Source organism: Sander vitreus, chromosome 20, assembly GCF_031162955.1.
Source record: "Sander vitreus isolate 19-12246 chromosome 20, sanVit1, whole genome shotgun sequence".
Lineage (NCBI taxonomy): Eukaryota > Metazoa > Chordata > Actinopteri > Perciformes > Percidae > Sander > Sander vitreus.
This window is the reverse complement of record NC_135874.1, coordinates 17368291-17440379: the sequence shown is the minus strand read 5'-3', so window position 1 is coordinate 17440379 and position 72089 is coordinate 17368291. Positions and strand designations below refer to the sequence as shown.

At 40.5% G+C, this 72089-nt stretch overlaps 4 protein-coding genes across 7 annotated transcripts; 2 read left to right on the top strand and 2 right to left on the bottom strand.

The window, feature by feature from the left end:
- Positions 1-29158: 29158 nt before the first annotated feature.
- chrm5a (cholinergic receptor, muscarinic 5a) lies at positions 29159-30742 on the top strand. Its single transcript, XM_078277670.1, has one exon. The coding sequence runs from the start codon at positions 29159-29161 to the stop codon at positions 30740-30742; it is 1584 nt and encodes a 527-aa protein (XP_078133796.1).
- An 869-nt stretch (positions 30743-31611) lies between these two features.
- On the bottom strand, positions 31612-34250 carry LOC144535392 (fibrinogen-like protein 1-like protein). The gene is made up of 2 exons (XM_078277830.1): positions 33770-34250; positions 31612-32898 (listed from the first exon to the last, which is right to left on the bottom strand). Exons 1-2 carry the CDS (start codon positions 33912-33914, stop codon positions 32204-32206), a joined length of 840 nt encoding a protein of 279 aa, XP_078133956.1. The 5' UTR covers positions 33915-34250; the 3' UTR covers positions 31612-32203.
- A 373-nt stretch (positions 34251-34623) lies between these two features.
- On the bottom strand, positions 34624-37943 carry LOC144535016 (KATNB1-like protein 1). 2 transcript variants are annotated; one of them, XM_078277229.1, is made up of 10 exons: positions 37659-37943; positions 36873-36979; positions 36724-36761; positions 36357-36633; positions 36121-36236; positions 35980-36030; positions 35812-35901; positions 35489-35599; positions 35170-35263; positions 34624-35060 (listed from the first exon to the last, which is right to left on the bottom strand). In XM_078277229.1, exons 2-10 carry the CDS (start codon positions 36972-36974, stop codon positions 35028-35030), a joined length of 912 nt encoding a protein of 303 aa, XP_078133355.1. In that variant the 5' UTR covers positions 36975-36979; positions 37659-37943; the 3' UTR covers positions 34624-35027. The 2 variants fall into 2 exon arrangements, with proteins under 2 accessions (XP_078133355.1, XP_078133356.1); XM_078277230.1 differs by lacking the exons at positions 36724-36761; positions 37659-37943 and having other exon boundaries at positions 36357-36691; positions 36873-36963.
- Positions 37229-54007, top strand: acp7 (acid phosphatase 7, tartrate resistant (putative)). Of its 3 annotated transcripts, none has more exons than XM_078277226.1 (14): positions 37229-37301; positions 38605-38740; positions 40108-40308; positions 40386-40568; positions 41731-41756; positions 44729-44826; positions 48960-49022; positions 49834-49948; positions 50516-50629; positions 52386-52452; positions 52871-52938; positions 53030-53101; positions 53468-53605; positions 53721-54007. In XM_078277226.1, exons 2-14 carry the CDS (start codon positions 38632-38634, stop codon positions 53784-53786), a joined length of 1320 nt encoding a protein of 439 aa, XP_078133352.1. In that variant the 5' UTR covers positions 37229-37301; positions 38605-38631; the 3' UTR covers positions 53787-54007. The 3 variants fall into 3 exon arrangements, with proteins under 3 accessions (XP_078133352.1, XP_078133354.1, XP_078133353.1); XM_078277228.1 differs by having other exon boundaries at positions 37230-37301; positions 38620-38740; XM_078277227.1 differs by lacking the exon at positions 37229-37301 and adding an exon at positions 38350-38438.
- Positions 54008-72089: the final 18082 nt, after the last annotated feature.

The window sequence follows — 72089 nt, the reverse complement described above, 5'->3', positions numbered from 1 at the left end:
AGCTGCTTGAGCTAAATGCTAACACCAGCATGCTAACATGCTCACAATAGCTGCGTTTACATGAATGTAAATGTTGCCATGGGGCCCAAAATTTCTTTTTAGGATCACAACCCCTGCGAAGTGACTTGTTTCACTATCAGAATTTGTTCCATTTGGTCCAATAACATTTAGAAGTGTAGAACAGCTGCACAATTAAATCATTTAATCTAAACCGGAAGTATTTAGTCTCTGGGCCCTATTTTACCGATCTAAGCGCACGGCGTGAAGTGCATGACGCAGGTGCGTTTAGGGCGTGTCCAAATCCACTTTTGTTAGTTTGACGGCGGAAAAAAGTGTCCGTGCGCCGGGCGCATGGTTCAAAAGGGTTGTACTTAGTGTCTTAATTAATTCATAGGTGTGTTTTGGGCGTAACATGCAATAAACCAATCAGAGTGTCATCTCCCATTCTCTTTAAAAGCCAGGCTCGTTTGTACCTTGGTGCATTGCTATTATGATGGCGGATTCGCACCATAATAATTTTATTTGTAATCTTTTGCATGTTTGTGTGCTGCTGCGCTTCCCTGTGTGTGTGTGTAACAACCATAGTGTGCGCATGCTGTGCATAAGCCAAGGCACATTTTACTAATTCTCTGTTAAAATAACAATGAAATGCTGCGCTATTGACTTTAGACCAGGTTTTTGTTGGTCAATGGCACAATCACTTCCCGCTGTCTCAATACCCGCAATACGCCAATAATTCACCTGAACACACCTCTCTGTAAGACCAGCACGCCCATGGGCGCTCAGATGGGCGCAGGTGCATTTGCTATTTAAACAACGTGGGCGCTGGACGGGAAATTGACAACTGCGTCGGTCTTAAACTAGCAAAGACACTTGCGTCGGGCTCTGTGCTGCGCCGTGTGCAAGATAGGGCCCTCTATCTCTAGTGTGCCTGCTCTATGAGCCCCATAGTGCAGAAGGTAATTTCCGCACTATCCAGGTAATTTAATACGAGGAAATTGAACTTTCTCCATTGAGCAACACCCATAGGAATAAACGGGGCTCAGCCTTGAATGCTGTATCCAGTCACATCCATGGTAACACTATATGACGTTGCTTCCGAGAGGGACAGAAACATGGCGGTAGCAAAATAAAACTGGTCTGTGGCTAATACATTTTTTTTGTTGGAGAAACGTCAAAGATTTAAAGTTCAACAATCCTTGAATAGAAACTTTGCAGATAACCACATAAACTGTCTTCTCTGGTCTGGGACAACACACTATTCATTTATGATATTAGTTAGCAAAAGTTGCTATATTAATTGTGTTATATTGCAAAACATTATTGCTATTTTAAGCTACAATCTCCGCTATTTAGCTATGGAATGAGATTTTACTGAAAAGGTAGTGGATAGCAGCAGCCTTTGATGTACACAGTACAGGCTGGTATTGGAAGGAGCCCGGAGCTGCGGCAGAGTTGCTCCCTGCTGGCATAATTCAAAATACCGATTTTGTCGGGCAGCTTAAGTGTCAACTCTTTGCAGATTTCAAACATGAAAATGATTTTGTAAAGGAGTTGCAGTTGCTTTACCACCGGAGGCACAACCGGTGCTGTCCAAAGAGAGAAGCTGTTGTAGCTGGCAACCTAAACAACATGTAGTGGAACAGCTACAGCACATGGCACAAGTACACTCTATATCTCTTGGCTACCCTGAGGTTAATAAAGAGGCGTGCAATTATATAATTTTGCTCTAGACAGAACTGAAAAGGAAAAACAGATACAATAATGTCATTCGATCCTGTGAGAAGCCTCAAGTGTGTTCCACAGGTAATTTTCACATGACATGAGCTTATAAAGGCAATTTACTGTTGTTTTTCACTCTGCTTTATTAAATTGTGTGCCCCAGGACTTGGCTGTTAGCTTAGACAGCTTTAGGTTATTGTGCACATAAAAACAAAGCAGGCAGTTGTCACCAGAGTCCAGAGCCAGTATTACAATTTGTTGTTATGTGGAATGGGTTTTATGTTGCCACAGTTATCTAGCGCTGAGATAAATGGAACAATAAGTTATTGATTAAATATACAATTGCAGCTGCATTATCCAGCTTGTGAATCTCTGAATTCTGTTAATTTTGACTGAGGATGAAAGATTGGGATTGTAATACGACAGCAACCATGAAGCTGCAATCGTTGTCAGAAATGGGCATTGTGATGGCCAACCATCATCCATACATCTCTGCAGTAAATAAATGACCAGCAACTATTAAGCTTGTAATAGCTATTCTGGGTCTGCTGCGGCTGCTACTGCTTTTGATTTTGATCCCCCCCCCCCTCTCCTCGCCCCCGGTGCATAAAGGGAGACAAGGGTTGCCATGAGTGTCCTTTCTTCCACAATGGCTGGAAACAAACAGCAAGTCATTTCTGACCTCCATTACTCATGTTAGGTTGCCCATTTTATCGCTCACATGGCCAGGTGATTGACAGTACATATTACATGTGCCACTGGCAGTATACACAATGTATTTCTGGCTGTTTGCTTTGAACTACTTCTAAAGAAGTCTGACAAAGCTTTCTAAACTTGGGCGCCCGGATAGCTCAGTTGGTAGAGCGGGTGCCCATATATAGAGGTTTACTCCTCAACGCAGGGGGCCCGGGTTTGACTTCGACCTGTGGTCATTCCCCCTCTCTCTCCCCTTTCATTTCTTCAGCTGTCCTGTCAATAAAGGCCTAAAAATGCCCCCAAAAAAATCAAAATAAAAAAAAACAAAAATGCTTTCTAAACTTAAAACGCCATGAAAGACCTTCAGAAGCACAACCTGTGTACATTATTCAAAGTAGCTACCTTGGCTTTATTCTCTTATCATTCAACCAGGGAGGTTAGTGCAACTTTGCCCAATTAGCACACGGCACCACAGGAAAGTGAATCTCATCAATAAACCACGGCACATTATTTAGGATGGAAATGAAAGATTCATGCTTGAGTGAGACTCCAAAAAAGACAAGTATGTCACTTCAAACCACCAAAGTGCCCTTCACGAATTAGCCCTGGTTTATTCTCAAACTTTTGAATAGATGTTACTTTTAATATTTACTCAATGGCCTGGCTGTATGAGGCCATACTTCTGACAGCAAATTCATCAAGACCTCTCAGCAGTTGGGGGAGGCCATCTGTGTTTATTTTCCATTAAGAGTGGCTCTCTCATCTCCCCTCTCTCATCTGTCTCCTCATCAGGGATACACTTTCTGTTATATGTATCACTTAATTATTTAAGAACATTGAAATGGGCTGATCTCCCTGATAAACAACATATAACCTCATATACTGTACTTACAGATTTATATTTGCTAGCATGCCAATACACATATTCACAACAATGTCAAGCAACAGTGCTTCTGACTCAAACATCATCTACATATAACACAAACTGGTAAAGCTGAGACTATATGGAAACAATATGCTTCAGGCAAAACTCAGCATGGTTTACCCAAATGGGGGTAAACAGCAGGGCTTGTGTGGTTAAAATAAGCTGTTTATGTGAGAGCAAGTCATTTGCTGGTGTATGGTGGGGTGATAAATTGTCTGTGTGTAGGATGCGGGACCACATGATGGGCACTGGCTATACGCCCAAAATAAACACCTTACTGGAGAGTTGGGGTGTTGTAGGGTAAACAGCCCACTGGCATCAGCCCACTGAGGACTCCTGACAGACATCTCACCCAATTAGCATTCAGCACCTTGCCTAGGTTTGGGCAACAAACACATATTTCAATGTTGCACAATTTTCCTCTTGCAAGCAAGTCCAGGCATGCACTCATACACACGCAAACACACTCAGTTTGAAGATATTTTGGTTGACTCTCATTAACACTGAACATCTGATTTTGTGTCTTTTGTTGTGCTAGTAATTGATTAGAATAACAATAGTCTATATCCACGATTTTCCATTTCTGGGATTGCTCCGTTGCCGCCGGAAATTCCGCCAGATTTCACTCTTTTTGACCGGATGTCTGGTATCTTCCGCTTTCTTTGTGTTGGAATTCTAAACTCCAGTGGATTTATGAGGACTATGGTTAACTGCTCCTCAGATCTCTGCAGGGAAAATCCAGACAGCTAGCTAGACTATGCGTCCAATCTGAGTTTTCTGTTGCGACCCTAAAACAACATTTGAACGTACACGTTCCACCAAAACAAGTTCCTTCCCGAGGCTATTTTGCAACGGCACCGGGGCTTTGTCCAGCGCTTAGCGCTGCACATGATGATTGTGATTGGTTTAAAGAAATGCCAATAAACCACAGCACGTTTTTTCTCCCATCCCGGAATGCTGTGTGGACTAGCCAGACCCTCCTCCGCAGCGCTGTGAAGGAAGGTCTGGCAAAGCGAGACTAGAATAACAATGACAATATTCAGCATGGGTTCAAACAAAAGTTGCAAAAGTCTCATTCAGGACAGTCTGAAAGTGTTTTTAAGAGTCAGTTGGAGGGTCAAAGGACTGAGGACAGGACTTCTTCTTCTAAAGGCTGTGAAAAGCTTCTACCATTCACAGGATGTCCCTGAATTAACTCCCTGTATTGTAACAATGGAGTCACGAAAGATTTCTTCTGGCGGTTCCCACGCAGGACCAAACCGAATATTTGTGTACACACAAAGTAAAGTAAAATACATTTTGACAGTGATTGTGAAGCTGTTTTTTATTTTCCTGGTCTGCTGAGGATCATAATGGCTCATGCTGTTTTTGCATACTATTTAACTGTTATACTCTTCCAAAGCACATCATATGTTTTTTGGGTTAATTACCTACCTTCCTGGCAGCAATTGTTTTTTATTAATGCAGAATAATGCTTGTATAACAGTGAACTTAAATGAGTATTATCACATGATTTTGCAATCATGGGGACTGTTCTGGAAAGTCTCAAACCTTAGTGTAGTTAAAGCTGCACTTATCTCAGTTGATTATGTGTAATGTGAAAGGTGTTGCTAGTGACAAACCCAACTCTGCAGTCCCCCTCAGCTCTACTGAGCTTTATAGCGTTATCATCTCATTGTTTTGACTTTAGGCCAACTGTAACTGCAACTTTACAGTTTTTGTTCACTCTTACCGCTCTCATTAAGACGCAAGCAGCCGGTTTGTATTTATTATTAGGAAAAGAGCTTTGATAAACCCACTGACAAAAGACTAACTGAAATTAAAAGAAATTGGTAGTTTCTTACATTAAACGTATGCTGTTCTGCAGTTGACTCTCAAATTATGTTCGACCTGATGATAAAGTGTCTGTAAGGCACCAGTAAGTAAAGGTATTCATCAGTCCCTGGCTGCACTGTATCACCATGAGATGACATCAGAATGTTCACTAAAATAAAGCAGGCTTATGGATCTCTCTGATTAATTATCTGTCTAAAGGTATTAAGTCTCAAGTCTATAACTTATGTTTTGGAAAAATGTTCATCAGTAAGGCACGGAAGAGCAATTTGTTGATAAATGGATAATGCAAAACCACTGGTATAGCCTGAGGGACAGAATCCAAGGTTACTGGAAGCTACTGTGTTTATGTTTCTTCCCTCATGAAGTTAATCTTTCTCAGTCTATTGTAAGTAAAAGTCTGAGTTCATAAGAAATAATGAGAGAGAAAATGAAAAAGAACACTACATTGCATATTTGAAAAATTGACTTCCAACTGAATTCATTCTTGGTTAACAAAATAATGGTAAGATTAATAAGGGTGTCAGTGTAAAGAGCTTGGGAAAATAATCTAGTTGTAAGAACAAACTGATATTTACATATTAAACTTCATCCACATTTAAAAAGGTCAATTAAAGCAAATGAAGGAAAGCTGCAGAACAGGTAATGAAATATTGTTAATCTGAATTTAACAGACTGTGAAGCATATTAATGTGATTCTGTACATAATATTTCCAAATCCCTGCTGGGCGGTGCTGTTTTTAAACTGTCCCCAGGTGAAATTAAAGTTTGGCCACAGTCTTGGCATGACTAAGGAAACCTTTATTTCCAGCTAACTGTGCCGACAAATTACTGCCAAACAAAATGAGAAAAAAGTCACAACAGAGGCTGTGCTGAAAGTAGAGACTGCTGCCTTTATTGTTTCAACTTGCTGAATATTTCTACTCAATCGATAGGGACAGCATCCCAAATGTATGCCTCACATCTCAAACTTTCACTCTAATGGGACTGACCAAAGGAATTGCCCATGAATCTAGTTTTGGCTAAACATGTGTATGAACAACTCTGTGTCCCTCGGGTGACATTGAAAGGGCGACTAGGTTGGCCTTTAGTCCCAGTGAGGGGCTAAGCTGCTGTAATTTGTGGCTTCAGAACAGTGAGTAAAGGCGGTCCCACCATGTGGCTGTGTCAGAGCCTTGGAGAGCTCCGATAATGAGGCAGGTTGCCTCATTAAAAGCCATGAGGCTTGCACACAAAATAACCTGACATCAAAAGCCTCCACGCTGCCTTTAGTTTGCCTCTGCACACATGCTTTTGACCACAGTATTAATGCCACAATATTAAAGTCACACAAAAGAATTCTCACTATACTGCACCTGCTCTCTGTCTGGCACTTAAAGGCAGCTGTGTGTTTCCTTCTGGAAATATTTATTCATTCTTTCATATTTCAAAAAAAATAAAAAATAAATACATAAAACAGGTATATGTAGAGGTGGCAGACCAGAGATTGCTGCAGAAATTCCTGTTGGGGGATGGAGGCATAGGTTGTGGGTGTCAGCGATACTGGGTTAGACTTGCCACCACGCTTTCTGAACAGATTTTGTTAACACAGTGGCATAAACTATCACAAAGCTCAATTAGTTCAACTTCAATTCATTTTAATTAACTGCTAGCCAAACTGAATATGCAAAAATGTGAAATTTGTCTACAGATAAGCACACGCTTATGGTTACAAATATGGTAAATAATGTTTCCAATAATAAATCAATAATGATTGATCTGTTTGGGATTACATTGACAGACCTTGCAAGAAAATTCCTTATTTTCCTTAGCCTATAATTGCAGCTAAATTACATAGACCTAGCTCTTTCCAGGAAAAGTCATAGGAAAGTATTAGGAAGTTAAAAACAAATACCTGCAAAATGACTGATTTTAATGACATTCCCATTAGCCTCAGCTGTACTTCGCGTTTGGTGATATTTAATATTACCATACTGTCAAGCTTAAGACAGTGAACAAAGTAAATATAAATTCAGTTAAATCTCTACATTTGGATGGAAACCTGGCTACTGTGAGCATGTTAGCATAAGCTTAAAGCACCACTGTGCCTAAATATACAGCTTTTCAGAGCACACTAGCATGGCCGTAGAGTCTTTTTTACGTCTTCGTTGTGTGGCATGACATTGAATATTACAGGATCTTTCAAGGTTTTTTATTTTTTATTTGTTTATGGTTTCCTTGAATGATGGCTCATCACCACCAGCCATTGAAAGCATGAAATGTATCCTGTGGTTTGGGAGTCAGGGATGCTGCGATGTCCATCTTGCTGAATCAAATAAATTACACTGTATCTTGAATTCTCACTGCCATTGACAGAGCCATTAAATAATTACTCTTTTTGTCCTTCCTCAGGCATTTTGCCATTGAGCTGTAAGGAGTCACGGGGGATTGATGCTGTGTGAGTGTGACAGGAAGCAGATGAGATGCAGTCTGACAGCTTTGCTTCACGACTGTTGGACAGCAAATGTCAGCAGCCAGATAGCATATGTACTGACAACAGTGGGACAGAGGAGTCTGGGCTGTTTTATGGTTGTGAGGTTGTATGCATCTGTCATCTGTCTGTGGTTTTGACAGAGGTGTACATGTTTAATATGAATAGCATGTTGGACTATCAGGGCTTCAGGGTTCAGTTTGACTGTACTTCTGCACTGTAGGTGGTTTAAGTGTGTAACTGTCGACACGTGGGTCCCCAGGTGCATCCTTGTGAACCGAGGTAAGCCTTAGAGAGTCTGTCTCTGGAAAAATTCCAAAGCTTGCGGACCTCAGGTCATACGGAGGGCAACGGGGTATGGATGAAGATAAGCAGATGCACTTTGCTCAGGCATGAAATGCTTTCCAAGGAATGTGGACAGAGATATGGAGAGAGGGAGAAAGATAGAACACAAAAGTGACAGAACGAAGAAGAGGAGGCTGAAAAAGTGAATGAGTCACCATGCAGAACACAAAACACATTCTTTTTGTTCTCATGGAGATGAGTCAGTGGATTAATGTAGTTTTGACATTTGTCCTTTTGCCATATTGTTTTAGGATGTATGACATTTGCTCTAAAACGAGTCAAATCTTTCGGGGAGATGTCACTTAATTTGCGAAGATTAATCCAGACTTCGACTGTATCTCTCCTTTTCTGCAAAATCTCTATGCCCAAGAGGCTAAGAATAGCAAGCGTGACCAGAGCCTTCGGGGGCAGCAGTATAGTGAAAAGCCTCCTTAACGGCTTTTGATTTGGGAATTCAGCACAAGCATGGCAGAGTTTTCCACTGACTGCTGCTGCAGCTCAATATCCACCTCCATGACAGGGTTCGGCATCATTCTTGTGCTCTAAGGCCATTTCTGGCTCACCAACAACATTATACCCGTTCATATTGGTAAATGACAGAAATCATCAGATCAAGAATAAGAGCCAATAAGAGCCAGAAGGCTTTCTTTTAAAGTAACTATTTGTATCCAGCACAAAACATTCTTTTAAACAATGTTTAAAATCAATACACTGAGTATGGCAACAACACAGTGATCTAAATAAATGGACATTCTTCTCTAATGATCGATACACATATTAATATATATTTGCTTCGAGGGAAAAATATTTCACTGCGAAACAGCCTCTTATTAAAATGATCTGGCAGTCGATATGAAACAATTGGAACTTCCTAAATGCTGTACTCTCAGCAAAAAGCAATCCTGGCTCAAATCCACTGCAGTGATTTGAAATGAAACTCTTTACAAAGATGCATTTCCTGAGAAAGATATTCCATTTTAAATGGCTTCAAACAAAATGGCTTTTTTATCATTACTTTATTAGCCTAATTGGGTGGGGAGAAAGCTATGCCTCTCCAGCTTTTCCCGTAGCTCTGGGTATATGTCCTGCACTGACTTGAGTGTGAGGTAAACTGTGCTAAATCGTGTCTCCCTCATCTGTAGTAGCACTGTCTTCGATAATTGCGCAACCAGGCCAGATTGTTTCTGATATCTCACGAGTCCTTTAGCAGCAGATATGGTCTCTCCGTCGGCATGCAGACTGTGCCGAAGGACAGTATTAATTAGGTGATTGAGACAAGAAAGTCTCCTATATGGTTCCAGGGCTTTGATTATGTTGCTGCCTTGATATGTTAACCACAGGTAAAATGAATTGTATTTGAGAACGTCAGTTATAACGGCCCACGTATTAAAAAATTGTCGGGTTTAAATCGGGCTCAGGCTCATAATTACAGTTAATGGCCCAATCCCAAAGTGAGCCCTGAGGACTAAGGACTCACATACTTAATTGATCTCAGGTGCTAACTGAGTGAGTGTGTGAGGCCACATGAGCTCAGATAGGTAAAAAATGGGATTGGGACAGAACTTCACGAGATCACATGTTACCTTGGTGACGTTTAATAACAAAGATGTTACTGACACTTGCCGGTTTGGGAATTTTCATTTTAAGTTTGTTGCTTTCCACACGGCCAAGGCACAGGAGACGGCTGCCTGATTCCCAATTTTTTCAAACTCTTGTTTTACAAGCTGGACAACAAGTTCGTCTGTGTTCCGTGGTCGTGTGTCGTGCCCTATGGTCTCCGCGGTAAACGTCACAATGCTTTGAACTGTGGGTAATTCCCTTTGGTGAAATCTGCATCGATGCAGACTCACGGAAAGGGCTCGGTAAGTGTGTACTCAAACCCTCACACCCTTTGAAATTCGACATTGGGACAACCCTAAGCCCTTACGAATTCTGCGAAAACGCGCACCAAAGTCTGTGAGTCTGTGAGTCCGGACTTTGGGATTGGGCCAATGTGTCGGGCCGGGCCGGGCTCGGACACAACGTGCACCTGCTCGGGTAGGGTAGGATTGGGCTTGATTTTTTGGGCTTGATCTAAGCTTTATGAAGAATCAACATAAACTCTGGCAGTGCCAGTGCAGTTCAGTATCAGCTGACTCTTTGATAACCGATCACATTTAAGCACATCCCAATCACATTAAATCAAGATAATGAGATACTTCTTTGCTTTGTCATTGTATTTCAGCTGATTGTTGCTTCACCTTCTACACCCTGTTACTGGCTGTGTCATTTCTTACTCCCTCGACCACCCCGGCCACCATCTTATCACTATACCTGGTGAGAGCATTTCTCGATTTATGCTTCATATGGATGCCATAGCTCAATTATATATGTTTGTTGGGTTCTGTTCTGTATAGCCCTTTTTGGGGAAAATTGACATCTATGTATATTATTTATATCCTCTCAGTGTATAAGAAAAAAAAAGCAATGTCACCAAATACAGTCAGGTCCATAAATATTGGGACATCGACACAATTCTAATCTTTTTGGCTCTATACACCACCACAATGGAGTTGAAATGAAACGAACAAGATGTGCTTTAACTGCAGACTTTCAACTTTAATTTGAGGGTATTTACATCCAAATCAGGTGAACGGTGTAGGAATTACAACAGTTTGTATATGTGCCTCCCACTTTTTAAGGGACCAAAAGTAATGGGACAGATTAACAATCATAAATCAAACTTTCACTTTTTAATACTTGGTTGCAAATCCTTTGCATTCAATTACAGCCTGAAGTCTGGAACGCATAGACATCACCAGACGCTGGATTTCATCCCTGGTGATGCTCTGCCAGGCCTCTACTGCAACTGTCTTCAGTTCCTGCTTGTTCTTGGGGCATTTTCCCTTCAGTTTTGTCTTCAGCAAGTGAAATGCATGCTCAATCGGATTCAGGTCAGGTGATTGACTTGGCCATTGCATAACATTCCACTTCTTTCCCTTAAAAACTCTTTGGTTGCTTTTCGCAGTATGCTTCGGGTCATTGTCCATCTGCACTGTGAAGCGCCGTCCAATGAGTTCTGAAGCATTTGGCTGAATATGAGCAGATAATATTGTCCGAAACACTTCAGAATTCATCCTGCTGCTTTTGTCAGCAGTCACATCATCAATAAATACAAGAGAACCAGTTCCATTGGCAGCCATACATGCCCACGCCATGACACTACCACCACCATACTTCACTGATGAGGTGGTATGCTTTGGATCATGAGCAGTTCCTTTCCTTCTCCATACTCTTCTCTTCCCATCACTCAGGTACAAGTTGATCTTTGTCTCATCTGTCCATAGGATGTTGTTCCAGAAATGTGAAGGCTTTTTTAGATGTTGTTTGGCAAACTCTAATCTGGCCTTCCTGTTTTTGAGGCTCACCAATGGTTTACATCTTGTAGTGAACCCTCTGTATTCACTCTGGTGAAGTCTTCTCTGATTGTTGACTTTGACACACATACACCTACCTCCTGGAGAGTGTTCTTGATCTGGCCAACTGTTGTGAAGGGTGTTTTTCTTCACCAGGGAAAGTATTCTTCGGTCATCCACCACAGTTGTTTTCCGTGGTCTTCCGGGTCTTTGGTGTCGCTGAGCTCACCGGTGCGTTCTTTCTTTTTAAGAATGTTCCAAACAGTTGATTTGGCCACACCTAATGTTTTTTGCTATCTCTCCGATGGGTTTGTTTAGATTTTTCAGCCTAATGATGGCTTGCGTCACTGATAGTGACAGCTCTTTGGATCTCATATTGAGAGTTGACAGCAACAGATTCCAAATGCAAATAGCACACTTGAAATGAACTCTGGACCTTTTATCTGCTCCTTGTAAATGGGATAATGAGGGAATAACACACACCTGGCCATGGAACAGCTGAGCAGCCAATTGTCCCATTACTTTTGGTCCCTTAAAAAGTGGGAGGCACATATACAAACTGTTGTAATTCCTACACCGTTCACCTGATTTGGATGTAAATACCCTCAAATTAAAGCTGAAAGTCTGCAGTTAAAGCACATCTTGTTCGTTTCATTTCAACTCCATTGTGGTGGTGTATAGAGCCAAAAAGATTAGAATTGTGTCGATGTCCCAATATTTATGGACCTGACTGTAAATGTGTCCAACCATTTATTGCTGTAATTGCTTTATATTATCCACGCCATCCCAATTGCAAGACATATGCATTAAGACATGTTTTAATGTCTTCTTTGTCAACTGGTCTTTAAAAGTGATATATTGTAAATGGAAACTGGAAATGTAATGTCTATAAACAGATATCTGCACATGAATGCAGAATCTGTAGGCAACGGGAAAAGATGTTGGTATCAAACGTTCTGGTTTCCATTTGTAGTCTGGGTAGTATTGGCCAATCACGGTTGAGTGGGTTTTGGTTTCATGCAGGTAAACAGTCTGTAGAGAGGCGAAACATGTTGGCTGAAATGTAGTCTCAGAATCGGCTATCGTACAACGATTTAGCTTTTTTTTTTTTTACTTTTTTTATTTATTTATCTGCTGTGCATATGCAGATATCTGTTTATAGAGATGTCCTTTCTCAACTCCAACTCCATTCTCATGTCTCATGCTAATCGGACCCGCCACACAGAAGATGAAGTGGCTCAGATATCCACTGGCTACACTGGAACCCCCAAATATTGGCCATTGTTCCCAGAGGCTAAATCATCGTCAGACTGATGCCTCTGGGTTCCGAGATTGCTGGAACTGTAACCAATTAAACACTTCCGGGATTGTTCAGGTGCTGCCGGAAATTCTGCCGGCTGTCTTTCATTTTGGCCGGATATCTGTTACTTTCTGCTTTATTTGTGTTGGCATTTTAAACTCTGGTCGATTTCTGAGGACTATGGTTAACTGCTCCTCAGATCTCTGCAGGGTAAATCCAGACAGCTAGCTAGACTATATGTCGAATCTGAGTTTTCAATGCCTAACCCCAACCAATCGAGCTGCTTCGTAGGGCAGGACTTGCCTAGAAGTTACGTGGGATCCATAATAACGCGTCAGTGAGACATCTGTTTGTCATGCACTTCCTGCCCGCCCTTCATCTGACTCATCGTTGCGAATGCAGCTGGCACAGCAGTTCGTCAGCCGACAGGAGATGGCCCTCTATTATGTCAGATCTGTGGTGTTGACACAAGAATAATCACAGGTTAATGGAGTGACACCACTGAAGCCAAGTTATCTCCCTTTCTCTCACACAAACATCACATAAAACCATCACCTCTACCCAATTTTAAGTCTCCACATATGAAACTAGGCCTGGGTCAGCAGGCATTCTCTTTGATGGAGGCAGAAAACTTGGTGTCAGTTGTTCAAACCCACATTCTAAACTGGGCCATGCTGTTTTTGGGAGCAGGATCTACGGTAATAGTGCCAAAGGCAGCAACGGCACCGCTCCGCTCCGAAACCCATTGTTTCCAATGGCTTGCACCGCAACAGCGCTTTGCTACGTTGAGCAAAGCGCAGTTGAGGCAAGTGCAGTGCAAACAGCGTTGGCTCTTTAAAATATACTGTATACTGTTGATGCAATTGTGTGCAGAGATGATTTTTTTTTTTTTACCTTTGGTGAGAGCCAGGCTTACATTTTTCCCTAATTCCAGTCTTTTTTTTGTATTCCACAAAAAAGTCAAACATACCACAAACAAACAACAGAACAAATACATGACAGATTACGTCTAACCATCAAATAACAACAAAACATCAAAAGATAAAAGAAAAATAGAAAAAGAAAAGGAAGAGAAAGAAAATGCTAATAAATAAATCAGTAATAAAAACTAAGAATAATAGTAAGGTGCTTGAGCTTCCTTCCTTAGTCACAAATCAATTTTTCGATAAACTCAGTGATCTCTCAGAGTAATCAGAGTGATGAAAAAAAAGGGCACAAAATAAAAACAATAATTTTCATTTATTTCTAACTGGCTGCTGGATGTCCTGTAGGTTCATAAATTGATAACATTAAGTGGTTTCTCACTCCTCACTCATAAAAAACAAACAAATAAATTGTTATTATTATAAACAAATTGTGAAAAGGTTCCCTCTATATCTTTTCACATGTCCACATTTCCTACAGCAGTCACTGCCATCAGGCTCAGTCAGGCCACCTGTGCCTAGTTAGGTACAGGTGGAGCCATCAATCAGTTGGTTTATTTCCAATTTAATCAATAAGATATTATTATCAGGTTTATGTGCTTGTCTGTGCAATATGTTAACCTTGGTGATAATTTGATTTTCCCTTTTTTATTAGTGTCATAATGGTCATTGGCAATCTGGGCTGAAGAGGAAGGGGAGGGCTCAGTAGTCTCTTCATCTTTCTATCTGTTGGCTAAGTAAGGGGTGGAGGAGCATAACATGTATTCTTAGGGGAAGAGTTTATTAATAGTTTCTTCACCTTGAAATATTGTTGGCGTTCAAATGTTTGCTATGCTCCTGCAAGGATCAGGTTTCAGTAGAAATTTCCTTCTCTGGTTTACCTGAGCCCCATGCAGTGGTAGCAGTAATGCTACACAACTAATCTCTACTTTTGATGGAAAGCGATATACAGTCAGGCCATAAATATTGGGACATCGACACAATTCTAATCTTTTTGGCTCTATACACCACCACAATGGAGTTGAAATGAAACGAACAAGATGTGCTTTAACTGCAGACTTTCAGCTTTAATTTGAGGGTATTTACATCCAAATCAGGTGAACGGTGTAGGAATTACAACAGTTTGTATATGTGCCTCCCACTTTTTAAGGGACCAAAAGTAATGGGACAATTGGCTGCTCAGCTGTTCCATGGCCAGGTGTGTGTTATTCCCTCATTATCCCATTTACAAGGAGCAGATAAAAGGTCCAGAGTTCATTTCAAGTGTGCTATTTGCATTTGGAATCTGTTGCTGTCAACTCTCAATATGAGATCCAAAGAGCTGTCACTATCAGTGACGCAAGCCATCATTAGGCTGAAAAATCTAAACAAACCCATCAGAGAGATAGCAAAAACATTAGGTGTGGCCAAATCAACTGTTTGGAACATTCTTAAAAAGAAAGAACGCACCGGTGAGCTCAGCAACACCAAAAGACCCGGAAGACCACGGAAAACAACTGTGGTGGATGACCGAAGAATACTTTCCCTGGTGAAGAAAACACCCTTCACAACAGTTGGCCAGATCAAGAACACTCTCCAGGAGGTAGGTGTATGTGTGTCAAAGTCAACAATCAAGAGAAGACTTCACCAGAGTGAATACAGAGGGTTCACTACAAGATGTAAACCATTGGTGAGCCTCAAAAAACAGGAAGGCCAGATTAGAGTTTGCCAAACAACATCTAAAAAAGCCTTCACATTTCTGGAACAACATCCTATGGACAGATGAGACAAAGATCAACTTGTACCTGAGTGATGGGAAGAGAAGAGTATGGAGAAGGAAAGGAACTGCTCATGATCCAAAGCATACCACCTCATCAGTGAAGTATGGTGGTGGTAGTGTCATGGCGTGGGCATGTATGGCTGCCAATGGAACTGGTTCTCTTGTATTTATTGATGATGTGACTGCTGACAAAAGCAGCAGGATGAATTCTGAAGTGTTTCGGACAATATTATCTGCTCATATTCAGCCAAATGCTTCAGAACTCATTGGACTGCGCTTCACAGTGCAGATGGACAATGACCCGAAGCATACTGCGAAAAGCAACCAAAGAGTTTTTTAAGGGAAAGAAGTGGAATGTTATGCAATGGCCAAGTCAATCACCTGACCTGAATCCGATTGAGCATGCATTTCACTTGCTGAAGACAAAACTGAAGGGAAAATGCCCCAAGAACAAGCAGGAACTGAAGACAGTTGCAGTAGAGGCCTGGCAGAGCATCACCAGGGATGAAATCCAGCGTCTGGTGATGTCTATGCGTTCCAGACTTCAGGCTGTAATTGAATGCAAAGGATTTGCAACCAAGTATTAAAAAGTGAAAGTTTGATTTATGATTGTTAATCTGTCCCATTACTTTTGGTCCCTTAAAAAGTGGGAGGCACATATACAAACTGTTGTAATTCCTACACCGTTCACCTGATTTGGATGTAAATACCCTCAAATTAAAGTTGAAAGTCTGCAGTTAAAGCACATCTTGTTTGTTTCATTTCAACTCCATTGTGGTGGTGTATAGAGCCAAAAAGATTAGAATTGTGTCGATGTCCCAATATTTATGGACCTGACTGTAGATAGAGTAGATAGGTAGAGTATTTTATTAATAAAGGGAAATTGCAGCAGCCAATTCACATAAATTACAAAACAGACGACATGGACACCCAAAGAGGTAGATGATGATAATAAAATAGATACTAATAATAATGAAATCAAAAAGATATAAATAACAGCATTTGTTTCAAAAACTAGAACTGGACAAAAAACTAAAAAACCCAAGACCATATTCTAAATATATACAGTTACTATAATGCCTGGTAATATGCTGTACATGGTTAGTCCAAATCTAGTAGATATTGTATTGGTATGATAAGGTTCACATACAGTATACATATATGTAATATACAGGAATGTATGTATGTGCAATGCTCAACTCAATAGTTTATGGGTAAATATGCAGATATGTTATAATACAGGAATGTGTGGTATCACAATCGATACAAAGATATGATACTGACAAAAATTCACAGTTCAGGCAGGACACTTTGTCAATAAATGATTCAGCACACCTCCCTGCCCTTCCATGTGCATACATGGAAAGCCTGGGGAGAGCAGCAGTGGCAGGATCCTAGGGTACAGAAAAGAGCAGCATCAATGACAGCAGACATAACATTGATTAAGTCAGACAACATAAATATAAATTTAAAAGGAGGAGCTGGGGTGGAGGTGGGTTGCAAGTGCTAGCAGAGATGCAGCAAGGTAGGCTGGGAAAAGCAGTTTAAATAGAGCGCTCTATTTAGAAATCCAGTCATATGCTTAGCAGGAAATCAGCTGAGCCGTCAGCTGGTGTGCTGGCTTAGGGACTGTCAGCTACAGTGTGTGCTGAGATAATAGCCGAGCTTGAATCCGTGAAATGCCTGAACTTACACTATGCTTCATTTGTGGTTTTGAAAAGGGAAAGTTGACAAGTTAAACATTATTTAATGAATACATGTGGACATGGATCAATGAGATTTCCCAACATTGTTATGATTATCTACATTCTGTACTAATCTAAATGGTGCAAATGATTCATCTTTTTATTCATCACTGACCAAGTAGAAGACATGATTGCAAAACTTCCCCTCATGGAGTAAAAATGTCATCTCTTATAAGCCGCATGAGCAGAAACTGTGGCTGGTGGCTTATAGAATTTCCACAATGAGAAATAGTGGATTCACTAAAACATACTATACCTCAGGATATTACATGATAAATGCGCTCTCCTATGAGAATATAGCATGTGAATAAAGCAGATTAGAACAATGTCCTGGGGATGGACACAAGAATTCATCTCACCAGGGGTGAAAGAAACAAGCTTTGTAATCTTACTGTTATGAACTGTGAATATAAATGCCCTCTGAAGAATAAACAGACTCTTGTTTTTAAGTATCAGCGTGAAAATGAATACGGTTTATTGGTACTAGACTTCTACTTGTTCACAGAGGATGATTATAAACATGATGGATCTGTTTTAGTTGGATGTCATACGTTCTCTCTTTCAGGATTTTCCCATTTCTTATCTCAGAGAGGGGCAGATGGAAGCATTCAGCGGGTGGTTCTGAGTTACAGTGATTAAAAAGACACAGACAGCCCTGCAAGGCCAGCCCAATGTGAGAGCACGCCAGTGCTCAGACAGACAAGTAGAGTCAGAGAGAGAGAGAGAGAGAGAGAGAGAGAGAGAGAGAGAGATCAGATATTGAACACCCTTTATCAATTCTTTACAGTCTCTTTTCTCTTCTACTTTGTCTCTCTGGGGTCAGGCTGGGGCAAGCTTTGTTGAAAAGGTGTTTAATTTTTTTTTCTCTTCACACAGTGGAAATTTGGCTGCTGCTGATAAGATTCTCCGTGGCATTGGCTGCACTCATTTGAAGCCTTGACACCCTTTTTTGGCGACCAATAATTCAGATGAATGGTGCCTGGACAACCTGATAGGGAGGGAGTCTGGACATCTTGTACACAGTGTCCTCCACAGGATCTGCGTCAGTATGCACATGAGTGCATTCGCGTATCACACAAGGACAATAGCGACTCAGTGATGTCATTAGCGTAAAATGGGAAATAAACTCTAACCAAGCTGTGTTTACTTGGTATTTTTTGATTTTGCAAATATGCTATTGTGAAGGTGTGTGTTCACATGGGCCATATGAAAGTACTTTTTTTTTTGATTCCCTCTATTCTCTTCTATTTGTTCTTTAATTCAATTCTTCAGATATAGATCAATAAAATAGATTGCAGCCCACAAATTACAGTGTAACTATCTAAATGCTATGTTATCTAAAGTTAAAAACGATCTCCCTACAAGCACCTCTAAAGCCCTCAAATTATTAATTGTCTGGCAACCCTACGGGGACAACAAGGAACTGTGCACGGTCAAGAAATATTCCCACATGCAACCGGCCGTAAAACTACACATTGTTATTCTTAGATTCCAGATTTTGTACGAATTCAATAAACAAAATAAACCATGTGAATTCTTGAGCTTTAGAGGTTCTGGTAGACAAATTGTGTTACCTATAAACTGAGCCAGGGTAGCTGTTTCCCATTGTTTCCAGTCTTAAGCTAACTAGTTTCTTGCGTTTGCTTCATATTGAACAGACTGACATGAAAGTGGTATCGATCTTCTCGTCTAATTCTTTGCAAGAATTATAAAAAAAAGAATATTTTCCAAAATGTTGAACTGCCTCCCTGAAAACACCATTGATGACATTTGTGTGTAATAAATAGCTCACCACACTATTCTATATTATGTATGTTGTCCCCTAAACTTTAATTAAGTTTTTTACAGGGTGGAAGTGTATATGGCTCCTTAACTGTGATGATATGACAGGACTAAATACTCACACTGTCATGGGCTGTGAAGCTAAAGCTTTACCAATATGGCTTATAACACACACTCACACAGGTACACAAACGCTCACACGTGCACAGGTTAGCCCAGGTCTTGTCCAGACAAAGCCATTGATTTTAAGCAGGAGTATCTAAGGAGTTGGTGTTGGATGTCTGAAAGGAGTGCAAACCACAGGTCCACAATAACAGCTCAATCAAAGTAGCCTACCTAATCTCCACTATCTAGGCAACATTAAAGTTGCATTGTAGGGAGGAAGAGCTCATGTACCACCCAGCCCCGGCTGATTTCATTTACTGTTCGTCAGTGACATGGATACTGCTTCTTGATTCTAATTTCGGTAAGCACTGAGGTATTCATGACCCTAAACATAGCTTTCATCAAATATTGGATAACTTAAGTCATCAGAAGGCTTTAAACAAAGTGTTTGTGTAGCAAATTGCTTAAAACCAGAACACCCTGTGTATCCTATCATCTACAAAACAAATCATTTATACTCAGGGATAAAAGCGAGCTTCACAGTAGGGGGACATATAAATCCACTGAAACAGTACAAGGTATTGGCAAATCATTATGTCAAAAAGGAGTTGTTGCTTGGGGCCAGAGGGAGACAGAAAAAAATAAGGCAGGCACGACGGCAGATAAATACTTGTTGCACATCAAAGCCTTGAAGAGAGAAGGGCATCAGAAGAGTCGATTCTTTCAGCCAGTCTGGAGGGAAATGTATGCTGGGCATTAACTAGATTAAAATGGCTTCCAAAGTGACAATTGATTGTTTCATTTGATTATTGTGCTGCTTCTTTATCATTTATAGTGAAGGAAGCTAATTCCTAATTTGACGAATAAATCAAGAAAAAAAGTGCAGTATATAACTAAATGAAGCTGATTACCAAGGTTCAGTTCAGGAACAGTCCTTCACTTCAAGGACAAACATTTCAGAGGAAAAGTAGAAAGAAAAAAAAGATATCAGAATCGCACCATTTAGAGGCTGATCTTATTTTTGCCAGCAAATGGGTGCACAATTGGGTCAGGAGATAAGCAAGCCCCTGTGGACTATGGACAGATGCAATTTATCTTTGGCTGTGTTGATATCCTCCCCCATCTCATCTCTCTCACAGGCATGCAGTGATAAAACAGCAACCTGTGGAAAATCAGCCATGCCTTCAGGATGCAGATGAGCAGAGATGCCTGAATGATAGCACTGCTATGACATGCAGTGCAGTGACATCTGCTATTATTAGAAGCATGTGAATATTGTTTCCCAGAGAGTATGATCAAAATCAAAAAGATATCTGGAAGAAAAAGCACTTTCAGTTTCAATGTATTGGAAAACCATTTTAGTGTTAAAGGTCACATGCTTCATTTCAGTTACTGATCTATAATCAGTTTTTAATGAGAAAGTGAATAATGCATAAACTTGACAGTATTTCTAATTTACTTTTGTGATTTAATCAATAAGACACATCCTGCAAAATAATCAACATGAATGAGCTTGTAAGGCAATAGCACGTTGGTGTGTGCACCTGTGCCTTTGTGTGAGTGTTAATGTGTGGATGTATCACATAAAAAACATGACTGCGCTAAACTTTGTGTCAGCGATTTAACGGTAATGATGAGCCAGGTGTCTGTCCTTTGGCCAGTTGCCTGGAAATGGCATTAAATTAGACTGTCAGGCAGGGTGTAGGGGAAGGTGGGGATATATATGTGTTGCTCTGTGAAACAGACGTGGTAGGATTCTCATGAACCGCATCAATCATGTCTTTGGCATATAGCTCTGACCTAGTCGCAAAATCATTTCAGAGTAAGAGCTACATAATGACAAATGTCAATATGAAGTATAGGGTGTTGTCTATCTATAGTCTGCTTACCAGTTTCCTCTGCTCCACAGGGCAAGGTGCAGCTCTTTAGTCTGTGTGTGTCAACACAGAGGTCTTTTCAGCACATCTTATTATCATTGCATGGCTACCAACTTTTGCCTCTATTCTATTTATTTCTTCTCTATTTTATATCTTTTATTGTGAAGCACTTTGTGACCTCTGATCCAGAAAGGTGCTATGTAGCTAAGTATGTTTTACTTCTTTTTTACTTTACCTATTGTATTCCAGATAGTTTGCAAGCAAATACATTTCATTTCATTGAATTAGACCAGTGGTTCCCAACTTGTTTGGCTTGTAGTAAAGCAATGTTGATGCAGAGGGATGAACATGTGAAATTATCCAGTATTTCACAAGAAAGAGCACAAATTAGAGACGGGTTGGGAACCACTTTATTAGACTATACAATATAACTTGCTTATAATTTACTGTATATCCAGAGTTTAGAAATTTAGATAATTAAATCATTAAATGAGGGAAATACCTTCAGTATATTCTACAGTTCAAAGTAATATATTGGCAGCAACCGGATTTATTTGTGTATCTCTCTGACAGTTTGATGAGAGCTCATGGGACAGATCAGCAACCATCATCTGGATTAAAACATATGAGGACTTTAAACCAATCCAGTACAGTCAGCGAATGCCAAGCGAATAATTCCCCAATCAGCACAATGACATGCGTGCTGTGTATGCATGTGCATGTATGCACACACACACACACACACACACACAGACAAACACACATGCAAATGGCCCAATGAAAAACATCTGTCACTTCAGTAGTCTGATTATCTGGCCCAAGCCATGTCAGCGCTCTCCCATGTGAGCACAAAGGCAGCAGTGGTGTTTTATGCTCTGCAGATAAGTTTGCTGATAACCACAAGGCTGTTCAAACACTGTCTCTTCTCGCTTTGCTGTAAAACACACACAAAAGACATGCCGTTGGATGTAGATTAATGGTTTATGTGACACAACCACACAAAAACAGGCTATAGCTTGACTGCTCTGACTAAACACCACTCTCCCCCATCAACATCCTCCCGCCCCTACACATTCAAAAGCCTCTAAAAGCCACCCAGCCACCTCCCCCCCCCCCCCCTCCCAGTCACACTCTGTGATCTGACTGGCATGCTCACTGTCCCGAAACATGATGAACCATTCAGCCCTATGGGAATTTCTCCTCCCTGCTAGCTCACGTCAGCTACATCGGTGTCTGTGGGCCAGAGTAGATGCAGCAGCAGCAGCAGTAGCAGCAGTGTGGCAGTAGCAGTGACTTGGCTCAGGCGTCAGGCAGCCTCTGAGTGACATTCTGCTTCAAATTGGCTGAGAGGTAGTTCATCCAGCTCAGCTCACACTGGGTGGAAAAGTTCTCTCCTGTCCTCTTTCTTTGGCTCCTGAGCAGATTCTACTAATTTATGAATGACTGAGGATAGATTATCTGCAACTTGAGGATACTTTCTCATCTGGATGCACGGTGGCTGTGTTAGATGGCCGTGGGGGAATGTGATGTCGTACTCTGCAGCCTCTTGAACAGGGATGACCGAAGCCTACTGGTGTCCACCCTCCTCTTACTCTTCGTCCGCTTTCTCCTCTGCCTCTGTGCTCACACTTTTTACTTTTTGGACCCCTCTGGCATGCAAGGGTCAAGTCGGCTGGATTTTCCCATCCACCTCAATCCTCTCTCCAACTGTGTTGTGATCCTGTTCCTCAGCGCACACTTGACCTGAAGGCTTCCTAGGCAAAACAAAAGGATTAACCATAATTCTGCTCTCACCACGAGACACAATGCCCCCTTAAACAGACGACTGTGAGATCTGATAAAAGTCAACTGTGAGTATGTTCATCTTTTTTTCCCTTTCCCTTTACATCAGTGACTTGTTTCAGAGTCTCCAGAGAATCATGAGTGATTGAGTATGCACTTTTTGATTAATGCACAAAGGCGTGACCTGGATTTAAGGGGAAACAGCGTCATGTGTGCACAAGTGCATGTCTGAGAGGTCTTGACATGTATTTTTAATGTAGCCTTTTACCGTGATGAAAGCAACAGAGAATGTACTGGCAGAAAAATATGTGTGCGTCTGTTCTACTGGAGGACTTGGAGTATAGAAAAGTGCCATACATTAGATATTTCCATAGGCTGTAAGGCATTAAATATCTTGCCTCTTCACATAGCAACATATCTATTTCTTTTATACGCTCATCAATCTTTCACATATCTCTGTTTCAAATGTTCTCTCAGTCTGTCAGTAGTACACCTAATTTTATGGCACAATCATATTTCTTCCCCTGTCTCTCCTCTACTCCTATCTCCTTTTAGACTTGTCTTTGAAATATCGGAAATTTCAAAATGGTATCCTCATTTCAACTGCATAGTTCTAAAATGAAAAACAATCAATATTTTTTTTCAAAAGCTAAAGCACAAGGCTCTCACATCCTTTGCCTTGTCTCTTTATTAAGTGGAAATGACAAAACAGGGAAGGGATAAGCAGTGAAGCGAGATTTTAACGAGTCCATCCAGTCCCCACAGATCTTGTGAGGTGCTGCAACAAAAGAAGAAAGGTTGTGGTTCTCTTAAAGCAGTCTCTGAAAGTAGTCTAAACCTAAAACAGCAATGGTTTGATGGGTTAGAAAAATTGTAACTAGATTGTAGAACACTAAACTGTTTTTATGCAGCAATTTCACCTTAAATCACATTTTTGGTGAAATTGTCAATGATTTTCCAGCAGGGATGTACTACGGCATCAGATCTTTTTCTTCAAGTTCATACATAGTATGCCAGGGAGCTAGATTTTACGTATATTAACAAACTGAGTTAGTATGTCCATGTGTTTTTGAGCAACCTAATGAGGTTACCCTCAACTGAGTATAAGTGCCTAGAGTTTATTCAAACCATTACCTTTGTTTTTGCCGACAAATGTGACATCAGCAGAGAGAAACTGGGTGTGTTACAAGTTGGGAACAAACATCTGACAACCCCAAACAACGACACTCATGAGGACACAAATGAGGATATTATAGCCAGATCATTGTCTAAATGATGGGGCATTAATGAAATGTTGTTGTTGCTCATAAAAAATAACTCCTTAAGTCATTAAGCGTTACTGTTTTATTCCCTTCAACAGTTGCCAAACCCACCCACCTTCAAAAGCAGATCATAATATGTAATATTCATTTCATCATTTCTAATTGGAGATGAGATGAAATTTAAGTTTGCACTATTTTTACTACTCACTAACTTTTTTACTACTAATTTTAAACTCACAGGGGAGAAAACATTTAGGCACGAAATAAAAAAAAAAAGCAGAACAGTATACTCTGCATTACCGATTATGGATTCTTGCTTTTGTTTGCCACCAATGTTGACACATTGATAAATATTTCAGGTTGCATGTTTCAGAGCCAGATCTTACATGTGATTTATAATCTTCTTTCTTTCACCTCCAATGCCTGATAAACACAATAATTCAAGCACTTTTTATGTTCTCATCCGTGATGCCACATATGCAGGAATCTTAATCATGGGTCAGTGGGCTGACTACAGGATGCATGGACTATTGTGCCAAAAAGCTCTGGGCTAATTTGCATATCATACATACTCACTGCGCAGACACACACAGCGTCCTTTGCCTCCTTTGCTTTGACTCGCCTCTCTTTTGCTTTTTCATCTTGTTTCCCTTTCTTTTACAAATGACATACACACACACACACACACACACACACACACACACACACACACACACACACACACACACACACATACACACGCTATTTGTTATCATGTTTTTGCAACCAAAGGAGAGTGTAGAAAAAGGTTATGTATGACTGGGAGCCCTGGTGGGGGCCAGTGTATGGAGCCACAGCACAGGAGCACTGATGGCCAGGTGCCAGAGGACCTGCAGGAAGCCACCCTTCAACATGTCCACCTCTGCACTCAGTATGGAGGCTCGGTTCAGATTTGTGCCCCTAGCCTGTCCTCTGTCACAAACTGGGCACTGTTAATCACTGGATCAATGACAATTACTTATGCATACAGAGCTAACACAATATTTTCAGGAGGCAGTCTAATACTCTTAGGATGTATATGTAATGAGTACGTTTTCTTTTTCTTGGCAAGAGTGAGCGCACGTCTTTACACCAATATTTCGCACTGATGCATCGTGATGAACCCTATATAATATTTTTTATACACTGAATAATCAAGTCAAAATACAGGCGGGATGCTACCAGAATTCTGCAGCATTGTCTTTGTTTTTCAAACGCGGCACAAAGCTCTTTCCAACCGTGCGTCATGTTTGATACCAAACTGCATCCATAAAAAGTGGCCGCAACAGACCATATTCACTATTTATAGTGATGCAGAGTCCATGTTTACCACACTCTTCTGAGTGTACCATTAAGACGCTTCCTGCTTCGATTTAGAAGCTATTAGCAAGCTTGACTTGCTCTACCTGTTGAGGTCAAGAGGTAGAACAAGTCTATTCTGTGTCTGTGTGTGTGTGTGTGTGTGTGTGTGTGTGTGTGTGTGCGTGTGCGTATGTGTTTATGGTTCAGCCTAGATACACTTTTTGTTCTGAAAAAGGAAAAGAAACTCTTTTCATACCAGCTGATGAAGGCTATTTTGGTTCAATTACTACTAAACTGGCTTGTGTCCCTACAGCTTAAAATTAGTCACAGAACACTATAAAATAGGAATTACACTGTAAATAAGACGATCAGCTCTGTGATTGATGTTTAAGCTACATGCTAACGTCAGCGTGCTAACTTGCTCACAACAATAGCCTACTGCTAAGGTTCTTATGTTTATTGGGAGTAATGTTTACCATGTTCTCCATCGTAGTTTAGTGTATGGTTGTAGTGTGTTAGTGTGCTGCTAGCTAATAGTAATAAATACAATGGAGATTGGTTGACACCCCTTAAATAATTTCCCCTGCTAAGAAGAAAACAACCAGACAAGTTGTCCATAGCCGTGTTGCCATAGTATTTGGTCATAAACTAAAGTATTTGACAAATTAAAACTTGACCTGATGACCTGATAATTGCGCCAGACAGAGGATCACCAAAATGATTACAATTCATTCTGAGGGGTACATGAATATCTGTACCAAATTGTATGGCAGTCCATCCAGTTGTTGAGATATTTCACTTAAGAGCAAAGTGGTGGACCATTCAACCAGGGTAGCTGGCAACGCTAACAGTGTTATAGCTAAAGGCTTTGACCTCATTCTCCCCCGGAATGGAAAAAAGGAAAAAACTTAGTTTTAGAAATCAGAGTACCATTTTACTATATTATGAGGGTTTATGCTAAGGTAAACAATAAGAACAAAACAACGGTTTGTGCATACCAGGAAATAGCAGATAATTCTGTAGACAGATTCATGGAATCTCTTACACTAAACAGTGTAATGATGTAGGGATTTGAGTGATGTGATATAAAATGCCATTCTACAACAGGATGAGTCCTGCAGGAGGACCCCCTCAGTGACTGGAATGTTTTTTGTATGGGCCTCCTGCTAACCTGGCACTCCTGCCTGGCACTGTCAAATGAATGCCAATAAGTGAGGAAGTTATTTCTCAAATACTGGATAGTGATTACGTTGAAAGCCTTGTATTGTGGGCTGAAATTGTAATACACTTTAGGAGGAGCTATCCAGTCGTGAGAGCAGTTAGGAGAGCTCTTCTTGGTACATGAGATGCAAGAGAGATTATGTGAAAGAAAGGAGCAGAATAGTCATTGGTTAGGAAGTTTGGGATGAACGTGTATTGACAAATCCAGCGGTTTGTGCTCGGACAAAACAAAGTAACCGTAAAAATGTTCATCCAGCTTTATCTTCGGCCAACTGCTGTTTCTCTGCCCACATGTATAACACATCCATGATGCCAGTGCACCCACACTAATTTGCCAATTGTTCAATTGCCACAAACCACATGAAGGATTCTCTCTGTGGATGTGAATTTTCTCTAACTTCACTGTTACTCCACACTGAGAGCCTCAAACAGTCTCTGCCTTCCTGATGGTGATATGCGACTGCTGTTTTACCTGTCATTTTTAATAGTAAGTAATGATTCTGGAGCTGACAAGGTCTTTGAAGGTCATGCACAGGGCGCAGATGCTGGGCTGTAACATGGCACTGAAATTCCCTTATTTTAAGCAGAGCAAGTGGCATGGCTGAAAATACCAATGCCCAGTTGGCTGAAATATTTCCTGAGAGAGTGAGGGAGTGAGAAATTATCTTAACTGTGAAACAGTGTGACACAGAGACACTAGCCTCACGCTCAAACACTGAATGGGCATAAATCTGTGTTTTCCCAACAGAATATAATCATGCGCATATACAAATGTACTCAAACCCTGGGGATTTAATGCTGCTTCAACGCATTTGATAAAATCCCTCAAGGCATGACCAACTCCACATGGGACTGTCATGCATTTGTAGGTCAGGAAAGACAAGGTATTAAGCCGTAGCACTTTCCCCTAGGCTTGTTTCGAACACACGGGTCCAGTTTGGCATGAATAGCCCCTCAGCCACTATCGATTGGTGCGTCCAGCACTGTATGAGAGTGAGGGGACCATATGTGCTGTGAGTTTCCACATGTGGAGGGTGTTTGCTGCTCTCTACTGGTGCAGGGTGTGTAGTTAGGTGTGAGGGCTCTACCGCCTCAATAATATCTGACACTTTAGAAACTGCGCAATTGCAATGAGCAATGAGCAATGAGCAATGAGGATGTGACTTAATTATCCGTAAGAACAGTGCTTAAACATTATGTGTTGACTAGTGGGTGACTAGTGAGTCCAAACCTTATTGAGATAAGACCAGAACATATGACTTGATGTACTGAGTTGTATACACATGCTTCTGTGGTTGGCTTTGGAGACAGAAAGACTGACTGAAAATGCTTCTATTTCTAAAGACTAAAGTGCTGCAGAGAAGGGAGTAACCTATATTGCAGGACAGAGGAATTGCACCGGCTCTCCACAAAGAAAATGTTTGCTTGTTTGATTATTTTAGTGTCATCGCTTTTAAAAGTGCTGAAATAGAAATTTGATGCATGGCTGACAAATTAGTTTCCAGTGAGTTTGAAATGTGGGCAGTTCTGTATTTTTCACCAACCTCAAAGTTGGGCACAGACTGCATCTGTCATTGTATACACTTACATTATTGATTTTCCTCCCACATTCCAATAACATGCAGGTCACCTGAACTGAAAGTTGCCCATAACTGTAAATGTGACTGTGCTTCTTTTTCTTAAACTCTGCCAAAGATTGGCCACCTTTTTGGGGGTATTTCCAATTATTTTTGCCTGGTGCATGCAGAAAAGGCTCTGCCTCCTAATGATTCTGTGCAGTGATGAGTTGGTATAGTGAATGGATGGGCAAGTACGCTCAAAGTTAAACTATCTCTAAACAGATTAAATAATGAAAGCAGGTACATTTTAAATAATGCTGCATTACACATGTGATATTTGCAATTGATGGATTGACTTATGTATTTATTACTGATGCATTTATTCTGCAGTAATGTTATAAAGGAACATCACAATGTGCTGGCAGGTTCTAAATTTCTAGACAAAAAGCTATAAAGCTTGTAAGCGCTAAATACACAGGACAGTATCCAACATAACCAAAATCACTGTCATCATTTGTTTGTTGGAGGATTTTAGTTTAGTCAAAAAACAGAATTATCTGTGATTTTTTTCATTGTCTAATGGTCATCTTAGAGAACTATGAATTGAGTTAATGCACTATAAATATAACAGCACAAATTTAGAGCAAGGAATACAATTATGTAATGACCTGGATTTTTTTAAATGTGCCACAGATGTTCCCCTAAAACACTCCATATGGGTATATTCACATGAGCTTGATCTAATTGCGTGAGCTGGGTGAAGTACAATAGCTTACTATAATTTTTCCAGTAGATGCAAATGACAAAAGTGGGGAAAACAATGCCTTCAATGCCACATGTATATATGACTTACTAAAGTGAATGCTATCTTCTGTTAAGGATGTATGAAAAATGACATTTAGTTTTAAAGAGCAAAACATTTTAAGCCTGTATATTTTCCTTCTGAGTGTCAAGTCAAGTGTTAATATGTGATGCTCAACCTGCTGAATTAATGCCATCTAGTGGCTATGAATGGAACATCTTTTTGTAGGCATGAAAGAAATAACATTTTCTTTCCTTTCTTACCAGAAGAGCTTCCTGAAAATGACAAATCCAAACACTCTTGCCATGATTGGATGCTAATAAACACAAAGGATCATGGAAGGAGAGAATGTACTGAACTCTACTGTAAATACCAGCTCAATGGATATCCATCTGGTCCCTCACAGTCTCTGGGAGGTGATCACCATTGCGACTGTGTCGGCCATAGTCAGCCTCATCACCATTGTGGGGAATGTTCTGGTGATGCTCTCCTTTAAGGTCAACAGCCAGCTAAAGACAGTGAATAATTACTACCTGCTGAGTTTGGCAGCCGCTGACCTCATCATAGGTGTTTTCTCAATGAATCTGTATACCTCGTATATACTGATGGGCTACTGGGCCTTAGGGAACCTCGCCTGTGACCTGTGGTTGGCAGTTGACTATGTAGCCAGTAATGCATCAGTGATGAATCTGTTGGTGATCAGTTTTGACAGATATTTTTCCATCACCAGACCTCTGACCTACAGGGCCAAGCGGACTCCAAAACGAGCTGGGATCATGATAGGTTTGGCCTGGTTGGTGTCACTTATTCTGTGGGCCCCACCTATTCTCTGCTGGCAATACTTTGTAGGAAAAAGGACTGTTCCTGAGAGGCAATGCCAGATCCAGTTTTTCTCTGAGCCTGTGATAACCTTTGGGACAGCGATTGCTGCCTTTTATATTCCTGTATCAGTCATGACAATCCTATACTGTCGAATCTACAAGGAGACAGAGAAGAGGACCAAAGATCTGGCGGAGCTGCAGGGGATTAATTATCCCACAGACGCTGGGGTCCCCCAGCCTCAGAAGACCATTATCAGATCCTGTTTCAGCTGTAAATTAAGGTCGGCTTCGCATGACAGGAATCAAGCCTCTTGGTCCTCCTCCAGCAGAAGCAATGTGGCCAAATCAGCAGCCACCACCAATGACGAGTGGTCCAAAGCTGGTCAACTGACCACCTTCAACAGTTATGCTTCATCCGAGGATGAGGACAGGCCTGTGTCTCCAGGGGGCTTCCAGCCCTCTTTTAGGAACCAGGCTTGTGAGACCATCAAGAGCGGAGTGGGCAGTGAGAGCGAGCAGCTCAGCAGCAGCTATGAAGAGAATAGCTTCTTCCAGACACCACCTAAAAGCAACTCTCAGAAGAGCAGCAAGTGTGTATCCTACAAGTTCAAGCCTGTGACCAAAGACACTCACGTGGAGCACCACAGCAAAAACGGAGACACCAAAATGGCGTCGTCAACGTTCTCCTCGGCTGAGTCCATGAGCATCCCGTCCACCTCCTCCACGTCGAAGCCCATAGACACCACGCTGAAGAACCAGATCACCAAGAGGAAGAGGATGGTGCTGATCAAGGAGAGGAAGGCAGCTCAGACTCTCAGTGCCATCTTGCTGGCCTTCATCCTAACATGGACGCCTTATAACATCATGGTGCTTATTTCCACCTTCTGCTCAGACTGCATTCCCCTCTCACTCTGGCATCTGGGCTACTGGCTGTGCTATGTTAATAGCACCGTCAATCCCATGTGCTATGCCCTTTGTAACAAGACTTTCCAAAAGACCTTCCGTATGCTCTTACTTTGCCAGTGGAAGAAGAAAAGGATTGAGGAGAAACTATACTGGTATGGACAAAACCCTGCGGTCAGCTCTAAACTTACATGAATTTTTATTTATTTTTAAGATGGTGTATGATGATGGCTGTAAATTATATGTTTGTATTGATAATCTTGGCTTTACGAACTTGAATTCAACACAATATCAAAAGTAAAAAACACTATATCAAGGAGGTGGTAAAATGTATAATGTTGCTCCTTAATCAGTAGGTCTGCTATAGTGTATATTAATTATTGCTCAAACTTTGGAAATGGAAGACTTTATAAAATTGTCCCAACATAATCAGTGACACTGTAAATAGACACAGATTATGGTATATTGCACTGTATTTGTACTCAATAGGATGCACAGTTTGATATCCGGAGCATAAGAAACTTGTTCTATTCTAATAATTTACACTGTATATTTCTGTAAAAGCATTAGAAATTGCCAGTATCCTCCCCCAAGTTGATGCTCTTACACACAAAATGTCATGACATGCAGTTTTATTCTGTAGGTATTGTGTTTGTATTGATAATGCACATTTGAAATTGCTATTTTATTTTAAAGGGCTAATAAGTGTCGTCCTGAATTTACTTCCTAAGTCAAGATTGTAACTTGATGATAATCAAAGCCTTTTCACACGTGCCAATGTAATTTGTCAGATAAGTGAATATAAATTTGTTGTTTTCACATTACACATTCTGCATTTTCTGTTCTGTGAAATCTCAGCAGACAATAACTAGTAATGATTCCACAAATTAAAAAACACAAATTAATAAATAACCCCAAACAGAACCCTACTGGTCTACCCTACAAACCCTTCGAACTAAATGACAAACTTGCTAAACAATGTCAGTGTTTACAATAGGAACAGTGTGGAGGATATAAGGGTACACATTGTTTATTATAATCTGTTTATTAGTCTTCATCCTCAGGATATTTTCTTTTTTCTTTGAGCATTGAAATACAGTACTTGTTTTCTCTGAATTACTGTAGCGAAATCAATATGTCATATCGTCATTGTATTTCTGGCAAACTTGTAATGTACTGTGGCAAATAAAATGCTGTTTGTAAAATGTTCCTCTGTGTTAGCATTGGATGGGAGATGTAAAATGCAAAAAACAGATATTTTACATGTATCATAAGCTATAATGTCATGAAACACTTGTTCGTAATTGTGATAAACCAGAAATCTGCACTTGCAATTTGGGGAATGATGAGATGCTTTGCTTCATGTATTGACATAGTGATCGATGGAAACAAAGCTAGAACTAAAACCGTACTGCATTTTTATACTGTGTTCCAAGTTTGTGATTTATTTTTTTGTTCTTTTCAGTATTTTGTGATCATGTCCGTGCATTTTGTAATAAAATGTGGTGAATTGAATGTCCAGTTTAATGGCCCTTAGGAATAAATGAGTGATGTAGCGTTCTGTAGTGTTTCTTGCAAAGAAAACCTAAAAAAAACCCTCTTGCTCCTCAATAGTTGCCAAACCCATTGTCACACAGTATCACAAAGCCTATATCCTTATAGCTCATCTTTTTTGCAGTCTCCACTTTGAATCAGTTTAACTGTGTCTGAAGGTTTCACCATCATCCATGCATACTTGCACAGTCGCTCCTTGTTGCAGTCCTTCTGCCAGTAGATGACATTCCTGCGATTGAGGTTGGCACCAGCACAGGCGTCGTACCACCAACCTCCTCCCGGCACCCCTTGAAACTCCAGCTTTGCACAATTTTGGAAGTAGTTATCATTGTCTCTGTCTTTAGTGGTGAATCTCTGGTTGTCATGGAGGTAGTTCTCTGTGTCCAGGGTCAGAGCGTCTACAGCAGTGCCCTGGAACAACCCCAGCCTCAGCCTGTATGCCGACAATTCATCCTCCACCAGGAATGGATCATACTCCCCTGTCTTGGTGATGGCATCTCGGTCCACTAGTTTTACTCCCAGTTTATAGCGCCCAGGGCCTTGTGTGAGCTGATGAAGGTATTCGTTCCCGAGCCAGTGATCACCAGTTACAGCCCCAAAGCCATGCTTGTACTCAGCCCAGGTATGATCAAAATTCACGCTGCTATTGATGGTGATATGCTGCACCACGGTCCAGCCTCCCTCCTGCATGGCACAGTAGGCCACGATGGGGTAGTCACCTGGTTGGATCAGGTACACCCCGTCTCTGGCCTGGCCTGAAGAGGTCATCAGCATTTCATGGCAGTCTCTGGGCAGCACTGTTGAGCAAATTAACATATCAGTCATAACACATCAGTCATGTCCTTAGAATAGATTTCTATCGATGTGATGCTTCAGTGGTGTTGACAATCACATTGAATGGGGAACAGGAGTACAATGAGGGCTTTTATTAAAAAAAATCTTCTGACATGTATTATATGTCTCATTATGGAGACGTATAAACATATTTACAGATATTTTCCATTGAAACTATTTTTTTCTTATTAATAGTTGACATCTTGGGAAATACGCTTATTTGGTTTCTTGCAAAGGGATTGATTGACAACAGAGTGGTATTTTATAAAATGTCTAACTATTCATTTGCAACCACTCTGTGTACAATCTCAAAATATCTAACTTTAGCGCTCCCAGTCGTAGTGTCAACAGCTACACTGTGTTAAACAGCAATGCCAGGAATTAGTCATTACATTGATGGCAACAGCACACCAACACTGTTTCTCAATATCTCCCAGCAGGTAAACATGTTAAACTTTGATCAATTGCGAAACTATTACAGCTGTTTGTCTGACAAACTATCTTACGAAGATACACAAATCACCTCACGGGACAAAACACTCATCATTAATGAGTCACTAAGCAATTTGGGTCTGCAGGCTGGAATTTGACCCACACCCACAGGAGGATGCACATTGATAATCTGAAGATATAGGTAATTCAACATTTAAAAGCAATCAGTGTTGACTGTTTAACACAAAGTACACAATGTAGCACTATCATCAGAGACAGTTTTGAAGATTCTGCACAAGTTATGGGCATTTCAAATCCCCAACAACTGAAAACAGAGTACATTATTATTGACATCAAACAGCAAAAACAAAAGTCAAAGTGAAAGTCTACACAAATAAATACCTCTCATTCCATGGTTCAAGACCAAGTTGTGTTCATCTGGAGGAAGGAGATTCAGGTTCTCAGCTTGGAGATGCACCATGTCCACTCCAGCTACAAATAGCAGCAGCAGGGCTACAGCTGGCAGCCAGCATCTCACACACTTCATCCTTCACTTTCTTTTGTCGTCAGACCAACAGTGTTTAGTTAATGATACAGTACTGTAAGCTTCTTATTGAATTCAGTGACCTTAATGAAGAACACACAGCAAAACTGTACTGAAGAATGTCTTACCTTCAGTGAAGACCCCTGTATGAGATATGTAGTTCTCTGTACCCAAATCTTCTCCCAGGCTTCTACTGTATTAGTTAACACTTACTGAATGAAAAGCACCAGAATACAAACAGGGCCGTCGACTGTTGACAGTTCACTGAATTGCAGGTCCTTTCACACAGCTTCTCCTGCCCAGTCACAGGTGGACTTCAGCCTCAGGTTCACATCACAATAACAGACACCAACCCTCCACTTATCTGTGTCAAGTGAGATAATGCCACATGTAAATGGAGAGATATGAGCTATGTAAACCCATATCTCTAAAATCACTTCAAGATGAAATGAGGCTGAAGTCCAGATGAGATTGGATTGTAGGGGTTCAACTGAAATGTGTTGCTGGTGATCTGGGAGTTTATTTTTCTAACTGTACTTTAACTTGAGGTAAAGAACAGTGTTAAGTTAAAGTAACACGTACAGTTCCAGAGAAGTGTGTGTTTTGTCTTTCCATTAATAAAGTGGGAACATGTAGGTGCTGTCTTGTCCACGATGTGGGACAATAAAGTTAATCTTGATCTTGATCTTGATATAAATTTCAAACCAGAAACTTTAAAACCGAATATACTAACTTTATTCATCATCAATGGTGCAATCAAAGAGAATAGGCATACACAACATATCAATGAAACAACATTCTTACATTCATTAAGGCCTCCACGTTTCTGTGACCTAACTGAAACTGCACAATGATAAAACTCCTTGTTGATGTTCCATGATTACAACATCCTACTTCTTCAATGAAAAGACCATCAAGTCAAATTTGCCACATGATTACATTTATATTGCACATTTTCAGTATTTCAACTTTATCTGCCAGCCCATAAATACATCAAAATATCCCCTAGGGACAGCTACACGCTAAAAGGCACTTCTTTGTGGAAACAACAGTCGCTCCAATCTAAGGAGTCGACTGCTACCAGAGAAAGATCTGTTATCTGTTTCTTTGATGCCGTCAGGTAAGTTCAGACAGGAAGGAGTCAATGACCTAGGGGAAAAAGATGATGATGTGAGACGATGACTTTTTTTGTATTATAAAATTCAAAGCCAATGATGACAGCGGTAATGATTTATTCATATATATATGCAGCACTGACCTTAGCCATGTCTCCAGCAGTTCCTGAAACAGATTTCAGTGAAGGGTTCTGATACCATAACTCCAATAACTGCTGATTAAACGCCTGGAAATTTCTAGAATGACGATAAATGAATACTTTACCACAATGGCTGTGTATTCTGATAACACATTGGGCAAAATATTGAAAATAGTGGCAAAGATTCTGGCTAGTATTAAGTGACCTGTATGGATTTATATGTTATTTTGTTTACTTTGTCCCAATGTTTTTTTCAGCTTTGACAATACAACTTTGTTCGAATATATACAGTATTTCTGTCTGCTCATAAAACAACACTTACCTATCCTTTGGAAGTTTACATGTAGTTGAGCCACTACAGCCACTTGTTCTTAGGTCCTCCCACCAGTTTTTCAAAACTGAACTTATCCACTTTAAACCAACTATAATATACCTGTGAGAATAGAAGACAATCTCAATGTATTAGTATTTTTGTAATTGTCCTTCTACATACTGCAGTGCAATTGAATTATTACAGAATTAAAGGCATTATGTTAATAGGGAAACAGACAGTATCTGTTCCCCTATTAACATAATGCCTTTAATTCTGTAATAATTCAATTGCACTGCAAAAACAAAAAACTTCATTGCAGCAGGAATACTCACTCTTCATATGGATTGGTGAGGACTTTCTTAACTAAAGGAAAGAGGTCAACACAACAGCCAATGGTGACCCTGTGGGGATCCTCCTCAATGCTGCAGAGACAATTAGGTTAAAGCAACATTTACTCCACTTGTAGGCAGTGTAGCTCAGACCAATTTCAAGTCACTCACCTTTTGCTTATCAGTGGGAGAAAATCAACAAACACACCAATATCTTGGATTCTGCACAAAGACAATAAAATTAAAATATTTGTGAAATTCTAGAGAACACTCTGTGCGTCACATTTTTTAAACCAACTACACACTACGTACCTCAGAAAGTACGTCAACAGCTCTCCAACATTTCTCTGCCACAATGTTAAAGATACTTTCAGTCTCAGATGTCTTCCAAAGAGTACATCAGTCATTGTACTATGATCCCTTGTGAGCTGAAAAACATTGTTAGGTTCAGATTGTTTTATCTGCATATTAGTAACACAGTAATTCATAACAAAAATCATAAAAACCACAAGAAAGCAATATATCTGAGCTGTGATAGTATTTCTGACCTCAGTGAGCGTACAGTCGTCGGCTTGTTCAGAACCAGTATTACCAGTCTTGTGGTTATTAGTGGCATTTAGTGGGAACTCCCAAGGGTCCATGTCAAATATCTCCTGTTGCATATCCTGCATGCAGTTCATCTCATTCTCCTTGTTTGCAGCATCATAAGTCTTCCCAGTCCCGAGCTGCTTCCTCCGAGTCACTGTCAGATGATGGGTCTTCCTCTTACATGACACTACCCGCTTCACTCTGCCCAGGTTTTTGCCAGAGCGACTCACTGGATACCTTTGCAGTGTAAAATGTTCAAACATTCTGTTGTAAACCAAATCCCATCGTGCACTTCCTGTAATGTAACCAAAATATGCAATGACCTACCTCAGTCTGTTGAACTCCTCATTTTTATCGTAATCCAACTGCATGTAACAACACATTTTGCATGGTGATAAATAACACAATTATAAGAAGCAAAAGAGGTCCAGTACACAGAGATACATTTGTGTATTATAATGTGTCACCCAGCTCACCTCTTTTGTGTTTCTCCCATAGGTCACTCTGTACTGGGCTGCATCTTGTTGTAAGGCATATTCATGATTTTGGTACTCTCCGTCTTCACTGTTGGAGTCCATTAGACCTAGAGAAAGAAAAGCCCCTTTTAATCTAAATTACATATAGTTTAATACATACAAGCGCACACAGCCAGATACTGTGGTCAGGTCAACACAATAAGATAATCACAAATATGGGTTATGTCTCTAAATCTATTATTCACAGCATTCATATTGCATTTTGTTATGTCTTTTATTTGTTTAAAAAAGGAATAAAGTTTTCATCTTCAAGTCTTACAGGCTCTAAAGGCAAAACACAATTTCCCACAATCCATGCGGGCATTTTTTGATCTTCTGCGCAATGACGTGGTCAGGAACTGATCCCGGGCTAAACAGCTAAGTTGTGTTGTGAGTGTTTTCAGTTACTAATTTAACATGTATTCGGGTCAGGTTGAGCTTTTGGAGAGCCTTATTCAGTATCTTTAAACTGTTGCCTACGTGTTGTTAGTAGGCAACATAAAAAAGGCTTTGTATTGTGCGTAACGTTAAACGTAACTTAACGCTACCGTAATGCTACAATTAATAACAGTAAGAATTCGCCAGCTAACAGCAAACACTAGCTAAATAGGCAAATAGACAAAAAAAAAAAAACAGTTTAGCACGGTTTAACGTTACAACCAGTGGTCCACAAATAGTCGATAACCTTCACAGTATATAATTTCGTTACAACACAATAAATAACGTATCCTAAATTGTGTAACTCACCTTGTTTTCCATTCCTAAGCAGGGATAATAAAATCAATCTTTCCCTTTGATTCTGTTAGGCGATTGTCAACCAGCTAACATCCGATATCAACTGCTAATACCGCCCAGTTATCAGAGAATAAAGCATCCTATTCATAATTCAGTCTGTGCAGTGTGCACCCTCTAGCGACTATTGAGATATCAAGGGTGCACATTTCAAAAACCAAACATTTCATTAAAGCTGTGGTCTAGATTTGTGGTCTTAAGTCATCCCAGTCAGCTGATCTCAATGAAAGACACATTCAACTGGAGAGGCATTTACCATAACTAATAAATGACATCAGCATGTTTAGTGTTTTGGCTCAAATGCATCTTGCTTTTGTCTTCATGAGCCATGACCATGACTGTGCCTTTACTCCAATCAGTGAGGCACATCAGCTGTTTGCCTTAGCATTTTATTGATCCAAGGCAAGCCTTGGCTTGTGGCTAATCTCTGCTGTACTTGAGCTCACTTTGAGTTCCCTGATTGCACAATGAAAAACAACATCAGCTGTTTTTATTGACACATCATCTCTTTTCGTGCTGTTCTTGCTGACTCTGCTGTTTTGGTTCTGCATTTTCATCATTTGGGTTGACTGATGCAGACAGAGGTCCTCATCAGATACCCTAAACACGGTGTGTGTGTGTGTGTGTGTGTGTGTGTGTGTGTGTGTGTGTGTGTGTGTGTGTGTGTGTGTGTGTGTGAGAGAGAGAGAGTGTGTTGCTGCCACTGAGTGCCGTGTAAACTAGCACTGAGGTCAGGTAGGATATATTGAGGCTGTATCATGTCAAAACAGACCCATTAGTTCACTTGGTTTTATATCAATAGACTCAGTCATGTGATGTTTGTCGTGAAAGCTTTTAACATCATGTGATTACAGTGACAAGATTGTTTTATTTTCTGGGCGTGTGTTGCTACTTTAACCAGGTTGTGTCCCTGCAGCCCAGTGTTAAAATGGTGCCTGTTCATGCTGCCTGTGCCTTGTTAAGCCTCGCACCCCTGTTGGTGCTTGGTGTTCCTCCCATTTGGACCCAGCCAGAGCAAGTGCACCTTTCTTATACAGGTAAGCATTTGAAGTGTTTCCATCAGCCTCATGTGTTTTCATTTAGGGATACAATTTTCCGCTTAGTAATACAAACCAGTATTCAGGTCATATGGATTGCAGATTTACAGATGTTTTGTACAAATCACTCAATAATAAAATGACTGAAAGCGCTGGTACATCTGGGCCGTAACGTTTTGTTACTGTTTTGCAGTTCTGCAACAAGTTCACTGAAGTTCAGATTCACTTTCAGTTAGAGATGGTCCGATACCATTTTTTGCTTTCCGATACCGATTCTGATACCTGAACTTGCGTATCGGCCGATACCGAGTACTGATCCGATACCAGTGTGTCATATATTTTATTATGTTTTAACAACTGTATACTACTATCCCTGTATGGATGTGATATGATTTCTATCTTTGTTGTCGGTCTGGCTCAGGTTAAACTCTTTGTGAAACATGAACAAACACAAACAATGAACGCCACATAACTTTCTTTTATTCTCCAGTTTGACAGTCAGTTATAAAAGAAAAAGAACATAAATAAACTACTTTAATGTAGATTTTCTTTAGGGCTTTATTACGTGGTATCGGATCAGTGCATTAACTCCAGTACTTCCCGATACCGATACCAGCATTTTAGGCAGTATCGGAGCCGATACAGATACTGGTATCGGAACATATCTACTTTCAGTGATCTTGATATTTAAAAAAAAAAAAAAAAAACACCTAATTTAAAGGTACTATATTATACTCATTTTCAGATTCACACTTGTATTTTGGGTTTCTACTAAAATACGTTTACGTGCTTTAATGCTCAAAAACATATTTTTGTCATACTCTGTCTGCCTGAATACCCCTGTATTCACCCTCTGTCTAAAACCCTCTATTTCAAGTGCCTGTCTCTTTAAAGCCCTCCCCTGAAAAAGCAAAGTCTGCTCCGATTGGTCAGCGTTTTTGGGTCTTCCGCATCTGCGCTCTCGGAGTCTCTACACTGTCATTGCAGCCGGGGAATGACTGTAGCAGCACTTTCTATCTATATATAGATGTGACATCACAACTGTACGGAAGTCCTAATGGCTCGTTTAAAGGCACAGTTCCTGAATATGGGCTGTTTTAATTTCTCTATAGATTTGAGCATTTTGAAACTTTCACAGTATTTACAACATGGTTTACACACACACACACACACACACACACACACGCTTATCTCAGTTTTCTGATGGTTATATCTCACCAGCGGCAAGATCAAAAGCACCACTCTTGTGCAAAGTCAGCCTTTTTATAAGCATATCTTGGCTTTAATAAATGCACCAGTAAGTGAATCCAGTTGTTCTGTCATATCAACCTACATCACGATTCCAATAATTGGGCTTTTCTTCACAGGAGTGCCAGGTTCTATGGTGGTGACCTGGACCACCTTCAATAAGACAGAGAGCAAGGTGGAGTACGACCTTCTGGGGGGTCGGCTCTTTGACATGAGCGCCAAAGGTGATGCTGCTCTGTTTGTGGACTCAGGAGAGGAGATGAGGAAGATGTACATCCACAGAGTCACTCTTACAGACCTCAAACCTACTGCAACTTACGGTGGGTGGAGCTTTAATATTACTGACTTTCACTCATAACTCATGTTAAAGAGTTTTTCTTCTCCTGTGTAATTTCAGTCTACCACTGTGGGAGTGATGAGGGCTGGAGCGACATGTTCTCCTTCACTGCTCTGAATGACAGCACTAGCTTCAGTCCCAGGTTTGCAGTGTATGGTGACATGGGCAATGAGAACCCTCAGTCTCTGGCCCGACTGCAAAAGGAGACACAGCTTGGCATGTATGATGTCATCCTGCACGTAGGTAAGCTCCGCACTGATTCAAATATTACAATTTGCACTGTGAAAGCCATGAAGAGGCAGTATGTTTTATCAGCTGTTGTCTCAGGCATTAGTTATCCACAGATACCTGGCACAGCTTGCAACAGATTATATTAACATAAATCATATCCAGTAAGCTAGTTGACCCATTCCAACAGAAATATTCCTGTAATATAGTGGTAATTATTGTCATCAGCATAATAATACCTATTTGTCATTTGTATGCTTTGCTTTTAAACATACGGGTTGGATTCTGGGCATTTGCTTGCTCCATCACTTGTGGGGAGTAGAGTCTAAACAGATAATGGGTCTGTGTTGTGCCAAAATGTGTTTGTCCAACAATCTGACTGAATCTCTGGCTCACTAGCTTTTGTCCCTTGTCTCGATTTCCCACCAGGATAATAAAAGATAATTGAAGAACAGTATCATTTTTCTTTGTCTTTTGTTGGCTTTTCACATGAAATTGTGACAAGTTTACAAAGAATATTATTCTTTGATTGATAAAGCAAGATCAAATATTGTTTATTTATTTGAGGCTAACCGTGGTCCACTAGTCATTTATTAAAGGTATAGTTTGACATTTTGGGAAATGTTAGATCAGAATATTGATACTACTACGCTCAAGACTGTACGTTAAATATGAAGCTAGAGCTAACAGCCAATTGGCTTAATTTAGCATGAAGACAAAAAGCAGCCTACTCGCATCTCTAAAGCACACTAAATGATAAGTTCCAGCATGTAACTTTTTTAGTACAAGTTTTTGTACAGATTAAACAAACAAGATATAACATTAATTTGTGAGCTTTAGCAGTGTTGGTAGGAAGATTAATTTACCTTCATACAGAGCCAAGCTAGCTGGGTCCCGCTGTTTCCAGTCTTTATGCTAAGCTAATCAAAAGGCCTGCTGTAGCATCATATTTAACATGCAGACATAAGAGTGGAATCGGACTTTCTGCAAGAAAGCGATTAAGCATATTCCTTTAAGTTGATTATCTCTATAATAAATAAGTAAACAAAACTTTTTTGGGGAGAAACTAATTTTGGCACAGTGCACTAAAGATATACATATATTGTACTGGGAGAGCGTAACATTCTTAAAAACACCTAAAGATCAATTCTAATCTGTAGATGTTTTTGTTTTACAGGGGACTTTGCCTACGATATGCATGAGGTATATTACTCTTCTGTCTTTTCAATATCATGAACTCTGATTACACTTGTGCCCAGTTAAGGACACTGACAGCTAATATCTTTCATCAATAGCGTATATTCTTAAAGCCACTCTGATATTACACTTATTCCACAATGACAGATGAGATAAGCCACTTTACCTTTCTCCACTGCCCCTAGTCCCAAGACTCACCACTATTTATTATCAGTGCATATGAAGGCTCTCAGCTGTGGTTGAGACACACAGCTTATGATTAGCATCACTGTGAAATACTTTAAGCCTGCGGTGAAAGATGAGAGTCATGGTCATGTCGCCCAAGTATTTCTTGAATACAATAAGCGCCATTCAAAACCTGAATCTTAAGTCTCAATAACATATTTGCTCATCTAAAAACCTCACAACTGTCATCTGTGATATTTAGCATAACCTTGTTTTGAAAGCTTATATCATTTTTCCTGAAATAAGTTCCTGTATTATTCATGCCTTTATTTTGAAATATGGAGAAATTCTAAATGCAATCAGCAGACTACTGCAAAAAATGTATAACCATAATTCATCCAAGCTGTTTTCTTCAGCTGGAATGTGCACGTACATCCTGTGGCTTCACTGATATTATAAATAGAAAAGCAGAGAAAGGGAATTTTGTCTGAAAGGTCATTGATGTTTGTGGCAGGTAAAAGCCATCAGTACAGCCATGAACCGCAATGTGTTTTGAAAAGCTGCGTTGCCAGTATGAGCATATCTAAAAAGAAAATGCCTCTGGTTTCAACGAGGTTTGTTTGGGTTCTGAAGCTGTCTGAAAAATGGACTTAGTTCTTAAAACTAATTTGGCTGAATATCAATGAATGAAGAAAAATGGGTAACACTTTATAATAACCATCATTAATAGATGGTAAATTGATAGTTAATTAATCTTTAGTTAACTGTTAGCAAACAGTCATTTTACTGTTAACAAACAATGAAATTATAATTAATAATGTTTACTAATTATTAGTAGTGCTGTTAATTAACAGATTTTTGTTACACACATTATATCCCTCATATACTATATTATGGATCTGGTAATGATTAAAACAATGTTTGTAAACCTTTAAGAAACCATTTTTAAAACATCTACAAACATTACATAGATAGATGGAGCAGATCTTCCTAACACTTTGTTAAGGGTTACTAGTTGCTTTGTAAACAGTCTATAAACAGTGTCTGGATGGTTATTATAAAGTTGCAACAGATGACTATAATATCTTGTTAAATAGTTAATAAGTACTTTGTAAACCGTCTATAAATATTATCTGGATGGCTATTGTAAAGTTGCGACTGATGTTTTTCATAGTTATTAGCAGAGATGTTCACAAGTCATTTTTTGAAAGTTCAAGTCAAGTCTTTTGCCACGAGTCCAAGTCAAGTCTCTGGCCATCATAAGATTTAACAATACTTATTGTTAAATCTTATGAATTCAAAGCATGTCCTGTAGCTACCATCCAAACAGTACAGTATCAAAATCAGTTGTAGGAGAACTTCATGGGGTCTACTTAACACATCCCTCTAGCCCTCTGACCTGGTGAAATATTAACCAAGGTCTGTCACATCATATGGATACAACTATAAAGATACAATTTGCATGTTCCCAGCATTAGCACAACACTTTGCAATGGTTAGCTTGTTACCTGTGGCGATATATGCTAAATGTAACGTCTTTTTGTGAAAATCAAGAGACTACTGGCAGCGCCACACCAGCTAATGCCTTAATTAAAAAAATGAGGAAAAATCCGACCTTTTAAGGACACCAGTTTTTTTGTGAATGAATACTGTATTGTAAATAAATAAATGTTCTTCCTTAAAATACAGGGGCCTTAATTATACATACCCCTATGTTAAATTCCCATAGAGGAAGGCAGATTTTTATTTTTAAAGGCCAGTTATTTCATGGATCCAGGATACTATGCATCCTGATAAAGTTCCCTTGGTCTTTGGAATTAAAATAGCCCCCCCACATCATCACATACCCTTCACCATACCTAGAGATTGGCATGGTTTTATTTCAGTTAGCCTAATAGCTACACTGATTTTCCTAAATAGTCAATGCAAATGACAGTCAGTGTAACTTTTAAGTCACCAACTGTTAGGGTTAGTTGTCAATAGGGGTTGAGGTCAGGGGAGGATGGGGGCCACAATGTGGTTGTTCAATGAAATTCGACTTATACCCTAACGGTTGGTGACTTGAAAATTATACTGACTGTCATTTGCATTGACTATTTAGGAAAATCAGTGTATATATCATATATATCATTTGCATAATAATTTGGAATGCGGTGTGTCTATATGTACATATATATGTATGTATATAGATACTTTTTTTAAATATAATTTAATGAAGGGCAAACAATGTATCATTGCTTCACCAAGCATTTACTAACCAATATCTAACTATGAAAAACATCAGTCGCAACTTTACAATAGCCATCCAGATAATGTTTATAGACGGTTTACAAAGTATTTATTAACTATTTAACAAGATATTATAGTCATCTGTTGCAACTTTATAATAACCATCCAGACACTGTTTATAGACTGTTTACAAAGCAACTAGTAACCCTTAACAAAGTGTTAGGAAGATCTGCTCCATCTATCTATGTAATGTTTATAGATGTTTTAAAATAGTTTCTTAAAGGTTTACAAACATGTTTTAATCATTACCAGATCCCTAATATAGTATATGAGGTATATAATGTGTGTAACAAAAATCCGTTAATTAACAGCACTACTAATAATTAGTAAACATGATTAATTATAATTTCATTGTTTGTTAACAGTTAAATTACAATAAACTAAGATTAATTAACTATCAATTTACCATCTACTAATGATGGTTATTATAAAGTGTTAACGATAAAGTGTTAAAAATGAAACATTGTTGTCTGAAGGGGAAATCTTTGGCATCATGTTTTAACGGCTGAATGTCACTGTTCCAGGACAATGCCAGGGTTGGAGATGAGTTCATGAGGCAGATCCAGTCCATAGCAGCCTACGTGCCCTACATGACCTGTCCAGGCAACCACGAATCTACATAGTAAGTGGAATTTATTTATTTTTCTTTTAGGGCGTATTCATAAATTAACTCACATTTGGTGAAGCGTTTTTTGACATTGACCGCGTCAAGAGAAATTCTTAGTCAGTGGCAGTCAACACGGAAGCTGCCTCACTGTCTCGTGCCTCTTCTGTTTTCAACCAGCTAATGTTTTCCTTTTTGTTTACATTTTATTCACATTCTGCTTCGGGGCAAAATTCTGATTAATGGGTTTTGGGCAAAAATAGCAGTACCATATCCATATTGGTCAGAGAGACTTGCCAAACACCTCATGACAAATTGCATTCAGAACTGGCTGCTGTAAATGTTAAGTGTGTGTGTGTGTGTGTGTGTGTGTGTGTGTGTGTGTGTGTGTGCATTGGGGGGGGGGGGGGGATGGATTGCAAACCCCCTATAAACAACCTCGCTGGTGAGCTGCAGTTTTTCCACTATAAAGAACACACTTTGGTCTACTGAAAACTCTTCACTGTACCATTTGAACAGATGGGAACTATTTTGGTCTCTAAAGGCTGGAGCAGTGTCAGGAACCACCAACATCTAAACAAGGCGACGCTCTCCAAAACAAACATTTATGTGACCGGGAATCATCAGCTCACTATCTGTTTTTCAGTTCCCGGAGACGGCCCGTGGTGGTGGGAACTCTGGCTGCATTTTTGACTTATCTTTGCGTTGTTCACATTTAATGTCTGGGAACGTTTCTGAACTGAGAGACAGGACAGTGAGGCTAGAACCATGCAGCAACTTGTGTTCAAAAACAAATTTAGAACTAAAACAATTAGGTAATTTATTGATCAGACAATTATAAGAAAATTATATATATATATATATATATATATATATATATATATATATATATATATATATATATATATATATATATATATATATATATACACAATTCTCAAATCTCAGTAAGTGATGCTTTTCTCTGTCTTACATTATAGTAAATTGAATAGCTTTCAGTTTTGGACTGTTGGCCAGACAAGACACACAATTCGAGCTTGGAAACTGGGCAAATGTGATGGCCATTTTCACTATTTCATTACATATTATAGATAGAGCTATAATTAAGAAAATTATTCACAAATTGGCAATGAAAATAATAATTTGTTGCAGACCTAAACAAATTGTAGCAGCCTTGTTGTACATTGATATTCTGACATATTCGTATCGTGTCTGTCCCCTCAGCTTATTATCTCCCCACAATGCAAATAATCAATCAGGGTGGTTTGTATTAACAGCCTAATACAGAACCAAATTGTACAACTGTCTTTGAATTGTAGCCTACAATCTGTCCTGAGAGAATTTTTTTAGTTCAGTTCCATGTTGTTTTGTTGAAGACGATACAAGACTTGTAAAATGCATGAAGATAAAGACCTTCAGCAGCATAAAATGCCTTTCATCCTGAGGGCGAGCAGTCAATGTATCCCTAAATTCCAAGCACATTAGCTTGTGTGTGTTTATGCATTTTGAAACATTTAGATCTTGCACCATAATATTTACTTGCCCCTGCTATACTAAGACAGTTTTTGCCTAGCCTTGCCATGTGTAATGCGACTACTGCCTGGTCTTCATTAAGGAGCTAGTAACAGTAGTCTCTTTTTCTTGGCACTGCATCCTGAATAAGAACCTGATATCACGAAACAGTTCACTGCATTACATAATCATAAATCCAGCTTCTCTCTGCCCCTCTCCTATACCTAAATGTGTGTTTTGCTCTGCGGTGTTAGGAATCCAAATATTCCCAGCAGCTGGCCCCTGCTTTTTCTTCCTCGCTGTCTGATGTGCTCTTGCTGTACTTCTCTGTTCATCTCTCTTTCCAACCTCAAAACCTAATGGGTAAAAGGCAATTGAAACATGGCTGACCACAAACGTTTTCAGTCAGCATTCCAGCAGGATGAGAACAGTGGATCCACAGAAGATGTTAAGGCCCCAATCAAGACTGCCTTTGTTCACCAAGCACAATATGGTTCATCAGGCCCTCGGTGGGACAGGCAAATGACCGTTGCTGTCATGTGATGAGAGTTTAGTGACATACATCCTTTAGACTACAACTTGTTCCTTTAGTTTCTCCAACAGCCTGGATTAAGCTCATCAGATGATGAAAGGGAAGATTTGATGAGGAGGGAACGTCTTGTTGGGTCAGTTTAAGAGTCCGGTTGTTCACATTGACTTTGACAGCCACCAGATTTTTATCTTGATCTTGTTTTAATGGAAAAGCAAACACACATGGAAACAAGCGTGCTTTTGGTTACAGAGGATGACTCACATGTTACGTTGGACTCCCATAGGGCAGATTAATGAAACAAATATAAATGTATTGTATTTGTATCAGATTTTCCACCGCTACAAAAACAAGAGACTTTAAAGCCTGCAGTTGACTATATTTCTACAGGCTAATCCTTTCCCTCAGGGTGTGGTGGTTATATCACTCTGTTTGGATTTCTAGAGAGTATGTGCATTATTTTACTGAATAAAAAAATGGATGTTTATGTGTAACTGCCTTCCCATATCCCTCTACATAGTTGCGGGTACACTTCCTAGCCACAAGATGGGAGTATGAACCCATTTTACTGTTCCTGGTTCAATGCCATGACTGACAGCTTGAGATCATAATTGATTTTCACAGCAACAGATCTCACTCTTTAGCTCTATTTTAACTTAAATTACTTGTGTGGTTGGATTAGAATATACTGTAATTTGATGCATTGTTGTAAATGCTATGATGCTTGTTTTAAATCATTTCATAATAACTAAGACTTAAATGTGGAATTTGAATTTTTAAATACTTATTGGTAAGGATCATGTTGATATGGGGTAATAATAGTATGATAGACACCTAAACAAAGTTTTCAAGATGGACATAGAGAGATGCTGAGGCAAACTGTATTTTCCTTTGTGCTAAAATATCACAGATCACAAACTGGCCTCTACAGTATTATCACACTGGCCTTGGCCATTTAATTCATTATTTACTAGTTAAGTAGACTTATTCACATTAGTAAAGGTATCTGTGATCCTCCTCTTGTGCCCCTGTTCCTAGCCTTTGACCCTGCTAGTCTCTAGTTACCCCCAACCCTACATTAACCCAGTCAGTGCAGGGATCTGAACTGTCCCACCCTGCCCAGGCTACACTCCAGAATATGGCCTTTTTCCCCTCCCTTATGTAAGATAAGAAAACAATCATTCCCATCACCTCGCTTAGTTAATGGCCCGTTGAGGGGATTGGCTCCTGCTTTCAAGCTGAAATTAAAAACCATAAAAAAAGTGACTGGTGGGTTGGCGTCAGGGAGAGCTTTCCATGAAAGAGTTTTTCCTTTTTGCATGGTGCACTCATTGTAATATTTGCAGAGTACTGGTTTAATGTGCTTGATGGTGCACTCTTGGATGCTGTTTTTTAATTATTTCTTGTCCTAAAGGTCTTTGTCATCTGGTGCAGTGCAAACAGTCTAGAAATTAGTGGTGGTGATTGTGGCAGCAGTGATAGATAACTGCAAGCATCCTTATATATCTGGATCAAGTGGGAACCACCACATCTCAGTGCTAAACCACTGTGGAAGTGCCTTAAGATCTGATTTCTCAAATGGCTGCTGGATCTAAAATTACACTGTTCTTTAAAGAAGATGTCATGGTTTTAGAAGGGGTATATTTAGAGGCCTGTTTTGTTGATTGACAGGTGTAGTGCGTGTAGTGCGCTCAGCCATAGTGGCTCCTACTTGCTCGTCCCATCTCGGCTCCACCCAGGCTCCCCCACGTTGCTCAAATTTTGATTATCTGACCATGATCCTAAGCTTCAAAACCTCCCATCGGAAACCTATAGAGTGAGGTCACAGAAGCCATGTCCATGTTTTTCTACAGCCTTTAATTTGGAGAGGCAGCCACTGATATCCTGGCGACAGCAAAGTGTACGGTTTCTTAGAATATCTAAAACTAGCTACTATATATATATATATATATTTTTTTTTTAAGTTTGACGCAGATGTCCCTACCACAGTTTGATGGTCATCTTTAACCGATTATATACCACATATATCCAAAGAACGTAAATTGTATGATCAGTCCGTCTAACTAACTACTACTACTATTTTGTTTTTTACTTTCTTGTTTGTTCACAGTAACTTCTCCAACTACAGGAACCGCTTCAGCATGCCAGGCCAGACTGAGAGCCTGTGGTACAGGTAAGGGAGATGAAAATGTCAGCCTTATGGAATAACACAATATCTGACTTAGCCAAATGTTGTTTTAGTTAAGGTGGACTTTGACGTACTTTACCACAAGCGGTTTTGGTCAGCAGTAAAAAGTGGAGGCTAGCTGCACAGACAGAGCTCGGAGAGAGAAATCTTTTATTTTCCAACAAGGGCCTTGTGAAGTATCATGTTAAGATTTACCAAACCTCCTACTGTATTTCAGTAAGCATTAATGAGCTGTAAGAGGCAGCCCAGAGGAATTGGCAGCAGAGGAGCGCTCTCCTATCTCAGGGACATGAGGACTAAACAAAGGAGCTATACATCTAACTAAGTGACTCATAGCCCATGACAGACCTCCTTCTCTCAAACAGTAAGATAATACATTGCTAGACCACAGGCCACCTGCCCACTGATCAGTCCCTTGGTCTAGATGCAAACAGGCCTGCTGGCTGAGAGCTGGTTAGGAACAAGGGGAGGCAATCTGAAATCCCAAGACTGCTTCTGGAAACTGTTCAGTTCATAACATACAGCACACATTTACAGCACACATGCTTTTCCATTAACCCTGTAGGATGAACACGCAAGCACTCATATTACAGCAAGGAGTTTTATTCACTAAAGTGGATCTGGCACTGCATTCTGCAGCAAAATGTCAGAGACTAAACGTTGCCTGGATTTTGGAGTACTTTTCACACTTATCTGGCATTTAAAGTCAGGCCTGTTCTTACTTACCCGCTGACTTTTACCATGCTTCCTCTACTGGGTCAAGGCTGTGTATCATAATAACGGTGTGTGTCCGCAGCTGGAACCTGGGGTCCGCGCACATCATCTCACTCTCCACTGAGGTTTATTTCTATCTCGAATTCGGCCAGGAGCTCCTCTTCAAGCAGTATGAGTGGCTGAAGAAAGACCTGGAGGTTAATGACCGCACCAGGCAGTTACATGTGTTGATGATAGCTAAGTGCTCTGCTTTGTTCCCACACTTGATCTCTAACTCTCTCTTTTTTTTCCATTATATTGTAGTAATAGTTCCATTCTTTCTTTCTCCATTATACATCTACTGATTCCTCATTCTGTTCCAAAATAAAATTGTCTTCCTATCTCAATCTGAAACACATTTACAGGTAACACTTTATAATAAGGTACACAAAAAAGTAGGTAGTTAATGATTAATGAATGAGGAATGAATGGTTAGTTAATGAGTAGTTACTGATTGAATCAGTCAATCCATAACTACTCATTAACTAACCATTCGTTCCTCATTCATTTAACAGTAACTACCAGTATGTTTAACAGTAACTAATCATTAGTGCTTGAATCACAGTCAATCAGTAACTACTCATTAACTAACCATTCATTCCTCATTCAGTTCTCATTCGTTCCTCATTCGTTAATCATTAACTACCTACTTTTTTGTGTACCTTATTGTAAAGTGTTACCCATTTACATATGTGTGTCTTCACCACTTCCTTCTCCCAACCTAGGAGGCCAACAAGCCAGAGAACCGAGCAGTGCATCCATGGATCATCACCATGGGACACAGGCCTATGTACTGCTCTGATGACGACCAGGATGACTGTACCAAGTTCGACTCCAATGTGTGTAAACCACAGAATCCTATCCATTAATTCATAAACTTTTTCTAATGTATGGTGTATCCTAAACTACTCATTTCTTCACACTGCCTTATAAAGATGACCAAGGCTCAAACTCTTACTAGTAGTTTTATAAGAAACTCTTCATAGAGCGGGGAGTTAAAAGAAGCTGTGTAAAGCTGGTCACCCCTGCTTGATCTCAACTGTGAAAATTCCTGTTGTAATGACTTAGGCAGGCATTTCACTAGCAAAGCATAATTACAAATGTTTGGTAATACGACTATGTACCTGACATCATTTTTATTTGATTTTGCCAAGCAAAATAAATTATATTATTACTTTAAAACATTATGGTAATTGCCTACAAAGTACTCTTAGGTTATTTGTTTTAAGGTTTTATTTTATTATTATAGAGGTATTTGTAGTATTTGTTTTCTGCTGTATTGCCCCGGCCCTTTAATTACCCCTGGTAGCAGACGTGTCACAGGTGTTGCAGGCTGGCCAGTCCACATCGCAGCCCATAAGCACATTGAGGGCCCTATTTTAACGATCTGAAACGCAAGTATCAAACGCCAAACGCAAGTAACTTTGTGGGCGGATCTCGGGTGCTGTTGCTATTATACCGGCGGGATAAATGACTCTTGCGCCCGACGCAAATCTAAAATGGGTTGGTCTGAAGTAGCTACATTACTCATAGGTGTGGTTTGGGTGTAATGCGCAGGAAACCAATCAGAGCGTTATCTCACATTACCTTTAAAAGCAGGCGCGCTTGTTCCATGGCTGATTGATATTATAATGGCGGATTTGCTAGGCGCACGCTCTTAATACATCCATGGGTTCACGCCAGGAGCGGTTTACAGCCGAGGAGACCGATGTTTGCTATTGATTTTTCTTTTTGTCAAAATGTAAATAAAGAAATGTCACAAAAACATACTTTCCGATGTTTTGGGCTCACTCTCACTGAATCACGAGGTTATGAATGCATGGTGATATTTTTGCAATGTAGTCTAACATTTGACCGAGATAACCTCACTATAGACGATGCAGCTCTTCTGTCTCTCCTCTCCCGTGCTGCTGCTGGGGCATTTGGGTTAAGTGGCATCGGCACATGCAGTTCAACATCAACATCAAGTCCTCTAATATTTCCTCATTCATGTCAACACAACTTGTGTAAAACAAGGTCATATTTTTCCTTGTATTTATGTATGGTTTGCAAAAATGGGAACTTATGGGTCCGTGAGATGAGAGAAGCAAAGTGTATGCATGGTATGCACACTCTACATTACGGCCAAGCATGCGCCCTTAAAATAGCATCTGAATAACGCGCCACTGACTTTAGACTAGATTTTTCCTGGTCTGTGGCGGAATTGTTTTCTGAAACTGCAAAATAGCACTAGGGAACGTTTGCGCCGGAACACGCCTCCTCTTTTTGCTGAACAGCCCCCGGGAGCGCAAGTTCATTCCCTAATTTACCGACGTGAGTCTGTGGAGGGAAAAGTCCGCTGTGCGTCGGTTGCAAAATAGGAATGATATATGCGTCGGTGTACAAAGTCAATTGCGCTGGGTGCAAGATAGAATCACTGTTATTTGTACCAAATAGTTTCCACTTAGACTTACTTCCCTCAGCACTTGGCACTGTTTGGAGTGAGGCTTGCACGTGCATGATAGGGCTCTACCAGCTAGTGTTTCAGGTAGCAGGTAGTGTTTCGGACACTAATGCCAGTTTATTCTGACATTATTCCTCTCTGTTATATCTCAGGTCCGACTGGGATTGAATGACACCAAACCGCCAGCTCCTGGTCTCGAGGATCTATTTTACCGCTATGGTATGGTCTCTATTTGACAACCAGCTGTGTGCTGCTAATGGGTGTTCAAGATCACAAATTTGCACTCTCAGACAGACTAATGTTCCAACAGTTCAACAGAGCAATCCAAACATCCTTTATTAAAAAAGCAGGCCTTTGGTCTGGCTAACATCCCAACAACCCATTTGCAAATGTTTTTCCTGTATTACATTTCTCAGACTTTTGTTTGTTGCATTTAATTATTAAACTTGTGGTGGAACGTTGAACATTTTGGTTGCTCTGATTTTAAGCTTTTGTTGATTGTTGAGAAATCTCAAAATGAAATGGGGGGAAAGGGGATCTGAGAAACATTAGAATATGCAGCAGAATGTGTTTAAATGAGCTGTTGGGCAGTCTTTTTTTCTTTCTTTTGCTGACTATAATTAAATATCTTTCACAGGAGTGGATGTGGAGTTGTGGGCACATGAGCACACATTTGAGAGGCTTTGGCCTGTCTACGGTGACAAGGTCAGCCCCTGTGTTCTTAATTCACCACATATTTACATCTATCGTCTTCATTTGGATCAGTGAAAGAGACTTGTTATGCTTTTCTCTTTAGGTGTATAATGGGAGCAAAGAGCAGCCTTATGTGAACCCAAAAGCTCCAGTACACATCATCACAGGCTCTGCTGTAAGTACTTTCATGCCACTGCATCACTGGTAATGTTTGCCCACACAGATCAATGCATACATTGACAGCAGTATCAACAAAAACAATGTGATGTATTATTCACAGTTCTGTCTGTGTAGCAGTTGTTCTGCCACATGAGTTTAGTACCAGCTGTTCCTCTGGTTAAGTGTTTTCTGATGTGGTGGTGAGCGGTGCAGGGCATGCTTCGTTCCAACTATAGAGGGATTAGTCATCGGCATATCGAAATGCAGCCAGATTCGCACCAAGGCTCAGCCACAGTTGTAAATGTCACACAGGGCTTTGTGGAGAAAGGCATACATCTCATCACTAACAGATTCGGTTTAACCACTGTTGATTCCTCTGCAGGGCTGCAAAGAGAAGACAGACCGGTTCAATCCAAACCCCAAAGAGTGGAGCGCTTTCCGCAGCACAGACTATGGCTACACCCGCATGCAAGTGGTCAACGCCACCCACCTTTACTTGGAACAGGTCTCCGATGACCAGGTGAGCACACATGGAGGAACAACATGCACACAAGCACAGCAAAGGTGAAAGGATATATTTAAAGGTCAAAGAGTATTGCCTCCAGTGTTAACAAAGACTTTCCTGTGTGTTCCAGTATGGGAAGGTGATTGACAGCATATGGGTGGTGAAGGAAAAGCATGGCTTCTCTGCCTGGTTCTGAAGACTGCCAAGCTTACTACTATACCATCTGCTCAGGAAATGCACTTTGAACATAAAACAAGCACATTTCTAGTCGCGTCACACAAATCATGCACTGATGATGAACGATTTCATACCACTTTATGATTATCATCTACCCTAAATGTATATAATGTAACATACATTTGAATACATTTTGTTTTATTAAAATGGATCTTTCAATTGGTCCGTCCTCTAAATCCATCACTGTAGTCTAACTTTTTTACTGTAGTTTAACTTGTCAACGGCAGGTCGATGTAGGTCCCTTCCTCGCTGCATGAATAATCTAGACAGCATGAGTCTGGCAGACACCGGGCCTCATTCTCTTCAGAGCATATCTTTCATTTTAAAAACCTGGAAATGCACTTACACAGATCAAGTCTCCCCTCTATCAGTCTATGAAGATGACAGATTCTCCCTTGGCTAATGCTATCAGGATATTGGAACCTCATTTCATTGTCCATCTGTGTGGCCGTCAGGACCTGAGGAAAAAAGACACATGGAAGTCTACGCCTACACAAATGGACGGTTATGTAACTCAGGGATGCTTGTGGCTTGGGCACATACAGAGTGAGAGAGGGCCCTTTCCCCAAAAGGACTGTTGCTTATGCCATGACTCTCACCACTATGTTGGTATTAATTCGTTATAACAGCTTGCTGCCTCTGATGAGTTTTGGCGGACAACCAGCGCAGATCTGCATGCGTGTGTGTTTTGAGTTGTCAAGCTGTCTGTTAGCGACAGAGTTTAATCATGTCTCTGCATAATTCTGTTGACACAACATAGCTTACATATACAAAGTCAATGATTCGTCTACACACATGATTTGACATACAACACGCTATTTGGCAGACATTCTTTTACCAAAGCACATTTAACATTAAAAGAGGATATATGCTAATCACTCATGGAAACACTGCAGGGAAAATGCAATTTTTTTACCCCAATAAAGGACCAAAAACCAGCTTACACTTGGTCAACATGTATCACAACAAGTTAGCCACAAGAAGCCAAGAGTTCTTAAAAAGTACAAAAGTAGTTTGGCGTCAGTAGCATGTCTGTGAGTCCAACCAAGGATTTGTTGAACGTCTCTTTGATGTCGATACCCCGCCGCACAGAGGTGTCTGGCAGACAAAGTAACTTTGTAGAGAAGGCCCCGCATCACTGAGTTCCTAACATTTAACCTGCTCATGCTATAGTACTCTACAGTCCCTTTCCGACCGGAGGGATTTTTGCAATTCCTAGAACATAATGTTCCTAGAACCCTATTTTTCTCGTGTTCCGACTGGACCAATTTGGGGATTATTAAGTTCCTCTGACTGCAGTTCCTGTAAATCTTTCAGCTCCTACTTCAGGGTGGGGTCTTTTCCCTTTTCCACATAGGAACCCTTAGCGACCTAGCAACGTTTGAAACACAAACAGTACATATTCTTCACTGTCTGTTGCAATTCGCCTACATATGCATATATCATATATATCATATATCATAAGACAAACATCACGCATTCAACCAGCTAATTGTTAATTCTAGTTAAACTTACCCATCGTTTCGATTGCCTGTTGCGCTTTGCTTTTCTATCTTCTTCCATGATATTAATTAGGATCATATTACGCTGGAGCCTTCGTGTTCTGTGTTTCTCTGTTAAGTACTCCAGCCTAGTCTTTAAACGCTGCCGTTCGAACTCCATTATGAGGATCCCGGCAAGGCACAACAGGAACATTCCGATGGCCTCCTCCATGCTGGTTTGTTATTGTATGTAGCGCTAAAGTCAAGTGACGACGCTATAAAGACCGTTGCCATGCTTGCGTCACTCCCTTATCCCTCCTACCAGTTCCTATGGCCACTTGGCCAGTGCGAATGCAAATGGCAAAACCGGTTTTGGGGGAGAGTAGTTAGTAGAACTGTTTAGAAGTGGACTGTTCCTATAACTACGTATCTGTAACTACTTGGTCGGAAAGAGGCTTATATTGTTGTCTCCCACTGACTAAGACGCAAGGACGAAGCGGCTCTTAAGTGCAGACTGCAGAGAACAGCAGGGGGCTGAGGAGGAGAGCATGTGCTGCCATTGGTAGCCTACATTGAATCATTGCAATTAGTTACAATAGTTAGCGACCACATTTATAGTCCAATAAAAGTTGGTTGTTTTCCAGTTAGTCATCTATGTACAATGTATGGTGTGAAAATGGATGGATGGAAAGTTTTTGCCTTAAATAATGAGCACCACGTCATGTGGCTTGCACGTTCCTCATCTTTTAGTTCATGTGATTTCCTAAAATCCAGGAAAAAAAAACATTGATCTCAATCCAGGAAAAAAAGAGCAAGGAGAAAATAACATGTCACTTCAGATTGCATGCCTGTTGCTGAAATATGATGTGCTTATTACCGCCTATGATAGAGTAACAGCAGGTTTGTGGTAGTGCGGTTAAGGGCTTTTGTTGACAGAAATTGATTCCTGCCTTTAACAGGGGAACAGATTTTCTAACTTCCTCTAAAAGTAAGCCAATTTAATTATCTTAACCAAGGGCTTTGGCAGGTTAGAGGTCAGGTTTGTTAGCTTAAAAAATTATTTTGAGGAATTCTCTTTTTACACTTTTAGGCATGAAGCAGAATAATAACCATTTAAAATACCTTGCTTCTCACTGATCAGTAGGTTTGTTGTAAGTGTTGTAGGTGGTGTCTTTTTCTGCGCTAGTGCTCCTGGCAGTTTAATATGCTACATTTGACTGGATTTCTTTGCCCTGTTAGTCCTCATCAGGTTAGTTTAACATTGCCAGTTGATGGTCTAGTAAATCAGACCCTGCTGTCTGGTTAGACTACTGAACTTTCTGAGACCTTGACATGACCACATAACCTTCCCACTTCAGTTGACTTCATCGCATCAGGCTAATATCTAATGACACATCAACAGCTATTTATCCCTTCCCAACCTAATGGCTCAGTAAACCCTAAAAGTAATGAACTCTCTGACCACATGCAAGATTTGAAAGCAGATGTCTCTTTCTCTACACCAAAGAGCCGCGAAGCCTCTCTATAAGACCTCTCAGAATTCCCTTCAGTTAAGCTCTGCGGCTTACCAACATTATTTATCTATTTTCAAGAGTCTTTAGTAGCTCTCACACTCAACAACAAACTCCCTCAGGAGACAGGAGATGGCTTCTGTGTGGTATTTCTCTCCACGGGTGATCAAGGGGCAGCACTTGATCACAGGGTTAAACTGTGGAGACTGAGGACATGTATAATGAATTCAAGGCCCTCAATTGCTGGATCTCAGGGATATTTCATCAATCCAGAAGCTCAGTGTTCTTCCAGAACCAAAGCGCCACTATTAAGCAGCCACAGACCACCACCAAGATGAACAGCCAAGTACAGTCTGCTCAGGCACATCACTGCACATTCTTGCCATAATTCCACTCTCAACATCAACACCAAAATGACTTACAGGGCTTTAGAATATGGCATGAACAGGAACACAGCATGTGAGCTGTGAACACAGTGTATTGCCACAGTAAATATGCAATAAACACGATAGTACCCATGCTGAAACAGGGTTTTGTTTTTATACTTTATATTTTTATACAAGGTGTGTGAGGGAAATACAGAACACATCTTCATTCAAAAATTACTATAGATAAGACTGGGCATTTGATGAAAGCAGTATATTATTTCTGGGGATATGAGAGGCAGGCCACATGGGTCGAAATAACACTGAAAGTGAAGTCAAAGAACCCTCACTGATAAACCACCATCGGGGGTCAAACAGCATGTGTCTCCACATAGTAACGCACAAGAGACACGAGGATGTCCACTTTCAATGTGCAAAGTTTTGAACCATAAACACATGTACTGTAAGTAAGAAGGAGCCAACATAGCAGATGCTGTTATACCATGTGCGAGCACTAAATCCTACAGTTAGCCTCCTCTGTTAACCTTTAGCTTCAGCTAAAGAATTAAAGCAATAATTCCCAAACATACCCTGGGGGGTACATCTGCAGTACTTGTAAAGTAGCTTAAGAGTAGCTTCTAGAGCAGCTTAAATTATTTGAAAAAAATGGAAATTCAATATTGATACATTCAGTTAGCTGTAACACCTAAACAGTAAATGCATTAAAACGATTTAGCAAGATATGTCGAAACAGTTAGCTAAAAGTAATAATTTTTTTTTAGAAAGGCTAATTAATAAAGGATGAATGGTTAAAATAGCAAAAAGGCATAGATAAACTGTTGAACTGTCTAAGTAATGGACAAATGGTGAAAATAGTCATCTTAAAGTATTGGCTAAATGTTTGTAGTTCGAAGTAGTGAGCTAAAAGTAGTGGATTGGTTGGAATAGCACAAATGAAATAGCAGATAAATGGATAAGGCTAAAAGTAGTATACAAATGGTTGAAACAGCTCAGAGTCATGTAGAAATGGTTAAAATAGTGAAAGTAATGGATAAATGGCTAAAATACACTCACCTAAAGGATTATTAGGAACACCTGTAAGATTTCTCGTTAATGCAATTATCTAATCAACCAATCACATGGCAGCTACTTCAATGCATTTAAGGGTGTCGTCCAGGTCTAGACAATCTCCTGAACTCCAAACTTAATGTCAGAATGGGAATGAAAGGCGATCTAAGCAACTTTGAGCGTGGCATGGTTGTTGGTGCCAGACGGGCTGGTTTGAGTATTTCACAATCTGCTCAGTTACTGGGATTTTCACACACAACCATTTCTAGAGTTTACAAAGAATGGTCTGAAAAAGGAAAAACATCCAGTATGCGGCAGTCCTGGGGGGCGAAAATGCCTTGTTAATGCTACAGGTCAGAGGAGAATGGGCCGACTGATTCCAGCTGATAGAAGATCAACTTTGACTCAAATAACCACTCGTTACAACTGAGGTATGCAGCAAAGCATTTGTGAAGCCACAACACGAACAACCTTGAGGTGGGGGGCTACACCAGCAGAAGACCACACCGGGTACCACTCATCTCCACTAAAAATAGGAAAATGAAGCTACAATTTGCACGAGCTCACCAAAATTGGACAGTTGAAGACTGTAAAAATGTTGCCTGGTCTGATGAGTCTCGATTTCTGTTGAGACATTCAGATGGTAGAGTCAGAATCTGGCGTAAACAGAATGAGAACATGGATCTCTCATGCCTCGTTACCACTGTGCAGGCTGGTGGTGTAATGGTGTGGGGGAGGTTTTCTTGGCATACTTTAGGCCCCTTAGTACCAATTGGGCATCGTTTAAATGCCACAGCCTACCTGAGCATTGTTCTGACCATGTCCATCCTTTTATGACCACCATGTACCCATCCCCTGATGGCTACTTCCAGCAGGATAATGCACCATGTCACAAAGCTCGAATCATTTCAAATTGGCATCTTGAACATGACAATGAGTTCACTGTACTAAAATGGCCCCCACAGTCACCAGATCTCAACCCATCTTTGGGATGTGGTGGAACGGGAGCTTCGTGCCCTGGATGTGCATCCCACAAATCTCCATCAACTGCAAGATGCTGTTCTATCAATATGGGCCAACATTTCTAAAGAATGCTTCCAGCACCTTGTTGAATCAATGCCACGAAGAATTACGGCAGTTCTAAAGCCGAAACGGGGTCAAACACGGTATTAGTAGGGTGTTCCTAATAATCCTTTAGGTGAGTGTAAATGACTGCTAAAAGTAATGAATAAGTGGTGGATTGCAAACCTGACCAAAACAACTCAAACATTGACTGCTCCATACATTTGGAACATAATGGGAGGTTATGAGCTCATTTGACAGCGCTGTAGGGCTAAATCAGACAAAGAAGGTTGGGAACCACTGATGTGAAGTATCAGTCATTATAGTAGTGTGATTTAACCTTTACCCAACATATATAATATACAGTGTATGATTATTTACAAATGGAAACGCTTTCATGCCGTTCTGACCACAAGCATATAGGCAACTCAAAAAATGGAGCATCAGTGGCACTGCTTCTGCAATCATTGATCCTGATTAGTACTGCTGCAATTTATCAGGAGGACATTAGGATAACTACTCTCACTTAGTCAAGCAAGAAGAACTCTGCATAGGACCCTTCATTATCATCTCGCAATTTAACAGTGAAAGGATTTGGCCCCTACATTTTTGTGTCCTGTCATCTCATTTTCAAGTCATCAATCTTCCCCACACAGGTTGTGTTGTTCTGCATACAGACAAGGTTGTTCTTTAACCGGAGACTCCTCTCAGTCTGCAGGAAGTGCTAGCAATGTGTCGGGGGGCAGAGATTCAACTCATTAACTTTGAGCCTCAACACTTGAGGGATTTTGAGAGCTGAATGACAACAGGGTTATGCTACCACATTGGCTGCTGTTGGCAGACAGAGCTGGGCTATGTCACTCGGTTCAAGAAGTCCATGTTCGTGTCTGTTAAGTCCCAAAACAATTTTCATTCAGCAGCCTGCTTAGTGGGGAAGCTAAATTCGCTAAGCCTGGTCTGTCGACAATATGACGTGGGACTTCTTGCCAGTGACTGACTGTGAAGAAAGCCTTGCTATGCTGAAATGAGCAAGATTCCTAGACTTTCGAAAGGGATGTGTTTTTGTCATGGAAACTATGTCATGTTGTGGGCTTTGTTTTCTTCTATCTGTTTTGTGATCACACATAACCTATTGTGAAAGCTGAAGACATTCACCCCTGTCCTCTAAGTCAGGGCACAAACTCATTCAACTACATGCTCTCAGGGCTCCATCATGCCTGCTTGGTTAAGACAAATTGCACGGCAGAGCTGTCTTCTCTCACAGACTGGCACTGCTGACCAACTGCTCTCCCAGATTGCAGCATGCTGTTGAGAACAATGCCAGGCTCATTATGCCTATCCTGTGTCCTAAATGTTGCGCATGCCAGGCAGTCTGTCTGCTTTAACTGTGGTTACTGTTATGTTCTCACACTTGGCTTCAAATATCAGTGTGGCCTGTCATTGTTGGAACTGGAATGTAATGTTGTTGCTGATCCTTGTCCACTATCAGATCTGCATTACTGTAGCTCACAGGCTGTGTTGAGGTGAATAGCACACCTCTATCAGCACTTGAGATCTGAGCTCTAGCAAAGGAAAGGTCAGTATGTGGTTTACATGTCCAGTGTTTTACAGTAATGGTAACATGAGACCTCCTTTAAAGCTCTGGTTTTAAAACGATTTAGATAGGAATGAGGTGATGCATTTTGCACTCACAAATCTAAACTATTACCCCCTTTAAAATGTCACAAAGAGACCCTGAGGACTGTTTGAGTGTTTTCAACCTTCCAGGCACGTGTAGAGTCCATACTTTGCACTGATCACATTTGGAAACAAATAGAGGGGTGGAAACCACAAGCCCTTTTGAACATTTGAAACACATGCCTGCTGCTACTTTTTGACACGACAATCACCCAGTAGCAATCCCAGCAGTACCCAAAGGCAATCATTTAGCACTGTAAGAGTGTTATGACAAGAGCATGATCTGACTCTAGACATAAGACGATATTTCATCACCTTATTTCCCATGGGGAGTTGATGCAGGATCTTACTTTAGGAACTCTAGTGGTATCGACAGTGCTACTGGCGGGGTGGCGAGCACTGATGCATCTTTCAGCAAAAATACAGCACATCAAAGCTACTTTTTTCTTATCCACTGTAAGTCTGGCATTTAAGACTGTCCTCTCGCCCCAAGTTCATGTGGGTTTGGAGGGCAGTAGTGAACACAAAAACACTCAGGGGTGCTCTATGTGGCTTGGGTTTTGGCTGACACATTGGCCAAAAAGGGGTCAAGAACACAAGTGTGCATGTGTGTGTTTTGGGAGGAATGGTGCTTGTAACTGAGCATGGTATGAAATAGAAACAGATGACGGGCAGCATTGAAAGCTGTCTCTGTCCTCGAAGCCACATTTCAGGCTGCAAAGGTAATCATCCCGGGGAGACGGTATCCAGTGTTGTTTTTGAAAGAGTTGTGATCATACTAGACTGTCTTACTGATGGTAAAGCGGTTTGCAATGTTTATGGAGAGATCCAAATGAATGGGCAATGTAGATCTCCAGTGTACCTTCAAAAAAAAAAAAATCCTCTCTTCGCCAGCCTGGATGGGAACTGAGTGACTGGCTTGTTACAAAAACACAGATGTCTCAAATCACAGAAAAGAAGGTATTCAGAGAATCTGTCCAGCGATAGCAGGTGGTTTTGTCATTAGAGGACATTGATGTCCTTGGCCTGATGACATGCTACATTTGGACTCAGACAGGTATGTCCCCTGTCTAGACCCATGAGGATACCTTCAATCTCTATACCTAGATTGTCTAGATGAATCTGGCTTGGATTTAGGGACTAGACTTGGTGAGATGGATGAGTTATAATGTAACAAAAGAATAAGACATTGCAATGTTTATTGGTACAAAAATATAAGAAATGTGTTACTATTTGTAGCCATGGAAGCAGCATATGGCACTAGGGATGACAATGTCAGTCAGTCCACCACTTTGGAGTAGATTAACATATCTCAACAAATATTGGATGGATTGCAATGAAAGTTTGGACAGACGTTCATGGTCCTCAGGAGATGGCACCTTCTGACTTTAGTGATCCATTGACTTGTCCTCTAGCACCACCATCAGGTAAGGTTTTATTTGTCAAATACTTTGGTTTATGACCAAATACCTGCAAAACTAATGGCATTCCTATCAGCCTCGATTGTACTTTGTGTTGTGCTTATTAGCAAGTGTTATCATGCTGACACGCTCAACTGAGATGGTGAACATGGCAAACATTCAACCTGCTATCTGTTAGCATTGTTAGCATTGTCAGCATGCTGATGTTAACATTTAGCTCAAAGCACCGCTGTGCTTAAGTACAGCCTCACAGAGCTGCTAGTGTGGCTGCAGACTATATTTAAATCCGGAATTATATAAGGATTTTAATTTCTCACTGAATCCACAAAAAAACAAATGTAAGCCACACATTGACAGCATATTCCATTCTTCTTAGGTGATAACAGAAACAGGCGGTTGCAGTTTTTGTACCCTTTCATCGCAAGCAGCCAAGGAAGCTAACAAAAACATGTCTCGGAGTGTTTGTTCTACCTAACAATAAGTATGTTTGACCACCCATTAAATGGACCAAGGCATGAATTTGGGCAGAGAGAAGCAAATCATCCCGTGGCTGGGAATTGTTTTGTGTGGCCACTGGCCGCCAGAGGAGCTTGTTTAAACAGACCCAGACTGAAAGACTTAATGACTATGCTGACAGCAGTCATTCGAGATGTCTAGGGAGGCTGGAGCACTGTGGCTGAGAGGGAGAGAGCCCTACAGCTGCAGAGTGAGAGGGAGGGATGTTGTGGTCGCCGTTTCTTAATGTAAGCTCCAAAGAAAAGAGGCGCACGAGATTCATTTTTAAATCTGACTTCAATAATTGTTCTCCCACCAAACCTAAACCAACAGAATATAGGATATACAGTCCCATGGCGGCCTGCTGTGTTTTTCCTGCCACCTCAAACGTGTTCTGCTGTTTGCTCCAATGTCATCTCAATTAAACATCAGCATGTGGACAGAGAACAGCTCAGACTTAAAAGTAGGTTTGTGTTTTGTAGTTTGTGTTTAAGGTAGTGGTGAGCTTGAATTGCATCCTAAATATAATCACACATATTTTGGAGTAACTTTTGCTGAATTAATTGATTCCCTAAAACCCATGAACTACACGTGCTTAACACGTGCTGACCAGCAGTGGATGTGCATATGTAGAGGCACTAGTGGGAAAAGTGGTGCTATTACAAAAAAGCAACTTCTGAACATTTCGTTCATATAATCCCAAGAACTGAGACAGCTGTCCATTTTCTAAAATTAAAGGATGACACTGTTGCAGGAAGAGTTGTTATTTTCTCTTGAAATCCCCTGACCATTCCGTAGATTTAAACCGTGCAGAGAGACCACATATGCTTGAAATGTCCTCAGGTCCTTAGCCCTCGTTATCTGATAGAGACTTGGTCTGCTGCTATGTTTTGATCCCTATAACTTGGACCATGCCAAAGCAAAGACAAGGATCCAGATATCAAAAGCTCTGAAGATCCTAATCGTCTGTACTCTGTACTCTATATACAGGCTCACTATATATAGTTACGAAACCAAACGCTTTCATTATTGAAGATATTTTCTTCTTTCTAGCGTTCATTGGGTTATTAGAGCTTTTTCACCATTAAAAGCTGTCTGATGCACCTGGAAACAACGCTGATAAAAGCGACGAGAGTGAACGAAAAAGTAAAACCAAAACATTAAGCTGAAAGATGCTACAAAGGTCCACAGAGCTATGAGCGGAACCACAGTCGGGTGATCATTCTCTGTGGGTTCATCATTACTAGCGACACCTTTTACATTACACATAGTAATTTCATCCATTGTTAATATGAAAATATTCTATAGAGCAGCTTTAAAGCTAGTGACAGCATGGCTGCTTTATACATAACAGAAGAATATAAGACCAAGGCGTCATGGGAGAAAGAGCTAGGACAAAGCGTGAGTCTGCAGAATAGAAGCAAGCTTCTGTTGGTGATTTAAGACTTCCCAGTCTGCATAATCATGGCTATCCTCCACATTCCTGCCTATAAGAGGACAAGATTAAATACTTTTGGACAAGAACGCTGGCTGTCCTTCCTGCTGTGGTTAGAGCAATCGCCTTCAAAAGAAAGTCACAAAGGTTATTGTGACCAAACTGTTTCCCTATGCTTGTGGAAATCTGTTTCGCTTTATCGCAAAGGTCAATGAGCGTTTGTCCTAGACTCAGCAGTCTGCAGCAGTACGACCCCCGCTTCGGTAAAAATGCCTTCATATGAGAAGTTTAATAATCTGATGGCTGTCTTCACTTCAAGGCATCTGGTTATTGTGAAGAAAGAAACAGGTTGATTCTTCAGCTGCCTTTAAGCAAAAAGGATCCAGTATCATGTGTACTGCACATGATGGATAAGCAGTAAGCACAAAGCAACTGCGTTAGACAGCATTGCACAGCCAGACTGAAACACTCAATATATCTGAAAGAGTTTACTTTCCTTAGACCACAGGAAGTGATGGGAGAAATAAACAGTGTCACCAGCTCATCTTTTTTTACTAACGCAGTCCTCTCATATACCCTCAGTTTCTAATTTTAGCTTTGTGTGTCCCAACCTGAAACTGGCACAGGGTCAGCTGTGGGTTAGCATTAAGGTGAGATAGTCCTCTTATGTTTGGTTTAGTACTTCCTGTCTTTGCTCTGTGTGTCAACATAATTTTTCTCTTTGGTATGTAAACTATCATAGACTGAGCTAGTTTTCGTTCTTTCCCTTCTACAAATACACTTTTTTGAGATCCAAACATGGGTCTATAAAATGATATAAGTAGTGATTAAAAAATCCCTGATCTTTAATTATTTTGACTTTGAAAGAATGATATAATAAGGATTTTCTGAATAGGAAAGTTTTAATTTGCATAATGCACAATACAGAAAATGAACTTTTTGATGTGCATGTCTTTTGACTTAACGTGTGTGTGAGCTCATCAGCACACACTACTGTCAAGTATACACATGTGGAGTGTCTTTCCAGTCGTTGCTTAGATTCCAGCCATTTCCACGGCTGTGATGGATCCAAACACCAGTCAGTCAGTCACCCTTCCCTGCAGAGAGGTGCAATTCACTTATTTGTGCTGTGTGACTCAAAGCCCTCTTTCCTGCCTCCTCATGTCCTTCTCTCACTCCCACTGTCCTCTGTGGACTTGGGCTTGCCATTTGACTTGCTGCCAGCTTGGACATGCTCCCCCCAATGGTCAGCTGTTTGTGGACATAATCTCTGAGGCACATGCATGCAAAAATGACAAACAGATGGATGTGGAAGTGGAGTGATTTGTATTTTTCCAAATAAAATGATTGGTTACCCTTTTCTACATACTGATTTGATATACTCTTAATCAATATTGAACTAAGAAAGGCCCTAAATCAATCTGATACATGCACAACACTGTCATCTCTAATGAGAATCAACAGGTGCAGATTGTTGCTTTTGGAAAGTGAAGATTTGACTCTTTCATGAGGTGGCAGTCGAGAAAAGACTCTGAAATTCCTTCAAATTGGTCCAACAATGAAAAAAACCACAAGTTGTCAGATCCAGCTGAAGTATCATACAAAGACTGAGCCCAAGCGGGCGGATCTACTGTCGGGTGTTAAAGAGGACCAGATGATGAGGCGAAGGTGTTTTCAGCCATGAGGTTTCCGATTGCCATATTTTTTTGAGAAGATAGGAAGAAAGGAGCAGAGCTGCAGATGTTGGGGCTTGTTCTGTTGCCCTGAGATCTTTTTGGTATTCGTTTCAAATCGGATTGAGCACTAACTGAAGGTGATTATGCAAGATCGGCTCCACAGCCCTGCCTTTGTCGGCTCCTTTATTTACAGATCTCAGTGGACTTGCCACTGCAGCATATTCCAAATGGGGTGTGAAGAAATCCCCTGGACAGCAGACCCAGGGTGAGACAAGGTCGAAACGAAATTACCTCACAATCCAGAGACGGAGAGTTTGCTCCGAGAGTTTCCATTGAGACACTTTCTCTCCCGAGGACGCTGTCAAAAAGCTTTCCTGTTCTTCCCCTCGTGAGCTTTGAACTCATTTCTTCACTTTCTCACCAGAGCTGTGCAAAATTGAATGTAAGACTATAATAAAAGCAGTCACTGGAGTCAAATGAGAGGGAAAGTTAGTCTGGCCGGTGTACAGAGGCATGGTGTCATGTAGGCCCAGGAGCCAAACATCACATCTCACACACAGGGAGGGGTCATCAAGTCTCTGTATATCACTCAAGAACCAGAAAAGTCCCCTTAAACATTTATAATAGCCCACATCCGGATAATAATATCTTGATTATCAGTAACTGTTGTTAATGAAGAGCTCGACACAATTACTACGCAGAGTCAACAATTACACTTAAGTGATCATTTGTGTTAATGGATCAACAATTACGTTTAAGAACAATCAAGCATTCAACCAGAGCATGGCAGAACCCAGACATCATTATTAAATCCATACTGAGGTCAAATTGTTGTTTAACATTGCTATTTTTAAGTAACTTATTAAGTAACTCCCCACACAGATATTTCTGTTCTTGGTTGGTATCTGATCTAACCGCCCCCAAAAAAACTGTTGATTGGAATCAAAGTTTCTGGCATGAGTATGTAAACTTTCTTCTTCCTTAAAGCTATAGTGCGTAGTTTCTGCCGCCCCCAGGAGGAGTTCTAAGTAATGACAACAAAACTGTCAGCGCGTCCACATGATACAAGCCTTCCATGACCGCACCGCCCCCCTCCTCCACGCAGTTGCTAGTAGCCAAGGAGGACATGGATAATTAAAAAAAACATGATGGACTCTTCAGAAGAGGTAATTATCTTCACTTGAGTTTCTGTGCGGGAAAGTTACCGAACGACACAATCTTCTGAACATAGCCATACTGATAAATACTGAGAGAGTTGTGTGGAGCTGATAGTCTTAATAAGCTTTGTTGCAACTCATTTGGCAATAGCTTGGATGTAACGGACGTTCATTAATATCAAAAAGTTACACACTAAAGCTTTAATCAAGGAATGATGTGTTCTCTTATTACAATACGGCTGAATATTGTTCTCTGGAAACTAATCCACATTACATTTTATTGAAAGAATAGTTTAACATTTTGGGACAAATGCTTATTAAATGAGGCTGATGAGAGTCTTGCTGTTTTATAGAATAAAATATAAGATTCAGCCCCCCTCCCCCCAAAAAACGGGTGTGATTTCATAAAAATAAAGGATTATAACCTTATCTACAGTCACAAGCGTAAACATTCATGCAGTTATTTACAATGCTACCTTTTTGGAAGATAATTGCTTCTAGTTGAATACTGGCTATGTTTACTTGCTATGGGATCATTCTGCAAAGCTTTTAGTCATTAGAGACTACTTCCAACGAGAAAGGAACGATCTGTTGCCCAGACATCCTCAAAGTTAATGTTTTGGATCAACGAGTGTCTTTGCTTTAGGCAACATGGCCCACTATTGAGCTGAAATACAATGGTGCCCTGTGCTCTGATGCTAAAACATCATCAGCGTGCCAAAGTCAACAAAGCTGGATTTTTTTTTTTTAAAGCTAGACAAGAGACTTCAAGCAACAATTATTGCGCGAGATTTTAATCTCCCTCTTTCCAGAAAGGCAAAACACATTGGTTCTTTCCACTGGCTTTTTGTTTTTCTTCAGAAACGGAGGACAGATGAGGCGGAGCGATACACTGCCCAAAAATCAGTGGAGAAAGGCCCTCGGGTAGGTCCAACACTACTCCACCTGGAAAACAAAACAGGTGAAAGGATACAGAGAAACCCGTATTTCTCCAAGAATTCAGGCTGTATTTTCCACAAAGACTTGTGGATAAACATTAAGCAGAATAGTGGGTTGTCTGAGAGTGAACTGTCAGTAGGCAGTGACAGATCCAGTGCTCATCTCCAACGCCATGCCTCCAAGTGACTCCTCAAATAAGCAGCACACGGCACGACACCTCCGTTCTCAGGAAAACAGGAAGGAAGATGAGATGGAGCGAGACAGAGACCTGCCTGTCATTTCAGCCAGTGGAATGGGAAAACTAAACACCTCGGTTTAAACATTGACTAATGGAATCCACTCATGCGTAATCAACAGCCCTGACAAAAATAGAGACCTCCCCTTTGTTTTTATGATTTATTTTTGTTCTATGGAGTGAAATAAAAACAGTAAGTATTTGCTCCTGAACTCTCAGGATAAAACGCCAAAATAAAGTTGACCAATCGCAGGTTGTCCACATACTCCTTTCCAAGACGACAGCTGCCTTGTGAATGCTAATTTTTTAGTTCTTGGGATGGCAATGCCGGCCCACCACTTTGGCCCAGACTAAACCTCAACAACTATTGGATTAATTGCCATGAAATGTTGTATCAACATTCATGCTACCCAGAGGAGGAATCTTCCTGATTATGGCGATCCCCTTTTTCCTCCAGCTTGACAGCTATTTGATGGATTGCCTTCAAATTCAGTACAGACATTCATGTCCCCCTGTGATAACTTTGATGATCCCTTAATTTTACTCTAGCACCAATCTGTCCAATACTTGGATTTATGATTCAATACCTGCAAAAACTAATAAGTCTCAGCTGTGCTTTGTGTTTAATGCTAACTGTACGTACACACCACCGCCGACTTGAGCTGCAAAGAAGCTCTGGCCGCCCTGTCAAGGACGCTTGTCAAAAAGTACGGGGAAGCTGTTTGACGCTTTGGCCGCTCTGACGTAGTAGCATTCTATGTTCGATCATGGAAAAAGCACAAGCAGCCACTGCACAGCCAATACATTGACACTGGAAACCTTTTATAAATTACATATATAATGACAGAATTTGTATTGTTTGTTGGTCGCAGTGGTGTCTCTTAGCAGTTAACTCGCTCGTTAGCCGCCGAACTGCAGCAGAATGCAGGCAGAGCGAGCAGCCGCCAGCTGTTGATCCGTGCAGAACTTCACCGTGAGCGGACTGTTTTGAGACGATGTGACCGGCAGGTAACGTTAACTGGTCCCTATACGCAAATATTATAAATGATAGGGAACCCAGCAACATGGATGATGAGCTTTTCCTCCTTTTTCTCGGAACTAATGTTTTGGTAGGAACGAAAGTTTACATCGTATGTTTCTCTGGAATCAGCCAGTGCGAAGGACATCTATATTCCAATTGGTTGCCGCTGAACCGCGTCATAGCTCATTACCATAAAGTTGACCTACTTTCAACTTTCTGATTGACACTCTGGTCGCTCAAAACGCGACGCCGACAGATTTGATGCTCCTTGCAGCTGAGAGAAGCCAGCTTCCATTGAAAATGAATGACTTCCAGTATCTTTAGAAGCTCAAGTCAGCGGCGGTGTGTACGTACAGTAATTAGACAATTGAAATTTTTAGCATGCTAACATGCAAAACTAAGTAAGGGAACATGTAGTCTCGCTTTGCCAGACCTTCCTCCACCGCGCTGTGGAGGAGGGTCTGGCTAGTCCACACAGCATTCCGGGATGGGAGAAAAACGTTACAATCGTCATGGGCAGCGCTAAGTGCCGGACAGAGCCAGGGTACCGCTGCAAAATAGCCTCGGGAAGGAACTTGTTTTGATGGAACGTGTGTATGTTCAAAGGTTGTTTTAGTCCTGCAACAGAAAACTCCGATTGGACAGATAGTCTAGCTAGCTGTCTGGATTTACCCTGCAGAGATCTGAGGAGCAGTTAACCATTCCAACACAAAAAAAGAGGAAGGTACAGGACATCCGGGCGAAAAGAGTGTCATCCGGTGCAATTTCCGCTGCGAACAGAGTAATCCCGGAAGTGGAACATACACCTTTAATTATTTTAGTTGATTTATTTATTTTTGTATTCTTTAACAAAGGATCATCTATGTTCCTCTTCCATGTGCATTTAATTTGGCATTCTTAGCACACAATGTGTGTTCTCTCCAGTGAACTGCAATTTGCGAGGATTGTACAATTATAAAAAGCTATATCCTAATTGTACAATCCTCCTTAATTATAGTCTTAGTTCACACGACCAGTAACTATATAGTTGAGGCTACTATACATACTGTACATTCATGAAACAACAGGGAAAGGACAACTCCGTTAAGGCAAAAAGTACAACTGTTCGTTTGTGCAAATAATTAGCCTAACTCCTTGAATGGTATGGTTATGACGGTTTCAATTTAGAGCAGTGGTCAGTTAATGTATATATTTAGGCTACTTACGCATTCAGGCGGTCTGTGATCGTCTGCCATGCTTTCTCTCACTGTTTCATTACAGCAGCTGTGTTTCTTTTTTACAAATAATGTGTTTCACATTATCATACTTCGGTATACATGCAGTTTAGTGTCCCAAATTCCCCGTAACGTAACCCCATTTGTCAAATGCCTAACCCCAACCAATCGACTATCCTAACCTTAACCACTCGAGGTCAAATGCCTAACCCCAACCAATCGAGCTGCTTCGTAGGGCGGGTCATGGCGTGGCCATAGTGGAATTTGGGACACTAAACTGCACATAAACCTCTTACTTACATAAGAAGCTGCTGCTCACTCTGTATAAAGTATGCAGGGTAGTCTCCATTTTAGCATCAGTCAATCTGTGATCAACCTCGCGGTCTGTTACAGAAAGCCGTGAACGCGCATCTATCCAAATTACTTCAGCCTGGCTTGACCTAGTCGCTCCTCCTCAGCCTGGCTTGGCATTCGTGAAATGCACCAAGCCAGGATGCACAGATTAGACTAGGTCAAGCTTGGCTTTATCGGTTATCCTGGATTTATAAATTCAGCTTTTGTGCAATACCCCCCTGGCCTGCTAAACATCTTCAACAGCTTTGTCGTGTCATGAATAAAACAACCACAATCTCAGGTGAAAGTTATGCTTGTTTCATATGCTTCCATGTGTTTGGCCTTTATATATCACTTATGGAATATGAGTGGGATGCTTAATATATCACATAGCAGCTGATGAGAACACAACACACTAGTTTTTTTGGCACTGTTTTGGCAAAACAGGTTAATGCATGAATTTTACTCTTGTCTCCGCCTCGTAAGTGAAACATTGCAGTTAGCATGTATCTGTGAATAAATAAAATCGCTGAATTCAAAGTTTTACAGCACACTGGACATTGGTTTAGTTTTAGCCCAGAAAACACGTCCGAAACAAGGTCAGCCGTCCGTAGAGTCACTACAGATATGACTACATTATTTTGACCATGTGTTATGTGTGTGGCTAGCTGTGTGTGGTGTATTTGGGGTGTGTATTGTCTGATGTCTTTCATGACTCTGCAAATATGAGCAACTGGAGAGCTGCAATGATGATTGTGTAAACCCGGCCTGTTGAATGAAATCCGTGCGGTAGGTTAATCAGAGTTTTATGGTTGTGTTGTATTGGTAGCATTAGTGCAAAAACGAAAAATCGATGAATGAATCAATCTCTCTTTGCATAGTGCATACGCATACATACATGTGCATGCATGGGAACATACCTACAAGCGGGCGGGCGCTTCTTGTGCGTGCTATGAAATCAAATCCTGCCAGCGCCACTACACACAGTTATACCCCAATTAGACACCAAACACCTACATTATGCTGTAATTAGAAACCGCATATATTGCTGTATTAAACCCAAAATATACTATACTTAGACACTGTTATATTAAATTAAATATTGGGCAAAGCCTATATAATAGACAGACAAAACACTGAGAGCTCAGAGGACCATACATTTTTTTGCCATT

Coding starts and splice junctions, on each gene's coding strand:
- LOC144535392 (XM_078277830.1), bottom strand. CDS start 33,914: ATGAAGTGTGTGAGATGCTGGCTGCCAGCTGTAGCCCTGCTGCTGCTA. Junction 32,899..33,769: donor CTTGAACCATGGAATGAGAG/GTATTTATTTGT, acceptor TTTGCTCAACAG/TGCTGCCCAGAGACTGCCAT.
- acp7 (XM_078277226.1), top strand. CDS start 38,632: ATGGTGCCTGTTCATGCTGCCTGTGCCTTGTTAAGCCTCGCACCCCTG. Junction 38,741..40,107: donor AGTGCACCTTTCTTATACAG/GTAAGCATTTGA, acceptor TTTTCTTCACAG/GAGTGCCAGGTTCTATGGTG. Junction 50,630..52,385: donor GTACCAAGTTCGACTCCAAT/GTGTGTAAACCA, acceptor GTTATATCTCAG/GTCCGACTGGGATTGAATGA.
- LOC144535016 (XM_078277229.1), bottom strand. CDS start 36,974: ATGGACTCCAACAGTGAAGACGGAGAGTACCAAAATCATGAATATGCC. Junction 36,634..36,723: donor GAGGAGTTCAACAGACTGAG/GTAGGTCATTGC, acceptor TACACTGCAAAG/GTATCCAGTGAGTCGCTCTG. Junction 35,600..35,811: donor CTCACCAATCCATATGAAGA/GTGAGTATTCCT, acceptor CTATTCTCACAG/GTATATTATAGTTGGTTTAA.
- chrm5a (XM_078277670.1), top strand. CDS start 29,159: ATGGAAGGAGAGAATGTACTGAACTCTACTGTAAATACCAGCTCAATG.